The 69,616-nt window shown below is 35.0% G+C and overlaps 10 protein-coding genes and 1 non-coding gene across 12 annotated transcripts; 7 read left to right on the top strand and 4 right to left on the bottom strand.

The window, feature by feature from the left end:
- Positions 1–10,049: 10,049 nt before the first annotated feature.
- Positions 10,050–15,086, top strand: LOC133787148 (CMP-sialic acid transporter 4-like). Of its 2 annotated transcripts, none has more exons than XM_062225526.1 (15): positions 10,050–10,267; positions 10,422–10,485; positions 10,573–10,636; positions 10,733–10,844; positions 10,930–11,009; positions 11,404–11,479; positions 11,573–11,673; positions 12,009–12,080; positions 13,146–13,194; positions 13,286–13,327; positions 13,507–13,628; positions 13,730–13,789; positions 14,048–14,096; positions 14,356–14,450; positions 14,630–15,086. In XM_062225526.1, exons 1-15 carry the CDS (start codon positions 10,241–10,243, stop codon positions 14,679–14,681), a joined length of 1,065 nt encoding a protein of 354 aa, XP_062081510.1. In that variant the 5' UTR covers positions 10,050–10,240; the 3' UTR covers positions 14,682–15,086. The 2 variants fall into 2 exon arrangements, with proteins under 2 accessions (XP_062081510.1, XP_062081511.1); XM_062225527.1 differs by having other exon boundaries at positions 10,051–10,267; positions 10,588–10,636.
- A 636-nt stretch (positions 15,087–15,722) lies between these two features.
- On the top strand, positions 15,723–17,521 carry LOC133787132 (cysteine protease XCP1-like). Its single transcript, XM_062225525.1, has 4 exons — positions 15,723–16,445; positions 16,573–16,808; positions 16,921–17,061; positions 17,160–17,521. Exons 1-4 carry the CDS (start codon positions 15,977–15,979, stop codon positions 17,373–17,375), a joined length of 1,062 nt encoding a protein of 353 aa, XP_062081509.1. The 5' UTR covers positions 15,723–15,976; the 3' UTR covers positions 17,376–17,521.
- A 17,889-nt stretch (positions 17,522–35,410) lies between these two features.
- LOC133787116 (cysteine protease XCP1-like) lies at positions 35,411–36,991 on the top strand. The gene is made up of 4 exons (XM_062225524.1): positions 35,411–35,934; positions 36,045–36,280; positions 36,393–36,533; positions 36,634–36,991. The coding sequence occupies exons 1-4, from the start codon at positions 35,466–35,468 to the stop codon at positions 36,847–36,849; spliced, it is 1,062 nt and encodes a 353-aa protein (XP_062081508.1). The 5' UTR covers positions 35,411–35,465; the 3' UTR covers positions 36,850–36,991.
- A 1,974-nt stretch (positions 36,992–38,965) lies between these two features.
- LOC133787100 (cysteine protease XCP1-like) lies at positions 38,966–40,415 on the top strand. Its single transcript, XM_062225523.1, has 4 exons — positions 38,966–39,475; positions 39,603–39,838; positions 39,951–40,091; positions 40,192–40,415. Exons 1-4 carry the CDS (start codon positions 39,007–39,009, stop codon positions 40,405–40,407), a joined length of 1,062 nt encoding a protein of 353 aa, XP_062081507.1. The 5' UTR covers positions 38,966–39,006; the 3' UTR covers positions 40,408–40,415.
- Positions 40,416–47,860: 7,445 nt separating this feature from the next.
- On the top strand, positions 47,861–49,563 carry LOC133787084 (cysteine protease XCP1-like). Its single transcript, XM_062225522.1, has 4 exons — positions 47,861–48,390; positions 48,501–48,736; positions 48,846–48,986; positions 49,104–49,563. The coding sequence occupies exons 1-4, from the start codon at positions 47,922–47,924 to the stop codon at positions 49,305–49,307; spliced, it is 1,050 nt and encodes a 349-aa protein (XP_062081506.1). The 5' UTR covers positions 47,861–47,921; the 3' UTR covers positions 49,308–49,563.
- LOC133787068 (damage-control phosphatase At2g17340-like) lies at positions 49,516–52,920 on the bottom strand. Its single transcript, XM_062225521.1, has 12 exons — positions 52,455–52,920; positions 52,289–52,354; positions 52,027–52,093; positions 51,828–51,896; positions 51,409–51,549; positions 51,136–51,264; positions 50,933–51,019; positions 50,524–50,598; positions 50,363–50,440; positions 50,191–50,268; positions 49,836–49,898; positions 49,516–49,742 (listed from the first exon to the last, which is right to left on the bottom strand). The coding sequence occupies exons 1-12, from the start codon at positions 52,622–52,624 to the stop codon at positions 49,662–49,664; spliced, it is 1,104 nt and encodes a 367-aa protein (XP_062081505.1). The 5' UTR covers positions 52,625–52,920; the 3' UTR covers positions 49,516–49,661.
- A 476-nt stretch (positions 52,921–53,396) lies between these two features.
- Positions 53,397–56,322, bottom strand: LOC133815672 (exopolygalacturonase). The gene is made up of 6 exons (XM_062248506.1): positions 55,039–56,322; positions 54,760–54,900; positions 54,504–54,680; positions 54,123–54,412; positions 53,798–54,026; positions 53,397–53,703 (listed from the first exon to the last, which is right to left on the bottom strand). The coding sequence occupies exons 1-6, from the start codon at positions 55,255–55,257 to the stop codon at positions 53,476–53,478; spliced, it is 1,284 nt and encodes a 427-aa protein (XP_062104490.1). The 5' UTR covers positions 55,258–56,322; the 3' UTR covers positions 53,397–53,475.
- A 1,318-nt stretch (positions 56,323–57,640) lies between these two features.
- Positions 57,641–57,738, top strand: LOC133813341 (small nucleolar RNA Z279/snoR105/snoR108). The gene has a single exon (XR_009884364.1). It is a non-coding gene; the product is annotated as a small nucleolar RNA Z279/snoR105/snoR108 (small nucleolar RNA).
- Positions 57,739–58,006: 268 nt separating this feature from the next.
- LOC133787051 (uncharacterized) lies at positions 58,007–60,410 on the bottom strand. Its single transcript, XM_062225520.1, has 2 exons — positions 59,924–60,410; positions 58,007–58,434 (listed from the first exon to the last, which is right to left on the bottom strand). Exons 1-2 carry the CDS (start codon positions 60,101–60,103, stop codon positions 58,261–58,263), a joined length of 354 nt encoding a protein of 117 aa, XP_062081504.1. The 5' UTR covers positions 60,104–60,410; the 3' UTR covers positions 58,007–58,260.
- A 754-nt stretch (positions 60,411–61,164) lies between these two features.
- LOC133787019 (pentatricopeptide repeat-containing protein At2g03880, mitochondrial) lies at positions 61,165–63,379 on the top strand. Its single transcript, XM_062225518.1, has one exon. It carries the CDS (start codon positions 61,337–61,339, stop codon positions 63,257–63,259), a length of 1,923 nt encoding a protein of 640 aa, XP_062081502.1. The 5' UTR covers positions 61,165–61,336; the 3' UTR covers positions 63,260–63,379.
- Positions 63,348–65,802, bottom strand: LOC133787035 (uncharacterized). Its single transcript, XM_062225519.1, has 5 exons — positions 65,098–65,802; positions 64,747–65,009; positions 64,302–64,439; positions 63,904–64,143; positions 63,348–63,741 (listed from the first exon to the last, which is right to left on the bottom strand). Exons 1-5 carry the CDS (start codon positions 65,789–65,791, stop codon positions 63,628–63,630), a joined length of 1,449 nt encoding a protein of 482 aa, XP_062081503.1. The 5' UTR covers positions 65,792–65,802; the 3' UTR covers positions 63,348–63,627.
- Between the last annotated feature and the right edge of the window lie 3,814 nt (positions 65,803–69,616).

The following is a 69,616-nucleotide window of genomic DNA, read 5'->3' as shown; positions in this document are numbered from 1 at the left end:
GGAGGGTCGCGGCCCTTAAGGTCATTTTAGCCCAAAATGGTGTTTTTAGCTTGGGGATTCAAGCCATAGGCCTCGGGGTTGAACCTAGTACCCGGTTAAGTGGGGATTGATGTCCCGGAGGCTAGATATTGATTTGGGAATTTACGTTGACCAGTTTTATTGATGATATCTTATATTTGGTTATGACTAGGTGACCGCTAAAGGACTAAAAATTGGTTGTTCTCAAGGGTCGTTCTTAAAATCATTCTAGCTCGAATCTGAGGTAAGAAAACTGCACCCTGTGTATATGTGACCTGCATGGCTATTATCGATGCATGTTGGTTAATTATTGAGTATGACATGCATGGTTATTATTGATGCATGTCGGTTGATTATTATGTGTGACATGCATGGCTACCCTTGATGCATGTTGGTTGACTATTAAACGTGACATGCATGGCTGTTATTGGTGCATGTTGGATTGTTGGATATATTGCATATGATGCATGAGAAACATGTGTTTAGGACATGCTTTGTATACTGGGTATGATATTGTTCAGAGCTTGTGCCTCTGTGGTTGTGCATGGTCCTAATTGTACTAGTATCTATTTATTAAGCATGTTGAACACCTTGTTTATGAGTATTGGACATGTGATATATAATTGGTGGCATGACTCACTTATGTATGGCACTGACTAGTCAGGGACCAACCCTAAAGTCGAGAATCATGCATTGAATAGCTCTATGGCATTAATGCTGGACCGACCCTAAGGTCGATGAACACGCATTGAATGGCTCTATGGCATTAATGCGGGACCGACCCTAAGGTCGAAGAACTTATAAGCGCTTGCCTGGTCTAAGACCAGATGATCATGGCCCTGGTGACCCTATCGTCACATGGCTGGGGGACGCTGTCCTTAGTTACGACTCTAGAGTCGGGAGGATGGTTATGTTGGTGACCTACACCATGCACCTATCCTGATCAAGCTTGTGAATGGACCACCTATCGATTAAGCCCTGGTGACCCTATCGTCACATGGCTAGAGAGAGTGCCGTACCCACTTCTCTGACTTTCGGCTATTGTCACCTACCTGTTTTGGACCGTTGGTCCTGAATGGCTGTTACAATTATCTGTTGATATTATATCATGTTACCTGTTGATATTATATCGTGTTATCTGTTGATATTATATCATGTTACCTGATGATATTACATCATGTTATCTGTTGATATTATATCATGTTACGTTGTGTTTTCTTGCTGGGCTTCGGCTCACAGGTGCTACTTGGTGCAGGTAAAGGTAAGAAGCTAGACCATCCTTGAGTTGGAGAGCTTAGGTGATGACGTGTACATATGCAGCTGCTCGTCCGCCACGGCCGAGGTTTAAAGTGGAACTAGGGTCGAACCCTGTTTTGCCGCTTAGAACAGCCTGTTGTAAATATTTTCTGTAATAGACTCTGAAATTATATTTTCGGGATCCCAATGTATATATTAAACGTTCTAGTGAAACGTTACATCTTAACCAAAGTTTTTAATCCCTAAACTGCTAATCATACTTAGTTCACAATTTTGGCCAAATGACTCGATTAGCGGGTTTAGCACTGTTTACAAGGCATACCGTAACGGTCCCTGGAGTTTGGGGCGTTACAATCTTCATGATGCTTGGATGAAGAGAATAAGAGGGTAGTATGAGATTCACCCAGAATCTCCCATTTATTCTCAGTGTCCATCGGATTCCAAATCCGATCCTTATACCTCAATAACCTCATACCTGACACTGCATAGTCCTTAGCTAATCTAGCTAAGACCTTCCCCTCAATTTTTTCATCTGTGGTTCACTCAATTGTTTTTCCTCTTGATCCTCTCTACAAGAGTAACTCAAACATAATGTTGGCCACTTAGCCCACCAATAACTCTGCTCTAGTTCTGGTCGTATCCTTTAACCAGTGTGTTGCTTGGGCAATCACCTTTCCCTGTCACTGAGGTGTCATAACAACCTACAAATTGGTTCTGATCTGTAAGAAGACTCAGAACACTTCCATAAAGCACATGTAATATTATGCCCGTCCAAGGAAACTCTTGCCCTCAGAGGTGTTCCTTGACCTTGGCAAATCTCCAACTGAGAGTATACCACAATACCGTCGATCAAGACGATCATAAATCCAATTTAGATAATCTTTGTATACCCTGTTCATCTAATCCATCAAAACAACTCAGCATTAATCAAATTCATAAAACATAACTTAGCACTCCCAGTGCCTATAACTAATTTAAAAGGCAGCCTTTTGCTTGTCCTTCCTCCTGATCTTTAGTTGGTACTAACCAGATCGAAGATCCACCTTAGAGAATACCATCTTACTCAATAACCGAACCTTTAGTTCTTACAGCTCTGCTAAAGCCGTTCAATACGGTACCCTAGACCTGATTCCGTCCTTGACACCAACCTAATCACCATTCTATCTCTTTATGTAAAGGTAATCCTGACTATTCCTTTGGAGATACATCCAGAACTCACAAACTAATCCAGTTTGTCCTGGTCTCACTGACATGACCTAAGTGGTATCCACCACACTAGCTAAAAGTTCTATGCATCATCTTGCAATAGATTTCTAGCTCTAAATACAGATGTCATATGCATAGTGCCAACTACTACAAGGGTTTTTCACTCTCAAACCCAAAAGTTACTATCATTTCCTTGCAATCCAATATTACCCCACACTTGGTTAACCAATCCATCCAGGATCATATCGAAGTCAGTCATAACCAACCCTATCAAATCAACTGATGAGTACTTTCCACATTAACCTAACCCATCACAACATAACCATGTAATCTGCATAATAAGTCTATGCCTCTCTAGATGCAATAAGCCAAGAACAACATGGCACCAAAACCAGTCAGCGTAATACAAAAATCAGAACTAGAAAGCTAACCTGCCACCATTGAAGAACCAGCCTCAGTCTCAGTCTTTGACTGCATCAGAGCGAACACTCGAGCTGGAGTTGAGCTGTCCACCCCCTTCTGCTCATCCTTCCTTCGCCTTGGGAAATCTCTCTTGAAGTGCCCAACCATTCCACATAAGAAACATGATTTTGCTCGGCATTCTCCCAGATGATGCCTCTTACACTGAGTGCATGTCGGGTGGGGTTTCCAATCCTTGGCCTCGCCCGATCCAACAAACAGAGGTATCACTACTTGAGCTCTGTGCTTTCCGACACTCTCCTTTATAATCTCATTTCCTGTGCTCTCAACAGCAAGAGCCTTCCCTACCACCTGAGTGTAAGAAGAGATTTCATGCACTGGGGCAACTCTAATGCCCTGAGCTATTATGGGATTCAATCCCTGGATAAATTGCTCATTCCGAGCTACATCCGTGGGTACCATATCAAAAGCAATCTTGGCCAACCCATCGAATCCATTAACATACTCAGTTATTGTTGCATTTACCTGAACCAGGTTCAGAAACTCATTTATCTTAGCAGTCTTGACTGCATCACAGTAATATCTTTCATTAAACAGCTACCTAAATTCTTTCTTGTCCATCACAACTGTAATGCCCCAGATTCCCTATTATGGTTAATGGCTGGATTAGTAGGCCGGGAGGGCCATAACTGTTTAATTACGCCATTAAATGTGTTTATGCATGTTTGTGAGAATTATATTATGATATGATGTTAGATGCATGCATGTGAGTCCACGTTTGTTTACAGGGGTATTTTGGTAATTTGGCCCGTTGAGGGTATAATTGTATATTTGTATGTGTGTTAATGATATATTGTGAGACCACATTATAATGTGGATTGGTTCGAGTATTTCGACATGAGACGATCTTTAAACATGATTTATCGGTTTGGTCATAACAGGTTTGAGCTCGGGGCTCAGGGTGAGTCTCGGGGTGTTTTAATGATTAGAGTGTTACCGGGCTTTAAAGGGTAACGGGATATGAACTATTGGTGTTTGAGGATATTGAGATTAGCGGGAATTGGGAAGCGTTAATTATAATTAACAGGTTAAGCGGGAAGTACCAATTTTGCCCTTGGGGTGGCTTTAGAGGCTTAAGATGACACAAGGGGTATTTTGGTCTTTTTGGAAGGATATATATGACTTAAGTGGCTTAGAAAGCTGTGGAATAAACAGAGTAAAACAGGGGTTTGCTTCTTCTCTTCCCGTACCTTCTCCTAGCTTCATCTTCTCCATTGCCTTCTTTGAGAGTTTTGAGTTCTAGGTGGGATATCAAGCTAAGGAACTTCAAGGCTGAGTTGGTAGACTTGGTTCTGCTTGTGTGGGAAGTTCAAAACAGGTTTTGAGGTAAGTTTTGATCATTGAACTTAAGCTATGCTCTGTTTTCGTTTTAGTTTTTCAGTCATGAGTTTTGATGTGGAAAGTGTGAATCAAAGGGGGTTTTAATGTTAGTTTGATTAGGGTTTGATGTGAGTGAGCTAAGGGAGTTGTTTGGGGGTTTAATTGTGTGTTAGGAAGAGGTTCTATGAGGGTTTGAAGGACTGGTTTGAGAGAAAATTACACAGGGAGAAAAACTGGTTCGTGTGACCGACTTAGCCATTCTGGGCTGAGCGCCGCGGCGCAGCAGGGGAGCGCCGTGGCCCTTGGCGTTTGGCAGGCAGGGAGCCTCTCTGTTTGGAGGCGCGCCGCGGCGCAGCAGAGGGGGGCCGCGGCCCTTAAGGCCAATTTTGCTAAAATGAGGTTTTTGGCTCGAGGATTCAAACCATAGGCCTTGGGGTTGGATCTAGTGCCCGGTTGGGTAGTGTTTGAGGTCTCGGGGGCTGGGTTTTGGTTTGGGAACCCTCGGTTATCATTTTTATTGATAAATTCTATAATTTGGTTATGACCAGGTGACCGTCAAGGATTTTAAAGGTTGATCGTTCTCAGGGGTCGTTCATATAACATTTTCACTCGAATAAGTGGTAAGAAAACAGTGTATGAATGCAGTTGCACCCTGTACAGGTATATGACATGCATGGTTGGATATTTGAGGCATGTTGGTTGATGTATGTGGACATGGATTGCATGTTAAATGCTAGTGAATGCTGATTACCTGCTTGAGACACTGACTAGTCAGGGACCGACTCTAAAGTCGATGATCACGCATTGAATGGCCCTATGGCATTAATGTGGGACCGACCCTAAGGTCGAAGAACTTATAAGCGCTTGCCTGGTCTACGACCAGATGATTATAGCCAAGGTGTATGACCCCGGTGACTGTTTGTCACAAGGCTAAGGGACGTTGTCCATAGTTTCGACTCTAGAGTCGTGAGGAAGGTTATGTTGGTGACCAATCACCATGCACCTGTCCTAATCAAGCTTATGAAAGAAATCACCTATCAGTTAAGCCCTGGTGATCTTATCGTCACATGGCTAGAGGGAGCAATGCTCATTACTGTGACTTTTGGCTATTGTCACCTATTTGTGGGACTGATAGTCCTGAATGGTTATTATGATCGTTGTTGATATTATATCATGTTTTATTATGTTTTCTTGCTGGGCCTTGGCTCATGGGTGCTATGTGGTGCAGGTAAAGGAAAGGAAAAGCTTGGCCAGCCTTGAGTGGAGAGCTTGGGCGATGTAATGTACATACAGGGCCACTTGACTGCCACGGTCAAGGAGTTCTCCGAGGGACTAGGGGTTTACCCTATTTTTGCCGCTTAGGCCGGCGGGGATTGTAAATTTGAAACTATAGCGACTCTTTTGTATTATGAACTACCTGTAAACATTTTAAAAGGCTCATGAGCAGTTTATTTACTTAATGAAATGTACCCTTTCCTTTTTATTGGTTTTTCACCTTAACCTGTTAATAGTACCTAGATCACGTTTTTAACCAAAGGACTCGGGTAGCGAGTCAAATTTCCGGTTCACTGTTCACCGTAACTGTTCTGGGGTAACCAGGGCGTTACAACAACTGTATCTCGTCTTTGGGATATTACTTCCCAACATGTCCGAGCATTATCCCGCAATACAAATGTAGCACAGATCACCCTATCGTGTCCTACCAACCCCAGATCATGCCCATCCATTGCTTAGCTCTGAATGGATCTAGGCCTCCCTCAAAGACTAGAGGGGTAATACTCCTGGAATCTTCCACAAAGAAATTCCCATCTGTTTTCAACCCTAGGCGCTTAATACTGGTGCCACTCCTGACATAGTAAAGGAAGAGGTGTTCCCTGACAGTACCTGCTGTTGTTTCAAGCACCTAATCTCTTCCTCTTACATTTGCAATCTTAATTGCACATTTGTAAACACCTGCTAGAAATTCTGAGGGGCAGGTGAAGGATTTAAACCCTGGTTGTAATTCCCAACCTCGGTATAACCACCACCAAGTCTCATTATCTGCCTTGGGTACATACCCTCTGATTGAATCTACAGTCAATAACTTGACCATTAAACATGATGAGCATATCAGAAGCCTTCCCCACAGGTGATGAGTGTACATGTCCAACTTGTCTATAGGAACCCTTAACCTTGGCTCGCTTTGATACCATTTGTAATGCCCCACGTCACTATGGCTGCTTCCTGGAATGACGACTGGCCCTGCAAACCAACACGAGTCTTTCCAGCGTGCTTTGTCCTCACTCGCACGCATCCTAGGAAAACTTCCCAGGAGGTCACCCATCATGAGACTACTCCAAGTTAAGCACGCTTAACTTGGTAGTTCTTAAGTGATGGGCTACCAAAAAGAAGATGCATCTTGTTGGCATAGGTAGTACCCATCAATCCATTTAAGCACTCTTCAACTGTGTAGTCCCATACCTACACAGTCTTAGAATCACCCACTTGACCTTCCCAAGCGATGTGGGATTGCACAATTTTTTACCATGTCTTTCCCCCTATGGATCACGGGATTCTGACTATCACAATCACCCACCCTTAGGGGTCCGACGTCCCCGTCGGCCACACTTCCGGCTGGGTCAAGGCTCTGATACCATTTGTAACGCACTACTACCCAGGGACCGTTACGTTATGCATTTTAAACAGTGCCAAACTCGCTAACCGAGCCATTTGGCCGTAATCGTGTAACTAAGTATGATTAACGACCTAGGGTTAAAAATTTTGGTCAAAGATACAACGTTTCACTAAAACATTTATTGTATACATTGGATCCCAAAATATATATATTAAAGGTTAATTACAATAAAATATTTACAACTAGCCGACCTAAGCGACAAAATAGGGTTTAACCCTAGTTCTTATTTAAATCCTCGATCGTGGCGGTCAAGTAGTCGCATATGTACATATCGTCGCCTAAGCTCTCCAAGTCAAGGATGATCCAACTTTCTTTTTCTTTTACCTGCACCACATAGCACCCGTGAGACGAAGTTCAACAAGAAAACTTAATATGCTCATGAACAAGTAATAACATGTCACCAACTCACAATAAGCGTGCCTAACAATAATAGCCCTATTCATGCATACAAGCAAGTCCAAATAAATGATTGTGGGCTCTGCCCTCCTGTATGGATGACTATCAAGTCAATCCTAAGTGAATATCAATAATGATTCTGGTAATCATGCTGGGGCTTGCAGCCCAATCAGATAAGTGAATATCAATAATGATTCTCGTAATCATGTTGGGGCTTGCAACCCAATCAGATAAGTGACTAGGGAGTCGCGAACTTGGGTTCCACACCCTAGCCATGTGACATTACAATCACCTGAGCCTTTTGGCTCTGGCTTTGGCTCTAAGTAACTAGCCTTTAGACTAGACAATCGCTTTTGATTTCATTGAACTTGTGGTCGGTCAGCATTTCATGCTTATGTTGATAATGCTTATGTTGATTAGATCTAATCATTTTGGCCTGTGTTAAACACATTAATGTCGATCTTGACTCTTAAGACAATACCATACGACCAGTGCTCATATCAACGCTGAACTTAACTGATAAGTCACAGCTTCAGGATCAATATTGACACCATTGTCGTTTCTGACTATGGAGTCAGTTCCACTCACAAGTAAACAATGCACCCATGCATATCTCATGTGTCAAATATCCAAATATAAGACATTCAACATACTTACTCAACATTCACTAGCATAATTATGATCATGCACATTTACAGAGACTTAAGCTCTGATCAATCTCATATTCAACATTCATGCCATGCCCTAATCACATGTATCTTATGCATCACACGCATCACATACTGGGTGCAATTTTCTTACATTTGGTCCAAGCACAGGTTACCAATAAACGAGCCATAAGCACGATCCTGTTTCCAAGCCTCTAACGATAACCTAGTCACAACCATAATATAAAACCTCATCAAAATGAGTAGATAAATACTTCCGGACCAAGTCCTAGCCTCCGGGACGTCGAATCCTACCAAACAGGGTAGTAAGATTGATCCCAAGCCCTTAGGTTTAAGTTCCCATGACTAAAAACCCAATTTGGCCACTTTTCCCCTTTTGAGCCGCGACCCCAAACATTAGAGCTGCAACTCCACTCAAGTCAGGCCCAAAAATCCTTCTTTGATTGCATAAGAGCCGCAACCTTCCCCAATGGAGCCGCAACTCAAATAGCCCAGCAGCCCCATTCACCTGCTTCTTCAAGCTTGAGTAGCGGCGCCCAAGAATAAAGCTGCGACTCGACCTCGAACACAGCCAGAAAACCTTCATTTTCTCATTTTAAATCCTCCATTAACCTTTCCAAACATCTCCAAATCCCAAAAACAAAGTTCTTAAACATCCCCATGATCCAAAACCAACAAAACTCAAATCTCAATCAAATAAAAAACTCATCAAAACACAAAATCCAATCAAAGCTTAAAAACTTTAAAAACTTAGAACTTAAAACTTAGATTACCTCCGATTGAGTCGTTTCCCAACTAAATCCTCCCGCTAATAAGCTTCTAATCTTTCCTAGAATCGCTATGCCTCGATCCTTGCTTCCGAGTCCTAAAACTCAAGTTTCCTTCGAAAATGTGATCGCGTGTCGAAAATGGAACGAGAGGAAGAGAAAACGTTTAGAATGTTCTTTTTATAATTCTAACAGGTTACTTCACGCTTAAGTAACCTCAAGCAAGTCCTAATGCTCAAGGTCCTGAAAACGCCTCCCGGGGTAAAATAGTTAAAATTCCCAGAATTTCTACTGATCTCACTAACTCCCAATTTATCATAAAATATTTATTCCCATTACCTAATATCCCGATAATGTGCTAAATAGCCAAAATACCCATTGACTCACTCCAAGTCAAGTATGAATCCCGTTGTGACTTTCTCACTAGCTTGCTTCCTAGGATCGCCTTGTGCTGAGTAACCCAAGCATAATCAAATAATAATAAAGCACCACACACATACCACATATACCAAAAATGACCAAAATATGAAAATTGCCCAATTAAACAAAAATGAGCCCACATGCATATTTAATACACCTAAATATGCATATCTAGTAATATTATGATATAACTCAGATAATGATATATATATAAATATCATATAATCACATAATTTGCTATCCTGACCCCTAATCAAGGCCCTAAGCCTTATTAGGAAATCTGAGTCGTTATATACATGATCTCAATATCATTATTTTATTATTGATAATTAATCACTAGAATACATGATTTGTAGTTTTGAGAGATAATAAATACTTAATTTTTTATATGATAATTACCAATTTAGAATATGATATGGACTAATAAAAGGGCGACATGTGCCGTCCTAGTCAACAATTAACGGGACAGTTAGAGTTGACAGAAACACCAATTTTAGCTTTTTGGATAGTTTTGCTGTCAATTTTTGAGTTTGATATATATCAGCAATTAGGTATTTATGTACATTTATTTTTTAACAGTAACAATAAAATGTAAGATTAAAAAAAAAAAAATTAAGCGTCAGGAAACGACAACTACTTTGAAACGAAAGAAACTACATTACTCCAGAAAACACAATAGCGACGAATAAGCCATCAGAAAGACAGAAACGACATGAACCTGTAAACGACATAAATATATAAAGACGACCATACCTATTTTTAATTAATTTGTAAATAAAAATAAATTAAAGGACAATGTTCAAGTTATTCCGTCATTTGTTTTTTTGTTTGTTTGTTTTTAATATATTATTGGAAAAATGTTTTGAGCGGATCGGGTTTGGAAGTGATTCGGGTTATGCAAAGAGCACGGCGTTGTTCATTCATCAGTGGTGTCAGTCGTTTCTTACACTATAGAGATCTGAGAAAGAGAACCCCAAGCGCTCTGAACGATTAAGCAAAGAGATCTGTTCTCCTCTGTTCTCTGTTCCTCAAAAATGGAGTACAGGAAAATCAAAGACCAGGTATTCTCATCTCAATTCCCAACCTTCATTTTGCTCAATATCAAAGCTCCTCATCTCTCTGCATTTCGCTTTGCGTTTTCTCCATCTTCATTTTTCTTCAATTCGTCATGATTTAACCTCATATATATATATATATATCAAAATTCAAATGCAGGATAAAGATGAAGATTCAGTCGTTGACGATGTTGAGAGCTTGCGAGGAAAACCTCTTTCAACTGGTACTTTTTTTTATAATTATTTTTTCACTTCAGTTCGGTCGAAATCTCAATGTGAAACATCTGAATTGTTTACTGACCTTGGTTTAGCGGTGATTGATACAGCTGTCAGCTTGGGAGGCGGTCCAATCGATCGGACCAAATGGAAGCGAAAGTACGAGCTTATATGTATATACATGTTTGTGTGTATTTGACATTTGTTTATTGTAATACGAATATGTGGTAACTCTAAATTCGTGATCTTTGTTAGGTCAATGGTCACACTCGCTTTGACCGTTCTTACGAGTTCGCAAGCAATTTTGATTGTATGGTCAAAGAGAGCGGGAAGATACGAGTACAGTGTTACCACTGCAAATTTCTTGGTAAAATTTAAGCTGGAATTAGCTTTAATTTTGATGTCCATATCAAATTCATACTTATTAAACTTTTTTTCTTTCTCGAATGCAGGTAGAGAGTTTGAAATGCGCATTTTCGCTTGTGGCTTTGGGAAGAATCTGGAATAATGAAGGTGTTACAGAAGATAACAGGTGTTCTTTGCTATTAGTTTTTTTTTTTTCGTTATTTATTCTTTGATTTTTTTTTAAGTTGTCTTTCAGTTGATGGTGGATGGAATTGCATGACTCAACTTTGTTAATTTGAGAGTACATTAATAGAACTTACCATACGGATTTTCTTACTTCTATTAGGAATCTCTTATGCAAAAATTATGTCATATGTTCTAGTAATTCTAAACACTCCAAAAAAACCCTTATCCAATTATATACTCTCTCAGAAGTGGCATGACCAACTCCACTTAGATTGTTGTGGAATTATGCTTATTGCTTTTAGTTTCTACGATGTTTATGTTTTCATTGATAGGTAATTTGGTATTGATGAATCAAATGTAGCATGATTTTTATAAGTCTTTTGCTGTTGTAATAGATTAAGTACAACTGTGGAAGAAGTCATCGTTTACCCCATTCCTGCAGCACTTTATCTTGTAAAAAATTTACTTCAGGTTGGTCTCACTAAGTTTTATCTTCTCATTGTAGTTTTGGTGTCCTTTCTTTTTGAAATGTAATGCTATCTGCTCTTATTTCTTATGTGGCAGTATTACATCTTTGCTTATGTGGATGCTCCGGGTTATCAGATTCTGAAGAACCTGAATATAATAAGTACTGGTGTATTATACAGAATTATACTCAAGAAAAAGTACGTAATTCTATTCTGTTTGGCTTGCCAATGACCCTTTCGTCCATTGTTATATAAGAATGGGGACATGCCTGAATTTACAGGGGCAAAGAGGGACATTAGTGAACAAATACAGTTAAATAGGAATTTAGGAAACATATTCGCACATATTGTCAGAAAAGAAAAACATGTTTATCTGTACAAGCATGAGGAGAGCTGCTTTTGGATGTATCTGTGGATGGAGCTAGATGAATTAAACAATTTATCTTTGTATAACTACAGCGGAGATTCATCATATATAATTCTTTGCAATATTCTTAACAGGATTCCTGTTCTGATTACTCCATATATCGCAGGTTAAGTCAGATTCAGTGGGCGGCTTTTATTCTGCTATGTGCAGGATGCACCACAGCACAACTGAACTCAAAGTAAGAATCATTACCAGCATCATTCAATTACATCTTGTCAGATCCTTGAGTATCAAATTTAGCATGCTGGCCTTGATAGTCTGTTTAGAGTTCTTTGGTTGTTTGTGGACGCATCAGTCAGTAGTTGGGAATCACTATCATTTATACACATCACTCTTAGGGCACTTATATTGGATGAACTAAAATGTGTTATTCTTTATAATACAGAGAAAAAATAGTTAAGTAACCTTCCATTGGATGATGTAAAGTTATATTTTTACCTAAATGAATAGCATTTCTTTATATGCAGTGAAATACTATTCATCAAGCTATAAATATTTTATTATTTTTTTATAAACTTTTGTATATATATATATGAGTGTGATACTATTATGTTTAATTATTTTATTTCTTAAAATAAATAAAATATTTTTAAAAATATAATATATAAATAATGTAAAGAAGCAGGTGTATGGTATAATGTAAAAGTTTTGAGGTAAATTATAAAAATGTATGTTTTTGTGATATATTTTATAATATACTTTCTTTATAATATTTAGCTAAAACTCATAAAAACATCTTCTATCAGCTCCCTTTATACATATATTTATAATAGCTATGCACAAACTCCAATTAATCCATCTCTACATTTACATAACATTTACATATCCTTTATATAATATTTTAATATTAATATTTTTCTTTATAAGCTTTCTCTCTCCATTTAGTATATATTTATTATTTCTTTTTTATTTTCAATTATTTTATTTTACTTTAAGTAATAAAATATGTTTAAAGATATAATATTTAAATGATGTAGAGAAATATATAGAGAAGCTGATGTATGATATAATGTAAAATTTAGAGGTAAAATAGAAAAAGATGTGTTTTGATGAGGTATTTTAAAGGATGGAGTAGAGCACCCAATGAGAGTGCTCTTAGGTTAATAAGCTTTTATCACTAAAACCTTCCTGAGGATTAAATTCAATTGTCAGGCAACATTTTAAAGCAGCAGCATTGTGTTAGCACTTAGCACAGATGAGTGAACACTCTCCTACACATATTAATCTCTTGTTTGTTTGACAGTTCTGATCATGTTCTTCAAACTCCTTTACAAGGTTGGATGATGGCCATTGTGAGTTTTCAATAGCTTTTGAGGCTCTCTTCTCTTTTAGAAAACTTTACAGGTTATTTATTTGTGATCACAAGTTGTACCAACTTTGCAGGTCATGGCACTCTTAAGTGGTTTTGCTGGTGTTTACACTGAGGTAAATTTCGTGTATTTCTTATGTTCTCTGCTCTTTGTTTTAACCTAGGTTTGGGTTCACATTGGATTCAAATGATTTTTAGAAACACTAATAAATAGGGATACAAATCTCCACTAAGTCAAGTCGTATCTGAGTGTACTGGAATATAACTGTTTCTGAAACCTTGTTTTATGTTGCAGGCGATAATTAAAAAGCGTCCTTCAAGGAATATAAATGTGCAAAATTTTTGGTTGTATATTTTTGGGATGATATTCAATGCTGCTGCTATATTGGTTCAAGATTTTGATGCTGTGATGAACAAGTGAGTGGACGTTTCTTTCTGTTTTCTGATCCTGCTTTTTGTAACAAGTTCCAATTGTCTGGTAGCTCACCAATTAATAAGTTTTTGTCTCTGTATTTTAGGGGTTTCTTCCATGGATATTCATTTATTACAGTACTGATGATTCTCAATCATGCAATGAGGTTTGTTACATGTCAATTCTAGCTTGATTGATTTAGCAGTAGTTTTCTTATTCTATTTGCACCTCCAGGCATTTCAGTACTGGTCTATTACCTTTATGTTCACATGCTTTAATGTTTAAAACTTATTTTGATGCAGAATCTATACAAAATTTGACTTGTGTCATGAGTATATTTTGATTTTTTTCCCCTCTAATGAGCATATATGTTAACACTTGAGCTTTCATAATGCAATACTTTCCTTATTTTTGTTGTTTTCAGTGGCATTGCTGTATCCATGGTTATGAAATATGCCGACAACATTGTAAAGGTGAGACTTGGAATAAGTATATTTATAAGCAAAACAAAACAGTAGGCAATTAAATTCTTTTTCTAAGAAAAACAAAACAGTCGCCAATTAAATTCTTACTTTTGCATCCATCTATGTAATGCGCTAGAAAAGAACATACCCTAGCAAGTCCAGTATCATCATACTGTTGGAGCTATGTTATTTTTTTTTCTCTGGCCCAACTCATGGTGCTGCAATGAAGAATTTTCCCTTGTTGATTTAGCTACATCATATTCTGCAGGTGTACTCAACATCGGTGGCGATGCTGCTCACAGCAATAGTTTCCGTTTTTCTATTTGGCTTCCATTTATCTCTTGCCTTTTTCCTCGGCTCAACGTAAGTTACTTCTGTTCTATAAATCATTCTTTGTGCATAATGCACAGCATTGTTGTGGCCCAGCCTGGCCGTAACCAGTTAGAACTTCGATAAATTTTGTATAAATTTTCTTTGAAATTGATCTTCATTTGTTTTAGAGTGCTTACTATTTTTTTTTTTTTTTCATAATCCTTTTCCAGTGTAGTCTCGGTATCCATATATCTACACTCGATTGGGAAGCTACAGAGATAGTAAGGACCTCCTCTTGTCATCTCATTGCTCACAATATATCTTATATTCAGTCTATTTTAGAAGCTGTAAAGGCAGCGGCGACTTCAACTGTTAGTTCATATAACAAATTTTTCATTCATATAATGTAAATTAAGATGCAACTAGCTTTAAGCAAAATGGAGACCTTCAAGTATGACATTGCCAGGGGATAAACAAGTATACGAGCTGAACAACGACGATCTCTATTTACGAAGAGCGACAATGTCTTGTGATGTTAAAAACGACCTTGTTTCATAGACCTTTATATTCGTCCTTAAATACTTATATTTTTTTTCGTTGGAAAAGCTTTCTGTTGTACTGTCTTTTTGCACAAAAATATGTAACCTATTGTCGGCCATGACTAATAGAAAGAAAAATATACACGCATGCTTCTTAGGTTTTGTTGATATTACCCCTAATGTTTGTAGGTTAATATAGTAGATGAATAGAATTACAAATTAAGCAATCTAGAAGGGTGGTTTAATATTGACAAAGTCGGTTGAATGTGAATGCATTTTTGTTTACAGCAGCAGACGTAAAGAAACACTCACCACTTAAAGAAAAGGGGACGATAGTAACGGATTTTGTGAAATAAAAAAAAAAGAAACTATTGAATAAAAAATTTGAAATTGCAAAGACGAGTTCCAATGAAACTAGGTTAGTAAGTGATCTATATTTGCAGTTATACCAAAACCTCAATGTTTAAGATCCATCAATAACATTAGATTATCCCACTGCTATTGCTATACCTACGTGTACGTCTATGAAATTAAATACTCTTTCGAAAGTGGAAGAAAAGACGTACTATTTGATTTGGAGTAATGGACATCCATTCTTATTTTCATTTTATGGCCATTATTAAGATCATCATTTCAACAATGTTTACCCTTCCTAACCCATTAGCCATTGGAGTTCTATACGAGATGGTTTATGGAACTCACTGATACACAATTTTTGGACTAGAATTGCTAAACCCATTTTCATTTTGTTAAGTTACACTAGAACACGGCAAATCCATACTCAACTTACGTTCCTCACATTCATTCAACTCGTGTTAATTATACATGATCATGCTTGGAAGAAAAGCCTGCCAAACAGAACCAATCTTAAAGACTCCGTCTTCTCTTAAAAATAAAAATAAATATACATAGTACACCACTTCATTAAAAAGCAACCCTTTCAAATCAAAAACTATATATATAGTCATTCCATGCTTTCCTTCTCATTCATTCAATACCAAACACCTCTTCTCTCCATTCAATTTTCCTTGGCAGAAAATGACTTTCTCTTTGCTTTCTAAGCTTTCCCTTTTGGCATTGTTGTCTTTGTCTCTCTTTGCTTGTTCTTCATTAGCCAATGATGACTTTTCAATCGTTGGCTATTCTCCTGATCACCTGACTTGCATTGACAAACTTATTCATCTTTTTGACTCGTGGATCTCGAAACATGGCAAAATCTACAACAGCATAGAGGAGAAGATTGAAAGGTTTGAGATATTCAGAGATAACTTAAAACACATTGATGAAACAAATAAGCAAAACAGTGACTACTGGCTGGGGCTTAATGAGTTTGCTGATTTGAGCCATGAGGAGTTTAGGAGCAAGTATTTGGGACTCAAAACTGATTTCACTAAGAGAACAGGATCTTCTGAGAAGTTCAGTTATAGAGATGTGGTGGATTTGCCAAAGTCTGTGGATTGGAGAAAGAAAGGTGCTGTCACTGCAGTCAAGAACCAAGGTTCATGTGGTAAGTACTGAAAAGCTCACCAATCATTTTATGTATCAACTTGGTGATTTATGCTCATGTGACAGTGCTTCTATTTGGTGCTCTTATACATTGGTTTAATATTTTTTTCTTTGTGTGTGTTGAGCAGGTAGTTGCTGGGCATTTTCGACCGTTGCTGCTGTTGAAGGCATAAACCAGATTGTGACAGGAAACTTGACTTCCTTGTCCGAGCAAGAACTGGTCGATTGTGACAGAACATTCAACAATGGCTGCAATGGTGGTTTGATGGACTATGCCTTTGAATTCATAAAGTCTAGTGGTGGGCTTCACAAGGAAGATGATTACCCTTATCTTATGGAGGAAGGCACCTGTGAGGAGAAGAAGGTAAGGAACAATATATAGGTCAAGAAGTACTGATGATCAAAATTAAGATCCTTCTTTTTAGCCAAAAACATTAGTTGTTTATTATATAGCTATTTCATCTTTTTGGTGGCAGGATGAGACGGAGGTAGTGACCATAAGTGGTTACCAAGATGTGCCAGCAAATGATGAACTAAGTCTTCTCAAGGCATTGGCTAACCAACCTATTAGCATAGCCATTGATGCTTCTGACAGAGCTTTCCAGTTCTACAGTGGGGTAAGCTTGTTAAACACATAATTTTCTCTCTATGCTGTATATGATATAAACTTGTTATGTAATGTATAAATTCCTTGACTACTGTTGGGATTTTTCAGGGAGTGTTTAACGGGCACTGCGGAACTGATCTAGATCATGGAGTTGCAGCAGTGGGATATGGCACAGACAAAGGAGTAGATTACGTCATAGTAAGGAACTCATGGGGACCAAAGTGGGGAGAGAAAGGTTACATAAGGATGAAGAGAAACACTGGTAAACCAGAAGGAATCTGTGGTCTCTACAAAATGGCTTCATTTCCTACCAAAAAACAGTGATCTTTCTATTAATGTGGGCTGTGCTTATTCCCTTCATAAGCAAACCTTTGCTTTTTTTATTGTTGTTTTTCTTTCCCAAAGATATAAGTTTGACTTGTAACCTACTCTTGTCACTTCAATAAAATAACTTAGCCAATCATAATATATTTGAACTTGTGTCTAAATGAGACAAATATGACCATTGATAATTTTGCAAATAGACAAATGAGATTTGAGAGAGAATCAAAATAGAAGCTAGGTTTTTCATTATATCAAAAAGATGAAAATAAGAGTACAAAAGCAACAAAATATATAGACAAAATAATGAGAGGCTAAAAGACTAAACTACCCTTACATAATAATAAAATTTATATTATTAACATCTGTTAAGAAAATGGATGCAACAGAAGCAGGGTAAAATAGGAATTGTGCAGCAGCCTTCAACCTCCTGTACCCTTATTGTTGGAAATGATTAGAGGATCTTTTCTGTTAGAATATTAGCCGTTACAATTGTACCATATTTATTGTTTTATGTGCCAATGATAGGCTGGCAGGGCACACGTGTCCTGTCCTTGAATATTCTTGTAACCAGCCTCTGTTATATATAAATAAAAGCTTATACCCCAGCAAGATTCAGCTGAGCATTTCTCTCATTTCTGCATTTTTCTGCATTTCTTCTATAATTTTCTCTGGTATCAGAGCCAGGTTTGGCATTGTCAGACCCAAATGGCTGGAGTTGGCGAGAAGACACCTGCAGATGGAGGCTCAGCCACTGGAGAAACTAGGAAGCAAGACGACTCAGCTCAGACAGCTTCAAACATAGTTCCTGGAGAAAGTAGTGCTCAGACTCCGAATATTATTGTGCCCCAATTCGGGAGTACACTCAACCAACCCTTTGCCTTGAAGTTGGACAGAAACAACTTCACACTATGGAAAACGATGGTCTCAGCTATTGTACGAGGCCACTGACTTGATGGCTATCTGAAAGGTACCTTACTCAGGCCACAAGAATTTATCACCACTACTAACGACGATGGCTTGAGCAGTGGATTGTTAATGACCAGCTCCTTCTTGGCTGGCTGTATGGGTCCATGACGGAAGGAATCGCTTCTGAAGTAATGGGATGTGATTCGTCTGCGTCCCTGTGGAGTGCTTTGGAAGCTCTGTATGGAGCTCACTCCAAATCGAAAATGGATGAATATCGAACAAAGATTCAGACAGCTCGAAAGGGATCTCTCTCTGTGCCTGACTATCTTCGCCAAAAATGCCAATGGGCCGATGTTCTTGCTCTTGCAGGTGACCTGTATCCAGAAAAACATTTAGTTGCAAATGTCTTGTCTGGTCTTGATTTAGATTATCTTCCCTTAGTCATTCTTATTGAGGCTAGACCAAGTACCTCTTGGCAAGAATTGCAGGATATGTTACTAAGTTATGACAGTAAAATGGAGAGGCTCACTTCCTTCTCAAACACAAGCCAACTCAGCAACAACTCAGGAAACCACTCTGCAAATATGGCTAACAGAGGTGGCTATCCTAATCATGGTCGTGGTCAAAGTAGCAACAGGGGAAATTTCAGCAACAATCGTGGTGGAGGAGATCGGCCTCAAGGAAGAGGAGGTCGTGGTAATGGTCCCAAACCTACTTGCCAAGTATGTGGCAAGTATGGTCACTCGGCAGCCTATTGTTACAATAGGTACGATGAATCCTTCATGGGAAGCACACCCGAGAATCACACCAACCAGAATAACAAAAACAAAGCTCCAGCAGGACCTCTTGCCTTTGTTGCTTCACCAGACCCTCTTGACCACGAAATGTGGTATGCTGACAGTGGTGCTTCCAGCCACATCACTGCTGATGTGAACAAAATGCAGCAAAAGGATGAGTACAAGGGTAAGGAAACCTTAATGGTTGGTGATGGAAATCAATTAACTATTGAACATATTGGTACTGGTTTCTTGCCCACAAAAAATGATTCAAAATTGTCTCTGAAAGAAATCTTACATGTTCCAAGTATTACAAAAAATTTAATTAGCATTTCAAAGTTAACTTCTGACAATGATGTTTATGTTGAATTCTTCTCTGATCTGTGTCTTGTGAAGGACAAGGTGACAAGGCAGGTGGTACTCCAAGGGAAACTTAGTGATGGTCTCTACCGGCTTGAGCCACCTCACAATAATCACACTCTCTCAACATCCACCAGTTTGCCCTTCTTCTCTGGTCTTGCAGTAGCTTCGAAGTCCAAAGTGTCTCAGCGTGTTGCTGATAAGTTTTCAATTTCAATCAAAGATAGATGGCACAAACGTTTGGGTCATCCATCTAGTCGTGTCTTAGATGTTGTTTTAAACAAACTAAATGTAAGAAATGTTCAAGGAAATGGAAGTTTTTATGAAGCTTGTCAATTGGGAAAATCACATTCTCTCTCTTTTAAAAACAATCCTTATCGTGCCAAATTTCCCCTTGATTTAGTGCATTCAGACATTTGGGGACCTGCTCCTATTATGTCCAATACAAACTTTAGATTTTATATTCACTTTATTGATGATTTCAGCATGTATACATGGATCTACCCTTTAAGAGCTAAATCGGAAGCACTATCAGCTTTTATTCAATTTAAAGCCTTAGTTGAAAATCAATTCAATAGAAAAATCAAATCTCTTCGCACCGATTGGGGTGGAGAGTATCAAGCTTTCACTAGACTTGTGATAGATTGTGGAATCAACTTTGATCATCCTTGTCCTCACACTTCGGCTCAAAACGGGCGAGCCGAACGCAAACATCGACACATTGTCGAAATGGGGTTAACCCTCCTTGCTCAAGCTGGTGTACCCCAAAAATATTGGTGGGATGCCTTTCAAACTTCCACGTATTTAATAAATCGATTACCAACACCTCTGTTACAAAACAAGTCACCTTTTGAACTGGTTTTCTCCAAACAGCCTGATTATAAGTTTCTAAAAGTCTTCGGATCAGCTTGTTTTCCATGCCTGAGACCATATCAGTCACATAAATTTCAATTTCACTCTACTAAATGCGTAAACCTTGGTTATAGTGACAGCCATAAAAGCTATAAATGCTTAAGCAGCACAGGTAGGTTGTACATCTCTCGTGATGTAATCTTTAATGAGGATGAATTTCCCTTTAAATCTGGTTTTTTAAACACTCATGAACCTGAGTCTCCAGTGTCTATCTCAGTTCCTTGCTGGTCTGCCATCTTTCAACCACATTTTGTGTCTACTCAGCACTCTAAGTCTCAGGTTCCTACTGTTTATCCGGGGGAAACCAGCTGTCCTACCACACCACCTGTTTTGTCGTCTCCTCACACGGATCAGGTAAGTTCTTCACCACAACACATTGATCACTTTGAAATGTCTAACTTGCTTGATTCGACATTTGGTACATCAGACAGATCTGCAAAATCAGGTTCCATTCTAGATGCTTTAGATCCATCTCTTACCATTCCAGATGTAGCCGCTGCTGTTGAAACTCACTCTGCAGGTCATCATACAGAACCATCAACACATGTGGCTCCATCTATCTCTCATCCTATGATAACACGATCCAAGGCTGAAATTTTTAAGCCCAAAACTTACCTGTCTCACTCACAGTGGCAAAGAATCAGTGAAGTGCCAAAGATTGTTGAAGAAGCATTAAGTCATGTTGGTTGGAATAATGCCATGAGCAGTGAATATGAAGCTTTTGTCAAGAACAAGACATGGATCTTGGTACCAAGAACTATAGAGATGAATGTGGTTGGAAACAAATGGGTATTTAAGGAAAAATGGAATTCAGATGGTTCTTTCCAGCGTTACAAAGCACGACTTGTGGCCAAAGGTTTCAACCAAAGACCAGGAATCGACTTTGGAGAAACTTTTAGTCCTGTGGTTAAAGCTTCAACAGTAAGAATTGTTCTCACCATCGCAGTTGCAAAATCATGGGATGTGAGGCAACTTGATATCAACAACGCGTTCCTAAAGAGTCACTTGGTGGAGGACGTATTCATGAGCCAACCCCCTGGTTTTGAGGATAGAGAGAAACCTGACTATGTTTGTAAGTTGAACAAATCCTTATATGGACTTCGACATGCACCTCGAGCATGGTTTGATCGATTAAAGACAACACTACTCAGCTGGAAATTCAAGAACTCCAGAGTCGATTCCTCACTGTTCTATTTCCAAACACCATCAGTCATTATTTTGGTACTAATATACGTCGATGACATCATTGTTACAGGCAACCACCCGGAAGAGTTGGAGAAATTCACAATCAAGTTAAACCAGCACTTTGCTCTCAAAGACTTAGGACCATTGCACTACTTCTTGGGAATAGAAGTGCATTGAGATGAAAGCGGCATGTATTTGACGCAATCCAAATATATTGAAGAATTACTTGAGAAAACAGGTATGCTACATCTTAAACCCTGTCCAACACCTATGACAGTGGGAAAGATGATCTCCATTTCAGTTGGTGAAGCACTACCAAATCCAACTGATTATAGGAGCATAATAGGAGGCTTGCAGTACTTAACACACACCAGACCAGACATTAGCTATGCGGTCAACAAGCTGTCACAATTTCTAAAAGCCCCTACTACAGCTCACCTAAGTGCAACAAAACGAATTCTGAGGTATATCAAGGGCACTCCTCACCACGGATTGCACATCAAACACTGCGATAGACTAAATTTGACAGGTTTTTCGGATGCCGATTGGGCGTGTTGTCCAGAGGATAGAAGATCCATAGCAGGCCACTGCCTGTACCTTGGAGACACACTCGTATCATGGTCATCAAAGAAGCAGTCCGTTGTCTCTCGGTCCAGCACAGAGTCGGAATATAGGGCACTTGCCCAAGTTGCTGCTGAAATCAGTTGGATACAATCATTGCTGCAAGAAATTCAGTTTCCCTTAATATCAACACCAATCACTTGGTGTGACAACATGGGAGCAAGCGCTCTAGCCTCAAACCCAGTTTATCATGCCCGAACCAAGCACATCGAATTAGATGTTCACTTTGTGAGAGATAAAGTGCTGGAGAAGTCCCTGGAAATCAGATACATACCCTCAAGTGATCAAATACCCGATTGTTTAACTAAGAGTCTATCTTATACTCAGTTCCATTTCCTCATCAACAAACTCGGTGTGGTTTCAACCCCACTTCGTTTGAGAGGGGATGTTAAGAAAATGGATGCAACAGAAGCAGGGTAAAATAGGAATTGTGCAACAGCCTTCAACCTCCTGTACCCTTATTGTTGGAAATGATTAGAGGATCTTTTCTGTTAGAATATTAGCCGTTACAATTGTACCATATTTATTGTTTTCTGTGCCAATGATAGGCTGGCAGGGCACACGTGTCCTGTCCTTGAATATTCTTGTAAACAGCCTCTGTTATATATAAATAAAAGCTTATACCTCAGCAAGATTCAGCTGAGCATTTCTCTCATTTCTGCATTTTTCTGCATTTCTTCTATAATTTTCTCTGCCCTCAAACTCACGATGCATTTGCGGGAAGCGTCGAGAGTTTGCTAACTAAGAAATGAAAACGAGAAATATAATGAGCCTTCGTAAACAAGTCGGCAATTTGCATAGCGGAAGTGACAAATGGTAAGGTGATAGTCCCATTCTGATAGTGGTGACGAGTAAGATGACAATCTATCTCAATATGTTTCGTGCGCTCATGAAAAACGGAGTTGCGAGTAATCTGAATAGCACTAACATTGTCACAATGCATTGGAGCGGGATCTGAGAGAATAACACCCATATTGGCAAGTAACCAATGCAACCAAACAATTTCAGCGGTAGTGGAGGCCATGGCACGATATTCTGCTCCTGTAGACGATCAAGAGACAACAGTCTGTTTTTTACTCTTCCAAGAAATAAGAGAATCTCCAAAAAATATACAAAAACCAGTGGTAGATTTGCGATCAGTACAATCACCACCCCAATCTGCATCTGAGTAGGCACGTAACTTGATTAGTGCCCAAAAATGCATATTTGTTGATTTTAATTGTCAAAATATATTAAGTTTTAATTAATATTTTCATGGAATTAATATGATTTATTTTATAAATGAAAATATTTTATTACAATTTAATTTATTGTTATTTTGTAGGAATTAAAGATGCATTTTGTCATAAAGAAAAGAAAGAAGAAATAAAGAAATAAAGTTGAAGAAAGGAGGAAAAGTTGGCATTTTTGCAAAATTGAAGCCTAGAAATTCGGCCCAAAGTACCACAGGCCCAAAGCTTTCCCTTCTCTCCAGCAGCCACTTGTTGCGCTCCCAGCCTGCCACGCGTCCCAGGAGCAACCCAGTGCGCGCCACGTGTCCAGCTCCTTTCCTTCAACGTGACCAGCTCCTTCCTCCCTTCAATATTACTTCAGCCTTGACCCATGTACTCCTTCAGTTCACTCCAACGTGACCACCAGCCCAATAAAGGCCCAAGCACCAAGCTGCCTCTTCCTAGCCAAAGACCCCAAAGGCCCAGCAAGCCCAATCCGAAATCTTCCCAGCAGCCTGCCTACGTGGCACTCCCTCATTGGCTAAAAATGGGTCAAAACCCTCTTGTGTCACCAGCCATGTTTTGTGAGTATTTGGCTTTGTAAATTGCTATTTTGAGCTTTAAAGTTCATGTTTTTGTGGTATTTTAGAAAAGGGAAAAATGACCATACACCAAAATAGCTAGGTTAATATTAATAATAAAATTTGATTTTTCAAAATCATATTTTATTATTAGTATTTCAGATTTATTTTGTAAACCCCATTGTGTTGTGTAATTTCTTTTTAGTCCTTTTTTTCCCTCTATAAATAGGGACTCATTCTTCACACTTAGTCTGTAATTTTTAGGTAGCAAAACTCTACCAAATTTTAGTCTCATTTCTCATATTTTCTCTCTAGAATTTCATGAGAATGTCTAGCATAATAGGCTAACCTTCTTAGGAAGGTTAGGATGATCTTATATGCACTTTGACTTTGTTTGGTATTTTTGATTCACCATGTGCTTAAAGTTTATATATTTTAGTGATTTATTTTCTTTCATCTCTACTTCTTCATCTTATTATCTATATTTATGTTTACTAATAGTATATAGATTTTGTCATGCACTTTCTATGTATTATCAAATTAGTGAAAATAATATAGATAATATCTTTATCATTTTCTCCATCTCACTCATATATATGTACTTTTGCTAAAATCTATATAGAATTAGTCATGCTCTTTCTATGTATTTTATAAATAGTAAAAGTAATATTTGTGTTAGGTTTTATGTCCAATCTTTTATTGCATTATTGCCAATGGTATAATGCCATTTTTAGATTTCTCATAAGATTTATCTCATCATTTCATGGTAAAGAATATTAATTACTTGAATGCATTTGTGTGAAACATATTTGTGCTTTAATGTTAAACCTTCCAAATGAATAGTTGGGATGTGAACTATCCATTTGTGTAATTTTTGTGAATCAAATATCCAAATAAATAAGTATGCATATTGGTGACTCTTGATCCTTCCTATTTGTTACCTATTGTTACATCACACTTTATTCTATTTTCATTTCTAATCTTTAAATTTCAAAAATAACAAAAATATCACTTGTTCTATTTTCCTCACATTATTTATCTCTATATTTTATTTATTGATTAACTTTATTTATTTGCCTCCTTGTGGAATCGACTGCCCGATCTATACTACAACCACCACGTTTGGGCGTTAAACATAACTCTAAAGTAGACGTAGAAGGAAAAAGCAGGCTCTGAAATTGAGTTCCCCGAAGATATCGAAGAATACGAAGCACAACTGCCCAATGAATGGTAGTGGGAGATGCAACAAACTGACTGACAATGTGAACTGCATAAGCGATGTCTGGCCTGGTGATAGTAAGGTACACTAAGCTACCAACCAGAGTGCGATATAGAGAGGGATTGTACAAGGCAACACCATCAGATGAAGAATACATGGCATTAAGCTCAAGAGGGGTGTCAACAGTGCGAGCATCAGAGAGACGAGCCTGATCGAGAATGCCAGCAATGTACTTAGATGGAGAAAGAAGATAGCCACGAGGAGAGTAAGCTACTTCTATCCCTAAAAAGTACCGTAGGGAACCCAAATCTTTCATCTCAAATTTACGAGCCAAGTGTGTTTTCAACTCCGTTATCTCATTCACATCAACCCCGGTGATAATCATATCATCAACATATAAAGAGAGTAAAGTGCGGCCAGAAGAAGTACACCTAACAAAGAGAGCTGAATCATGTGCGCTGGGATGGAAGCCGAAAGAAGTAATCACGATGGAGAATTTTTCAAACCAGGCTCGAGGAGCTTGTTTAAGCCCATTAAGAGCCTTCTTCAATCTGCAAACTTCTCCTGAATTATGAGGAACACCTGGTGGAGGAACCATGTAAACTTCTTCTTGAAGAGTCCTGTTCAAGAAGGCGTTTTTAACGTCCATTTGAGAAATGGACCACTGTCGAGCAGAAGCCACAACAATGATAGTACGAATAGTGGTATGTTTGGAAACTGGAGCGAAAGTTTCCTCATAATCCATCCCATACTTCTGAGCAAAGCCTTTAGCAACCAAACGAGCTTTGTACCGCTATACTGACCCATCAGACTTATTCTTGATCTTGTAAACCCAACGGGAACCAATAGCACGCTTCCCCACAGGAAGAGGAACAATATCCCAAGTACCTATCTTGTACAACGTAGAGAGTTCTTCAGCCATTGCCTGCTGCCAAAGAGGGTCAAGAATAGCCTCTTTATAGGAAGAGGGCTCAGAGAGTTGGTGAATAGAAGTCAAAAAAGAAGAGAAAGAATCAAAATAAGTGGAGTAGACAAAATCAGGTAACTGTGTGGACTTACGAATTCTTTGAGGGTATCGAGGAGGAGAAGGAGGAGGAGGAGCAGGATCCACAATCTCAGAAGCATCTTGGGTAGTAGTAGGGACAGAAGGGACTTCGACAAGCTGAGAACCGACATCTGCAGAGTTAAGAGTATCAACAGTACAAGAATCAAATGGATCAATACGAGTGAGATCAGATTTGTGTAGATTGGGGGTGTCTGAAGGAATAGAGTAGAAAGGTATATGCTCAAGAAACACAACATGACGAGAAACATAGAGTTTTTGACTAACAGGATCATAACATCGATATCCTTTTTTACCTTCACCATAACCAAGAAATACACAAAGAGTGGAACGAGAAGTAAGCTTACTACGTTCAACACGAGGACGGAGAACAAAACAAGTGGAACCAAAAACTCTCAATGAAGAATAATCAAGGAGCGTGACCATAAAGTTTTTCAAAGAGAGACAGACCTGAAGTGACAGATGATGGAATTCTATTGATTGAATGAGCTGCAGTCAGAATGGCTTCCCCCTAGAACTCACTAGGAACATAAGCAGACAATAAGAGAGAACGAGCAGTTTCAACAATGTGTCTGTGTTTTCTTTCAGCAACCCCATTTTGCTCTGGGGTATCGGTACAACAGGTTTGATGTAAGGTACTATCTAAAGCAAGCAATTCAGAGAAACGATTGGAGGTATATTCACCACCCAGATCACATCGAAAACATTTGATAACAACATTATGTTGACTTTTAACAAAAGCACAAAACATATGATAAATCCTGAGGAAATCAGAACGACGTTTCATAAGATAGACCCAACAAAAACGAGTATAATCATCGATAAAAGAGACATAGTAACGTGATCCACCTTTTGTTAGAACGGGTGATGGCCCCCAAACATCAGAGTGAATCAAATCAAAAGGTGCAAGAGAAACAGAAACAAAAACACTTTTATAAAAAGGTAAAGCAGAAAATTTTGCCAATTTGTAACCACAACAATTTGAAATATCATGGGTTTTTAACTTTCCTAATGCTCCCGTGGAAGCTAAGTACTTTAAACGTGAACCAGAGACATGTCCAAGACGAGAAGGCCATAAATAAAAACTAGACGAAGATGAACTTAAACGAAATGAAGACAAATCGACACTAAAAGCTGCAACATCAGGAACTTTCAGCTCATCTAAAATGTAAAGCTCCCCTGCCTACGGCCTGTCCCAATCAGCTTCTTGGAATGAGGATCCTGCACATAACAACAAGAATTGGAGAAAATAACTGAGAAACCAGAGTCACATAATTTACCAACAGAGACAATATTCAAAGTAAGATTTGGAATATGATATACATCAGAGAATGACATTTTTGGAGTGCAAATTGAGCCAATCCCTGCTAATGGCATGGGAGTGGCATCAACGGTCATGACAGATACAGAGGGTGCTGATTTAATGGACAAGAAAGAATTGGAATTAGGTGACATATGATGTGAAGCTCCAGAATCAAGGACCCATATAGAGGAAAATATACATGGTGTGCTACTAGAAGGCAAACCTATGTGTGAGGGGGCTGACATGGCGTGTGGCTGCGAGGCAATGAACTTCTGAAACTGCTCTGTGAGTGTAGCAATCGAGGTACTAGGAGTGCTTCCAGAATCAGCAGGTGGAACAATAGCTTCCATGTTCGAAGACATAGAGTGAAGTGGTCGGTGAGATTGGTTGCCAGATTTCCAGTGAGGAGGTTGATTCGGTGATTGCATCCTATTCAACAGTTTGGGACATTGAGCCTTCCAATGTCCCTTTTGCTTGCAAAAACTGCATTCGTCGTAGCCAACCTTGGCTTGAGTCTTGTGTTGATTGTTGGAGGCTGGCCGATGAGGAACTGCAAAGACAGAGGGGTTCGGAGAAGGAAGAATCCCCTTTCCCCCTCCCCCCCCCCCTTTATCAACTCGAGACTTCAAGTGCATCTCTTCTGCTAACAACTCATTAACCACCGAATCAACCGACGGAAGAGGACTGCGATGCAGGAATGTTCCACGAAGACCTTCAAACTCATCTCGAAGAGCCATCAAAAACTGAACGAGACGCTGTGCGTCTCTCCGAGCAATGTAAGGGGCAAATGCCCGTAACTCCGCGGATTCAGTCAAAGCAAGCTGATCCCACAGATTAGACATAGCAGAATAAAATTCCTGAACGTTCATGCTATTCTGTTGAAGGGCCCGAATGTCAATCTCCAACTGATACTGCTTTGCGAAATTAGACTGTGTATATAGCCTTTCCAAGTGCTCCCAAACTTCCTTCGCCGTCTCATATTTCGCCAACTGGATACCGATTGATTGTTGAACCGAGTTGTTGACCCAAGTGATGATTTTCGAATTGTTGGCATCCCAATGATCCAACTGTTCTGCAAAGTTCTCATCCTTATCGTTCTTCAATTTCGTGGAAGTTCTAGAAACATAACCCCACATACGTTTCCCTTTCATAAATTTTTTCATGACATAATGCCAATACGAATAATTATGCCCATTCAATTGCACATTGATGGACTGAAGCGAATCATCTTTTGCGCCAGCCATGAAGAACGATCGAAATCCAAATAGATAGAACAAAGTGTGAAATCCAAATAGACAGAACAAAGTGCAAAATCCCTAAGATTGGTGCAAAATCCCCAAAATCGGTGCGAAAGCCTCAAAATCAAAGCCAAAGACAGAGCCAAATTCCTAAAAAAAAAAAAACCGAGACCGTAATCCTAGCGCAACCAAATCGAGGGTACTCAAGAAACTTGCTCTGATACCATGATAATTTTGCAAATAGACAAAGGAGATTTGAGAGAGAATCAAAAGGGAGGCTAGGTTTTCATTATATAAAAAAGATGAAAATAAGAGTACAAGAACAACAGAATATATAGCCAAAATAATGAGAGACTAAAAAACTAAACTACCCTTACATAATAATAAAACTTATATTATTAACAACCATAACATGAATATATACACACATGTATATGCATGTATATATATATATATATATTGTCACGACACATAAAAGGAAAATGCAGATTATATAAAACTCATGCGGTGGCCTAGCTTAATAGGTAGATTACTAACCCAAGGTATACAAGATTTTGACCGCAAAGTAACAAGGATATATTGTCACTCAACAAAACTTTTGCAAGCTTCATAATAAGAAGCAAGTACCTCAAGTAACCTATGGGGAACCCATTCGAAAAGGTTTACCTTTAAGGGCATTTATCTCATTCTGCCAAAATACCTTTAAGGGCATTCTTGGGACTCTTTTCTTCATCTCCTCTAATCATCATTAAGGCAAACAACATTCTCAAATAGGGATATAGTTGTTCATTATCTTCTTCTTGTTCCATTTTTTCAAAAGAACAAGAACAACTCCCTTGACTAGATGTTTACTAATGTGTTTGGTGCATAGATATATATTTGCTTGTTTTGCACGAAGAAATTTAGGAGTTAATCCTTACTTTGAGTTTGGACCACCTTGTAATCCTGTTAAATTAAAAATATGTTCTTAAGAAATTAATATTCTCTCATATAGACTTTGATTGGCATTGACACAAGTTTTTATAACATTAATTTCCTACAACTGAAATTAGTATATTTTAAAAGTTTCTACAATTTTGATGATTTTCGTAGGTTTGATCCAATTTTTATATCTGAACCTAAAATTTATGTTTAACAGCATAGAATGTTTGCTCCATTAGAGGTTTATGGATAATCTTTGCTCCATTTTTCCTTGGTTTATGAACTTTATAAATTAAATTTTGCCATAATATGACATTAAGAAGTCAATTAAATCTTTGTAGAAACTAAATATATAGATATATATACATGCTTTTTCGAAAAAAGAGAGAATAAAATAAGTTTATGAAACCAAAGAATATATATATATATATACTAGTTAGAAAGAACGTACAATGCACATTTGTTCAATTTTTAAGTTTTAAACACTATTAATAATTTTAATAAAAATTGGTTCACTATTTAAAAAATATATATATATATATAATAGATTGAATTATAATTCTATAGTATATATAAATATTTATATAAAAAATCTCAACGTTGATATATATATTTACATGGCTACATAATATATATAATACAATATTATTTAAAAAGAAATTAATAATAGACATAAAATAAGAATAGAAAAAGTCATAGTTTAGACAGTAGTATAAATGCATCAATTATTTTTAGTTTCTAATATATCTTGCAATATCCTTTGGTGAATTTGATGAAGAAAAAAAACTTCAATCACTTGATAAAAATCAAACTATCACACAAATTTATAAGATAAAAAATTGATATGTATGCATTTATTATTTTTAAATAAATATAATTTAAATATTTAAATTATCATAAAATATTTTAGTCATATTGGAGAAATAAAGGGATATAAGAGTATACTCTAAATCATAGAACTATAATGAAATATATGATCAACCAACATTTCGCAAAAGGATATGTATGTCTTTGTTCTAGTTTTTAAATTTGGCAGTGATAACAAAATATTATATATTATATGTTTAATATAATATTAAGTTTAAGTTTAAATTCAATTAAATTTTATTTAAATTATAAAATGTATGGTTTTATTATTTTTGAATAATTATCATTGTAAAATATCTCAAAAATGTCATATTTTAATTTGTTTAATTTAAAGTTATATTTACAATCTACTGTTAAATATAAGAATATTATGTTCAAGTTAAGGAAAAAAAATAAAAAGCTGTTAAAACCAACAATTTCTGTTATCTACACATTTTTGATATAGGAGAGATATGGAAAAGTAATTTAATTAAAAAAAGAATTTGGCTTGAGATGGAAATAGGTGGTCCACCAAGACTTTCGCAAGTTCCTACTTGAAATCTTCATCATGTATCTCAGCATACCTTTATAGTAGTGTCCCTACATCCATGGATGAAATTCATTTATACATATTTATATTGTTGAACACAAATTTAACCAAATTGTCAATTAAATGAAAGATAATTAAAGAAGTGAATAGTAAAATAAAGAACACCAATAATTTATAATGATTCGGTCACACGAATTGGTAATGATCTACGCCCACTAGACACTTTTATGAATTAGAATCTCTAAGAACAAGATTCAACTAAGTATTTTAAGCTTGAGAGATAATACAATAGCTAAAAGTATAAAATTAGTAAAAGTTTTGACTTATTTTTCATGTTTGGTAACTGTTATATAATGATATTTTTTTAATGAAAAGTTATTTTTAAAGTGTTTGGATATTAACTAAAAAATATCTTTTATGAGTAATGTTGTCCGTGTTTTCACCAGTTGACACGTGATATAAATTACGACATTATTTAGTGCTCCACGAGAGCTTGAGTCCAGTACACGTCGTCATTGTTACCATGGGAGGAGTATGTTACCAATGGTCATTACTTCCCAAGGACTTAGTCGGGATGTGATTCTCCTAAAGCCCCTCAAGTCGTGACCAACTCACCCAGGTGTTATAGAACATCCTTTAGAGGAGAAGAATAATTGCTAGGTGTCAGTTAGAGAGGTACTCTAGACCACAGACAGCTGTCTGACACCTAGTGGCCACAGAGATCGTGTTGTTGATTACGTACAAGCAGCAAAACTGATGTCTCACGACGGCCGCCTGACATGAGAGAACGTGCAGTTACTACCCTGACACTGTCAGGGACACTTTTCCAATAAAGTAATGGCTGAACATCCTTGTATTGGGCCCGCCTGAGAAACGTTGGGGCCCATTGCCTATTAAATACAGAAAACCCTCACTTATGTAATAACTAACCTCATTAAGAGAGGAATAACAGTAATCAACTCCAATTAATGAGCTTAATCCTGGTAGATGCCTATAAATAGAGCTAGGGCATTACTTGTAAAATGATCGAATTTTCAGAGTGAGAGAAAATGCTGCCCGAATACCAAGATAACTTGAGATTTGTAAGTTCTTCATCTTTAATACAAGTGACTCATGGACTAGAACGAATTAATAATTTGAACCACATAAATCGGTGTTCTTTTTCTTTATTCTTAAGCTTTTCTATTAATTTGGTAGTTGACGAAAAAATTAGTCAACAAGTAAATTAAAAATAATAAAATTATTCTAATTTAAAAAATGGCTTCTCAAAAAAGTTATTTTTGTTGAAGAAAACTAGGATTCCTAGCTTATCCAAAAATACATTTTAAATTAAAAAAAATACTTTTTATTTTTCACCCAAACACTCTCAAAATTACCTTTATAATCCTAAAAGCTAAGCCAAAAAGAAATACCGAAATTTATGTATGTAAAGTGTGCATGAAAAATGAATGAGTCATCGAGTCTTGTATTTATAGACTTTTTGACTTACATAATGGACTTTGGGTCTTTGATAGCCTTTTTATGACAATATTTATACTTAAATGATTAAAAAATACATTCAAAATAGATATTTACAGAATACATTGCTCAACATATGTGAACTAAACTTCACACTCGACCAAATATATATCTCTTCTATATAAAAAGTGTGTAGATGACGGAAATTATTGGTTTTAATGGTTTTTTTTGTTAACTTTAATGAAGTATTATTATATTTAACAAAATATTTTTATATTTAACGGTAAATTGTAAATATGACTTAAACGTAGATAAAATTAAATAAATAAATAATTAAACAAATTAAAATAATATATTTTACAATGATTATTATTTAAAAATAATAAAACCATACGTTTTATAACATAAATTAAATTTAAACCTTACGTATTAGAATAATATCATATTAAACATATAATATAATATAATCTACTGTCAATTAGCAACAAACTTAAATTTAAAATCTATATATAATATTAATATTATATTAAATATATAATATATAATCTCTTGTTGTCACTGCCAAATTCAAAAACTACAACAAACATAAACTTAAACAAAAATTAATTAATTAATTAAAATATGATATTTTAAATATATTTATTGATAATTTAAATAATTAAATGATATTTATTTAAAAACAATAAGGACATACATATCATTTTTTTATCTTATAAATTTATGTGATAGTTTATTTTTTATCAACTGATTGAGCTATTTTTCTTCTTTAAATTCACCAAGCATTGTCAGATACATTATAAACTAAAAATAGTTGATACATGTATATTACTGTCTACACTATGACTTTTTCTATTCTTATTTTATCTCTATTATTAATTTTTTTTAAATATTATTGTAATTTATATATATGTCATGTAATCATGTAAATATATATTTATGACAATGTTATTTAGATGTCATATATATAGAGATTATTGATATAAATATTTTTATATATATATACTATAGAACTAAAAAAACAAATGTACATTAAAAAAAACGGTGAACCAGTTTTTATTAAAATTATAGATAATATTTACGACTTTAAAACTAAATAAATGTACATTGCAAATTGTTTGTACTTAATAACACATTCATTTGTCATGATCGTTACATTCAGCTAAATACTATGTCGTATAAGAATCCTCTTTGTCACGTGCACGTGTCATTTATGCCACATCATCAAGCTGGTTTATAGGGATAACACATATATATTTGGTAAGTATTATGAATCATTTTTTGTACAATAAACTCACCAAATATAGTCAAGAAAATGATATAAAAAACTACCTCAGAAGACGAGAAATTGTATGAAGATTAATGACTATTCAGTTAAAAACAATAATTTTCATGACAATATGCAGATGCACTCATTCTATCTTAAATGTCATTATAATGAAGGGTTATACTTTTTTTAGACTTTGTGTTTTGTCTGCTTGTGGACTCTATGTAATGACAAATTATTTTTCGGGTCCTGCATTATGTAAAATGGTTTAAACAGACCCCTTAAACCGATTTGGTCAAAGTTTTATAAACTAAAATTACAAATAATTCATCAAACTAACAACTTAGTACAAAAACACAATCATTCTGCCTAACAATAATATTATTATGTTCAATTTTTTTTTATCAAAATTGGATGTGGGGATCTATTTGAACAATTTTACAAAATACATGGTCTAAAAAGTAATTTTTCTAAATATAGGATCCAAACATGTAATTGAATAAAACACAAGATCCAAAAAAGTATAAACCTTATAATTAACTATATTGTCACATTGAACCAATTCATATTTTCTAAAAACTATAGTGCAACTATGGAAAATCTATATATATATATATATATATATATATGTGGAAGACTTCTCAATGGTTACTACCCATAGATGGGTACTAACAATTATGATGATTTGATAACATAGTGACTTGGTATAGCAAGTCACCAACATGTAAATAATTTCTTTCTACATTAATTTCGAATTTAGTTATTTTTCTTTTGTCATAATTAATGTTGTGTCCAACTAATGAGAAACACTAGCTATATTAAAAAATTGACATGTATTTAAAAAATGAAAAGTTTACAATATTATATTTTCATAATAAATACACTTTTTTCATCAGGACCTTCCAAAAATTTGAAAAATTAAAATTTATTTTTATATAAATATGAACCATTAATCTTGATCTAATGGTTAATATTAAAGTAACTATCTATGAGTAGTAACTATTAATAGGACACCCATATATATCGCACTCACTTTCTTGACAATATCGGTGCATCTCTTTTTTTTTTTTCAGCAAATATAGTATAATTTTAATTTTTTTATATGAAAATGTATATTGTAATTATTTAGAATATCCCATAAATTTTTAATAAATTATAAATAATTTACGGTACCAAAAACACTTTCAAACAACCCATTACAAATACTTTTTTTTTTCTATACCCTTGTAAAATTTCACTATTTGAATTTTATTTGTAGTAGGTAAACTATTCAGATTTTTTTCTAAATAACTACAATATTTATATAAAAAAAATTAGGATTATAACTATTCATGTATTGAAAAAAAAAATTCAGTGCAGTCGTCACCTATATAAATATATATATATATATATATATTTATATAATTGTATGATATCATTATAACTTACGTTCCTAATTTTTAGTCCATGTTAACCATGATCAAGATCATGCTTGGAAGAAAAGCATGCCATGCCAAAACAGAACCAGGCTTAAAGATTTACTCTTCTACAAAAGAACTAACAAAGCATATTACACCACTTCACTTAGAAGCAACCCCTCAAAATACACCTATATATAGCCACCCCATCTCCTTCCCTCTCGTTCATTCAATATCAAAACCTCTTCCCTTCATTCAATTTTTCTTTTGTAGTATCAAATGGATTGCTCTTGGCTATCTAAGCTCTCCCTTTTGGCATTGTTATCTTTGTCTCTCTTTGCCTGTTCTTCATTAGCCAATGATGACTTTTCAATCGTTGGCTATTCTCCTGATCACCTCACTAGCATTGGCAAACTTATTCATCTTTTCGACTCATGGATCTCGAAACATGGCAAAATCTACCACAGCATAGAGGAGAAGATTGAAAGGTTTGAGATATTCAGAGATAACTTGAAACACATTGATGAAACAAATAAGCAAAACAGTGACTACTGGCTGGGGCTTAATGAGTTTGCTGATTTGAGCCATGAGGAGTTCAAGAGCAAGTATTTGGGACTCAAACCTGATTTCACTAAGAGAACAGGATCTTCTGAGAACTTCAGCTATAGAGATGTGGTGGATTTGCCCAAATCTGTGGATTGGAGAAAGAAAGGAGCTGTCACTGCTGTCAAGAATCAAGGTTCATGTGGTAAGTAATGCAAAACTCACCTATCATTTTATGTATCAACATGGTGATATTGTGACTATTTGGTGCTCTTCTACATTGGTTTAATATTTTTGCTTGTGTATGTTGAGCAGGTAGTTGTTGGGCATTTTCGACCGTTGCTGCTGTTGAAGGCATAAACCAGATTGTGACAGGAAACTTGACTTCCTTGTCCGAGCAAGAACTTGTCGATTGTGACAGAACATTCAACAATGGCTGCAATGGTGGTTTGATGGACTATGCCTTTGAATTCATAAAGTCTAGTGGTGGGCTTCATAAGGAAGATGATTACCCTTATCTTATGGAGGAAGGCACCTGTGAGGAGAAGAAGGTAAGGAACAATATATAGGTCAAGAAGTACTAATGGTCAAAATTAAGATCCTTCTTTTTAGCCAAAAACAATAGTTGTTTATTATATAGCCATTTCATCTTTTTTGTGGCAGGATGAGATGGAGGTAGTGACCATAAGTGGTTACCAAGATGTGCCAGCAAATGATGAACTTAGTCTTCTCAAGGCATTGGCTCACCAACCTATTAGCATAGCCATTGATGCTTCTGACAGAGCTTTCCAGTTCTACAGTGGGGTAAGCTTGTTAAACACATAATTTTCTCTCTATGCTGTATATGATATAAACTTGTTATGCATAATGTATAAATTTCTTGACTACTGTTGGGATTTTTCAGGGAGTGTTTAACGGGCAATGCGGAACTGATCTAGATCATGGAGTTGCAGCAGTGGGATATGGCACAGCCAAAGGAGTAGATTACGTCATAGTAAAGAACTCATGGGGACCAAAGTGGGGAGAGAAAGGTTACATAAGGATGAAGAGAAACACTGGTAAACCAGAAGGACTCTGTGGTCTCTACAAAATGGCTTCATTTCCTACCAAAATGCACTGATCTTTCTATTAATGTGGGCTGTGCTTATTCCCTTCATAAGAAAACCTTTGCTTTTTTCATTGTTGTTTTTCTTTCCCACGATTATAAGTTTCACTTGTAACCTACTCTTATTACTTTAATAAAATAACTTAGTTAATCATAATATATTTGAACTTAATATGTGTCTAAATGAGACAAATATGGCCATAATTCCAAAGTTCCATTTCATAACATGGAAGAACATGAATATGTATTGTCATGACACAAAAAAATAAAATGTTGGTTAGTACATTAGAAAACTCGCACAATGGCCTAGCTTATTCGGTAGATCATGTTTAATAAGAGGATATGCTAACCCAAGGTATACAAGATTTTGACAACTAAGTAAGAAGGATATACTGTCACTCAACAAAAGTTTTGCAAGCTTCATAATAAGAAGCAAGTACCTCAAGTAACCTTTAGGGAACCCACTAAAAAAGTTCTACCTTTTAGGGCATTTATCTCATTCCACCAAGAACGAAAATATGAAAATAAAAAAAATCATATATTAGTTAGATAAAAGATGAACCTACCAACCAACCAACAGTTTCCTACCAAAATTCCTAAACCAAAGTCTTGGGACTCTTTCCTTCATCTCCACCAATCATCATTAAGGCAAACAACATTCTCAAATAGGGATATAGTTGTTCATTATCTTCATCTTGTTCCATTTTTTCACAAGCACAAGGACAACTCCCTTGATTAGATGTTTACTAATGTGTTTGGTGCATAGATATTTGCTTGTTTGGCATCAAGAAATTTAGGAGTGAATCCTTACTTAGAGTTTGGGCCACCTTTAATCCTGCTAAATTGAAAATATGTTCTTAAGAAATAATAATCACTCAAATGGACTTTGGCATTTACATAAGTTTTTATAACATTAATTCTTTTTACTACTAATGAAGTGAGGCGAAAATTGTTGAAATTAGTATATTTTGTAAGTTTCTTCAAATTTTGATGATTTTCACAGGTTTTGATCCAATTTTTATAGCTGAACCTAAAATTTATGTTTAACACATATATGATCTCAAAAATCATAAAATTTAAAGAGGAAGAGAATAGAGAATTTTTTTGTAAATCAAAATATATAGACTTGTAGCATAGAATGTTTCCATTAGAGGTTATTGGTATATTTATCGAATTAGAGGTTTGAGTATAATATTTGCTCCATTTTTCCTTAGTTTAGAACTTTATAAATAAAAATTTACCATAATTTGACATTAAGAACTCAATTAAATCTATATAGAAACTAAATATATAATAAGAAGGTTTTTTCCGGAATAGAAAAAGTTTATGAAACCAAAAAAAGAGGTACTTCTATTTTAGTAATTATGCTCTGCATGGATGGAGGTCTTGAATATATGAGGAAAAGTAATTTAGTTAAGAAAGAATTTGGCTTCGAGCCTGTTTAATGAAAGTCACTCTTTCCAATAATAAAAAAAAAAATTGGCTTACGATGGAAATAGGTGGTCCACCAAGGCTTTCACAAGATCCTACTTGAAATCTTCATCATGTATCTCAGCAGCATACCTTTATAGCAATGTCCCTACATCCATAAAGTGACAAAGACATAAACTCATCACTAATAAAAAAAATGATATTCATATATTTGGTAAGCCTTATGAATCATTTTTTGTACAGCAAACTCACCATATATAGTCAAGAAAATGCTACCAAAAATAACCCAAAAGACCAGAAATTATTTGAAGAAACAGAACTATTTAGTTAAAAAGAATAATTTTCATGACAGTATGCAAATGCAGTGATTCTATCTTAAATGTCATTATAATCAATTATATTGTCACGTTGAACCAATTCATATTTTCTGAAAAATATAGTGCAGCTATGGAAAATCCACATATATATTTGTATGATATCATTATATCTTACGTTCCTAATGCTTAGTCCATGTTAACCATGACCATGATCGTGCTTGGAAGAAAAGCATGCCATGCCAAACAGAACCAAGCTTAAAGATTTACTCTTCTACAAAAGAATTAACAAAGCATTTAAACCACTTCACTTAAAAGCAACTCCTCAAAATACACCTATATATAGCCACCCCATCTCCTTCCCTCTCATTCATTCAATATCAAAACCTCTTCTTCCCTTCATTCAACTTTTCTTTTGTAGTATCAAATGGATTGCTCTTGGCCATCTAAGCTCTCCCTTTTGGCATTGTTATCTTTGTCTCTCTTTGCCTGTTCTTCATTAGCCAATGATGACTTTTCAATCGTTGGCTATTCTCCTGATCACCTCACTAGCATTGGCAAACTTATTCATCTTTTCGACTCGTGGATCTCGAAACATGGCAAAATCTACCACAGCATAGAGGAGAAGATTGAAAGGTTTGAGATATTCAGAGATAACTTAAAACACATTGATGAAACAAATAAGCAAAATAGTGACTACTGGCTGGGGCTGAATGAGTTTGCTGATTTGAGCCATGAGGAATTCAAGAGCAAGTATTTGGGACTCAAACCTGATTTCACTAAGAGAACAGGATCTTCTGAGAACTTCAGTTATAGAGATGTGGTGGATTTGCCCAAGTCCGTGGATTGGAGAAAGAAAGGAGCTGTCACTGCAGTCAAGAACCAAGGTTCATGTGGTAAGTACTGAAAAGCTCACCAATCATTTTCTGTATCAACTTGGTGATTTATGCTCATGTGTCAGTGTGTCTATTCGGTGCTCTTCTACTTTGGTTTAATATTTTTTTCTTTGTGTATGTTGAGCAGGTAGTTGCTGGGCATTTTCAACCGTTGCTGCTGTTGAAGGCATAAACCAGATTGTGACAGGAAACTTGACTTCCTTGTCCGAGCAAGAACTGGTCGATTGTGACAGAACATTCAACAATGGCTGCAATGGTGGTTTGATGGACTATGCCTTTGAATTCATAAAGTCTAGTGGTGGGCTTCACAAGGAAGATGATTACCCTTATCTCATGGAGGAAGGCACCTGTGAGGAGAAGAAGGTAAGGAACAATATATAGGTCAAGAAGTACTAATGATCAAAATTAAGATCCATCTTTTTAGCCAAAAACAATAGTTGTTTATTATATAGCTATTTCATCTTTTTTGTGGCAGGATGAGATGGAGGTAGTGACCATAAGTGGTTACCAAGATGTGCCAGCAAATGATGAACTAAGTCTTCTCAAGGCATTGGCTCACCAACCTATTAGCATAGCCATTGATGCTTCTGACAGAGCTTTCCAGTTCTACAGTGGGGTAAGCTTGTTAAACACATAATTTTCTCTCTATGCTGTATGTGATATAAACTTGTTATGCATAATGTATAAATTCCTTGACCACTGTTGGGATTTTTCAGGGAGTGTTTAACGGGCAATGCGGAACTGATCTAGATCATGGAGTTGCAGCAGTGGGATATGGCACAGCCAAAGGAGTAGATTACATCATAGTAAGGAACTCATGGGGACCAAAGTGGGGAGAGAAAGGTTACATAAGGATGAAGAGAAACACTGGTAAACCAGAAGGAATCTGTGGTCTCTACAAAATGGCTTCTTTTCCTACCAAAATGCACTGATCTTTCTATTAATGTGTGCTGAGCTTATTCCCTTCATAAACAAACCTTTGCTTTTTTTCATTGTTGTTTTTTAGTTTCCCAAAGTTATAAGTTTCACTTGTAACATACTCTTGTTACTTTAATAAAATAACTTAGGCAATCATAATATATTTGAACTTGTGTCTAAATGAAACAAAGATGACCATAATTTAAAAGTTCCATTTCATAACATGAATATATATAGTCATTACACACAAAAAAATGTTGATTAGAAAATTTGAAAAGTCATGCAATGGTCTAGCTATAGGTAGATTGAGTAAGAGCATTGTCACTCAAGGTATACAAGATTTTGACAAATAAGAATGATATATTGTCACAACAAAAATTTGCAAGCTTCATAATAAGAAGCAAGTACCTCAAGTAACTTGGAACCCATTAAAAAAGTTTAACCTTTTCAAGGCATTAATCTCATTCCACCAAGAACGAAATATGAAAGAAAAAATCATATAATATAGTTAGATAAAAGGTGAACCTACCAACCAACCAACAAAGAGTTTCCTGCCAAAATTCCTAAACCAAAACTCACTCTTTCCTTCATCTCCAATCATTATTACATTCTCAAATGGGGATATAGTTTTTCATTATCTTCATCTTGTTCCATTTTTTCACAAAAACAAGAACAACTTCCTTGATTAGCTGTTTGCTGATGTGTTTGGTGCATATGATATTTGCTTGTTTGGCATGAAGAAATTTAGGAGTGAACCCTTCGAAGCCTTTTAATCCTGCTAAATTGAAAATATGTACTTCTAAAATTAATATTCACTCAAATAGATTTTGATTGGTATTTACATAAGTTTTTTATAGTATTAATTCATAAAATATTATTTTAGAACTAAAATCTATAACATATATAAAAGGGTAAGCGAGCCATTTTTTTTTTGTCAAGTTATTTTGTCTTTTAGTAACTATTGATTGGTAAAGTTATAAAATTATTTTTGTTACAAATTATTTAACTTGGCCAACTTATTATTTTTTGCTTATTTATTTATATAATTTGATATTTTTTATAATATATATATATATATATATATAAACTAAAGGGTGAAAGAACCATAATTCCTTTATTTTTTGTTACAAAAATAACTATAATTTATTTTTGTCAAATTATTTTATATTTTATTTACTATCATAGATGAAATTGTTTTGAAATATATATATATATATATATATATGATTACCAATATTTAACACATATATATATTAAATAATGAAATTGTAAGTAAAACTATATACTATAATTAGATTACAATATAATGTATTTGTGAAATCTTTATTCTTGATAAAAAATCAGTATTTGTTACAAATAATTAAATTACACTTACCACTAATTCTATTTACTATATTTAAATTTATTACATAATCTATTTGTTAAATTTTTATTATTGAAAAAATAAATTAAAATACTAAGCAATGCTAAGTAAAAATAATCAAACATTTTGAAGATAACAAAAAAATGGTTTCTATATTCTCTTTGTTTAAAATAAAATTTTGTAAACAAAAATCTGTTTATTATTTTTTCTATTCAAGTTTTTATTTTAAAGGAAAAAAAACTTAATATTATATCTACAAATTATATTAACCATGCATTCACTTCTTATATTTTGAAAACATTAAAAATTATTTATTATTCTTATTTAAAATATGATTTATACTTTTTTGGACCCTGTATTTTGTCCAATTAACTGTTTGGACTTTATGTTTTGACAAATTCTTTTTTGGATCCTGTGTGTTGTAAAATGGCTCAAATAGACCACTGAATCCAATTTTGATGAAGAAAAAAATTAAATATAACAACTATATATTTTCTTGATTGATTTGGTTGAATCTGAATAGGTTGCTGTAAATATTAAGGTTGCTGCAAACAAGCGATTGGAAATGAGTAGGATAATAGAGCTATTTTCAATTTCATGAAATGAGATAAAACTGAATTTCTGGGTTGCTGATTATGTTGCTAAGTAGTTCATTTAAGTTTAATGAAGGTTGCTGATAAGCCTGCTTAAGAGATTCTCTATTTTTTTTTATTTTCTTGATTAATTTGATTGAATCTGAATGGGTTGCTGTAAATATTTTGGTTGCTGCAAACAAGCGATTAGAAGTGAGTAGGATAATAGAGCTATTGTCAATTTCATGAAATGAGGTAAAACTGAATTTCTAGGTTGCTGATTATGTTGCTAAGTAGTTCATTTAAGTTTAATAAAAGTTGCTGACAAGCCTCCTAAAGAGATTCTCTATTTTTTTTTCTTGATTGATTTGGTTGAATCTGAATGGGTTGCTGTAAATATTTAGGTTGCTGCAAACAAGCGATTGGAAGTGAGTAGGATAATAGAGCTATTGTCAATTTCATGAAATGAGGTAAAACTGAATTTCTAAGTTGCTGATTATGTTGCTAAGTAGTTCATTTAAGTTTAATAAAAGTTGTTGACAAGCCTGCGTAAGAGATTCTCTATTTTTTTTTTTCTTGATTGATTTGGTTGAATCTGAATGGGTTGCTGTAAATTCTTAGGTTGGTGTAAAAATATTCATAAAATGATAATTTTGAAGAAGGTATGAGAACAAGCAATTGTCAATATCTTTGGATTTAAAGATGAGTGATTGAAAGGAGGTAAATATTTATTTGTACTTTGCTTAGAACAATTGGTAGCTTAATTGGGTGTTTAAAAGGTTGCTATAAATATCGTACATGTTTATTATTGTTTGCTTATGTTACTAATAATGATTTGAAGAGGTTACGTAAGAGTTTGTTTATTTGCTTAAGGGGTTATAAAGGTTGCTAAATAGTTCTCTAATTTGTTGTTTAATGTGTTAATAAAGTTGATGAAGTGGTTGCTTAATGAGTGCTTAAGGGTTTATCATCAAGGTAGATTGTAAGTTGTTTAATAAGTTGCTTATATGTTATTTACAAGACATATCTTGCTTGCAGGAAATGGATAGCATTGCAGTTTTACTCCAACACAATGGGCAATGGGATTAAAACAAAAACTATATCAACTTTGATGTTTGTGGAATAGTAATTAGAAATGACTGCAACTACAACAACTTGATTGGTATGATATGCAATGAATTGAAGCTGCAACTTGAATATACACTTTTGACAATACAGTATCAAGTTAAATATTGATACCCTCCTTTAAAAATAGTTGATGACTCACAATTGAAGTTCTACATAGAGTTGAAGAAAAAGGAAACGAATATCACAAAATACCCTTTGTGTCTCACAATTGAAATCAACTTAATGCAGCAATCTTTTTTCTCAACTAGAAGTACAACAACACATAATTAACTATACAATGAAGTTGCACAAACATAAGAAGCAGCATCAATATAGTTGAGATTATAATAATTATTCTATATGATGAATATCTTGTAAATGAAATTCTAACTAGCTTGGATGGTTTAACTATAAATTAATTTATTTTAGTGAGAATACTAAAAACTCATGTACATATATTACAGAATTCACCATTAGAAGCATGCTGTAAATATCTTTCTTGAATGAAATTATAAGTATATAAATATATATATAAATTAATATAAGGAAAAAGATAAAAAAAAAAATTGATCAGCTTCAGCTTCTTCAGAGTAGGCAAAACTATCAAAAAAGTGTCCAAAGTCAGCTATTATTAGAATAAGTACTCATGAGAATGAAAGTTAACTAACAACAAAATGTTCTTTTTCTATAAATATATAAATATGATAAAAGAAAAGAATAAAATATTTTTCTGGAGAAAACATAAAAGTAAAAACATTAGGTGAGTAAGACAACAAAGAAGAAACCGTAAAGGTAAAATTAATAAAATAATTTTAATGTAATATTAAAAAATAAGCGCATATAAAAATAAAAAGATATAAAAGATACCATAAAAATGAAAAATAAAGAAAAATAACCGTATTTTGGGTAATTTCTCTATTATTTATTATTTAATATATTTGTCAAAATTTTATTATTGTAAAAAAAAATTATAAATTATTAAATTATATGCTTACCGAAAAATCTATTTACCATTATTAAATTTAAAAAATAATCTATTTCTCTTTATTTAGAATACAAAATTTTGCTAAACAAATGTATACTTATTATTTATTTTTATTTTTTTGAAAAAACCTAGAAGTTATTTCTTCAAATCTTTAAACGATCACTTCTTATATTTTGAATTTTAATACCTTTGAAATTAATACTTGTGATCAAATGATTCATATATGACACTATATATTTTTTAATTAAATAATTTAAATTTTGACTTTTAAGTGAGTCTTTTCTAATAAAATTTTATGATACAAAACATAATAATAAGATACATGTTAGAATTTAAAGAAATACAAAAGAATTTGCAATTTGAAAATTATATATAATATACATGTTTAATTTGTTTGATTAATTCTTATAATTTAAAGAAAATAAATACAAAATTATAAGTATCAACTTTTTTTTTAAATAGGAATAACAATCTAATTCATTTTTGTTAGTTTTTTATTTTTTATCTTGAACATTATATGTTATTTTATGTATTTCTAATTAAACACATGCTAACGTGCGCCCAACCTAGTATTAATAAAAATCTTTACTTCTCCTTCCCCTTCCCCTTCTTATACTAATGATGTCAAAAATTATCAAAATTAAAATATTTTGAAAATTTCTACGATTTTGATGATTTCCAATTTTTATAACTGAGCCTAAACTTTATGTTTAGGATTTATAATGTCTCATCATCGTAAAACTTAATGCAGTAGAAAATATAGATTTTTTAAAAAGTAAAATATATATATATACTAGATACAAGCAATATCGAATATATACGTTTTGTTAGTTTTATTTATAAAATTTATTAATTATTTTTATTAAATTTATATTAATGTCATAAATTTTGAAATAAATATCTTATTTTAATTAAATAATTTATTTATTTTTGTTTAAGTTTATATTTGTAGTGGTTTTTGAATTTGATAGTGGCAACAAGAAATTATATATTATATGTTTAATGTAATATTAAATATTATACGTGGATTTTAAATTTAAGTTTATTCCTAGTTTTTAAAAAAAAAAAAAAAGCAATTGGTTGCTAATTCACAATAGATTATTTATATGTTTAATATAATGTTATTGTAATAATTGAGTTTATGTTTAATTAAATTTTATTTAAGTTATAAAACATATGATTTTATTATTTTTAAATAATAATTATTAAAATATCTAAAAGATATTATATTTTAATTTGATTAATTGTTTATTATTTTAAAATAATTATTATTGTAAAATATCTGAAAAATATCATATTTTAATTTGATTAATTATTTATTATTTTTAAATAATTATCATTATAAAATATCTCAAAAATATCTTTTTTTAATTTTTTTTAATTTTTTATTTTATTTTATTTAAGTTGAAGTGTTTACAAACTACCGTTAAATATAAGAATATTCTTATTTTAACTGTTTTTTATTTTTTTAATGTTAACTTTAACGGAATATTATTATATTTAACAGAATATTCTTATATTTAAGGGTAGTTTATAAACACTTAAACTTAAATAAATAATTAAAAAAATTAAAATATGATATTTTTGAGACATTTTACAATGATAATTATTTTAAAATAATAAATAATTAAACAAATTAAAATATGATATTTTTGAGATATTTTACAATGATAATTATTTTAAAATAATAAAATCATACGTTTTATAACTTAAATAAAATCTAATTAAACTTAAACTCACTTATTAAAATAATATCATATTAAACATATAATATAATCTATTGTGAATTAGTACCAAATTATTTAAAAAAAAAAAAAAAAACTAGCAAGAAACTTAAATTTAAAATCTAAGTATAATATTCCCACACAAAAAAATCTAAGTATAATATTTAATATTACATTAAACATATAATATATAATCTATTATTGTCACTCCCAAATTCAAAAACTAGAACAAACATAAACTTAAACAAAAATAAATAAATTGTGGTGCCTGAAAACACCAAACAAGAAACTGAAACTTAACAAGAACAAAGAAAATGGCAGCAAAAAACAGAGAAAACTAAATGAACACAATACAACAATTACGTGGTTCAGCACAATGATTGTGCCTACATCCACGGGAGAGAATAGTCAGTTGGCTCTGAACTTTATTAATGAAACTTAAGTACAGATTACACAAGATAAGAAAACTTAGCTTTGGAACAACAATGATGTCATGCACCATAAACAAACAGTAGACAGAAAAGTAGAAGAAAGATATAGAACTTAGGTTCTCTTCTCTGAACTTTCTTCTCTCTCAAACTCCTATGAACTCTCTTCTCTTCAAAACTCTTGCTGTGTAAATCTTTTCTGTACTCAGCCAATAATTTCAGCCTTCCTTTATAATTTAAGTAATGCTGACCTGGACCAATAAATGAGAACGGTATTAACTACTAAATAAAACAACTTTAAGTGAGCTGAAGCCAACATAAATTATTTAATTAAAATGTAATATTTATTTCAAAATTTATATAACATTAATATAAATTTAATAAAAATAATTAATAAATTCTATAAATAAAATTAACTACATATTACTTGTAGTATAGCAGCATAGAAACGAGAAATTATTAAATGTGGTATACTTATCATATTAGTTGTTCGTCGTGGGTATATTGGGTCCATTTTTCCTTGGCTTATGAACTTTATAGCCATAATTTGACAGTAAGAACTCAATTAAATCTATTTAGAAACTAAATATATAGAAGAAAAAAAATATGTTTATTTATTTTAGTAATTATGCTCTGGATGGATGGAGGTCTTGAGTATATGAGGAAAAGTAATTTAGTTAAAAAAAAAAAAGATTTTGGGTGGTCAACCCTGACTTTTACAATATCCTACTTGAAATCTTCGTCATGTACCTCAGCATACCTTTAAAGCAATGTCCCCACATCCATAAAGTTACAAAGACATCATCTCACCACTAGTAAATGAAATTAGTATATATTTGGTAAGTTTTATTAATCATGCTTTGTAAAATAATCTCACCAAGTATAGTCAAGATAAAAACGCTACCAAAAATAACCCCAAAAGACCAGCAATAATTTTCAGGACAATGTGCAGTGATTCTATTCTATCTTAATTGTCGTTATAATTATATTGTCACGTTGAAACAATTCATATTTTCCGAAAACTATAGTGCAACTATGAAAAATCCACACACACACATATTTGTATGATATCATTATAGCTTATGTTCCTAATGTTTAGTCCATGGACTCCATGTTTAACCATGATCAAAATTAAAAATCATGCTTGGAAGAAAAGCATGCCATGCCAAAGAGAACCAAGCTTAAAGATTTACTCATCTACAAAAGAATTAACAAAGCATTTAAACCACTTCACTTAAAAGCAACCCCTCAAAATACACCTATATTTATAGCCACCTCATCTCCTTCCCTCTCATTCATTCAATATCAAAACCTCTTCCCTTCATTCAATTTTTCTTGAGTAGTACCAAATGGCTTTCTCTTTGCCATCTAAGCTTTCCCTTTTGGCATTGTTATCTTTGTCTCTCTTTGCCTGCTCTTCATTAGCCCATGATGACTTTTCAATAGTGGGGTATTCTTCTGAGCACCTCACTAGCATTGACAAACTCACCCATCTTTTCGACACGTGGATCTCGAAACATGGAAAAATCTATGAAAGTATAGAAGAGAAGATTCAGAGGTTTGAGATATTCAGAGATAACTTAAAACACATTGATGAAACAAATAAGCAAATCAGTGACTACTGGCTGGGGTTGAATGAGTTTGCTGATTTGAGCCATGAGGAGTTTAAGAGCAAGTATTTGGGACTCAAACCTGAGTTCACTAAGAGAACAGGATCTTCTGAGAACTTTAGTTATAGAGATGTGGTGGATTTGCCCAAGTCCGTGGATTGGAGAAAGAAAGGAGCTGTGACTGCAGTCAAGAATCAAGGCTCGTGTGGTGAGTACTGCAAAACTCACCTATCATTATATGCATTGACATGGTGACATTTTGTCTATTTGGTGCTCTTCTACATTGGTTTAATATTTTTCTTTGAGTATGCTGAGCAGGTAGTTGTTGGGCATTTTCGACCGTTGCTGCTGTTGAAGGCATAAACCAGATTGTGACAGGAAACTTAACTTCATTGTCCGAGCAAGAACTGATCGATTGTGACAGATCATTCAACAATGGCTGCAATGGTGGTTTGATGGACCATGCATTTAAATACATAATGTCTAGTGGTGGACTTCACAAGGAAGAGGACTACCCGTATCTTATGGAGGAAGGCATCTGTGAGGAGAAGAAGGTAAGGAACATTATATAGGTCAAGTAGTGCTCTAAATTACTATGACTCTTTTCTTTTGAGCCAAAAACAATGGTAGTTTCTTATATCTATGTCATCATTTTTGTGGTAGGATGAGATGGAAATAGTGACCATAAGTGGTTATCAAGATGTGCCATCAAATGATGAACAAAGTCTTATCAAGGCATTGGCTCACCAACCTGTTAGTGTAGCTATTGATGCTTCTGACAGAGATTTCCAGTTCTATAGTGGGGTAAGCTTGTTAAAAACGTGTGTAGTAAAGAGTCTTTCTTTCCTTCTTTTCAGCTGTGGTTGGTGTATATGATGTTATGCCTTGTGCATATTTTTCTTGACAATTGAGATTTTGCAGGGAGTGTTTAATGGGCGTTGTGGAACTATGCTAAATCATGGGGTTACTGCTGTGGGATATGGATCAGATAACATCATAGTAAAGAACTCATGGGGACCAAAGTGGGGTGAAAAGGGTTACATAAGGATGAAGAGAAACACTGGTAAACACGAAGGACTCTGTGGTATCAACAAAATGGCTTCATTTCCCACCAAGAAACAATGATTTTTCTACTAATATTGACTTATCTTCAAAAGCAAACATTTGCCTTTTGCTTTTGTTTTTTTTCCAAAAGTTATATTTGTCTACTTGTAAACTTGTCAATAAAATGACTCGGAATAATTGAACATGAAATTTACTACTAGTATAATTGTGAGAAAAATGATCACCATCTATTGGCAAGTAAAAAAACTCTCAACGATGGAGTAATTACTGCATGTAATAGTTTGTCATTTTTATTGATTGGGGTGGACTTTTAAGAGCTCTAAGTTCCACTGACCATTACAACATAGAAATACATGTATTGAATGGCATAATCTTTAATAAATGGGTGAGGATTACAAATAAGTGTCAAGATTATCAACTTTGAGCTTCGTTGTACTTAAAGACGCAATCATAAAGTCGTCCTCCAAGAAACTGTGCAACCTCTGGATGTTTCACCTGCAATGATAGGTCGAAAATGTATCATAAGCTGGTAATGAATCTCAAACTAAACTGTAGCTACAAGCAAGATTACACAGCGAGAACGCCTACCATTCCAATCTTGAGGGAGTCGCACTTGAATTGAGCATAAAGATTTGTCTCTATTCCACGACCCTGAAAAATTCGATAGGGGTCGTACTCAAACAACAGAATTCATTGGGTTTCTTTCTCAAACGATTCTATTACATAAACCTATAATTATATGGTCAAATTTTTTCTTTTATGTGCTCTTTTGGTATGTACTCAACTTGGTTTCAGGCAAAATACCAGTTCTATAATCAGCATAAGCAAGATAATTTATCAAAACCAGGAACTTGAAATGTCAGTATTTTTCTATATAATTGTCATTTGGAATAACTAAAAGGAAAAATGTACGACTTCTAATACCAAACCTCTATGAACTTACCATCCCTTCCAAAATTACTAGGTCAGCATCACTTGCTATGAATGCAAGCTCTTGTGACACACAAGTGAGATCAATAACCTGAAAGAAATTAAAAAGAAAAAGGTTGAATCTACAGCAGGACGTCCTCATTTTGATAAGTCAAATAACCACAATTGACCCTCAAGTCCCTTACTGGTAAATCATTGCCAGAATTGGCAATCAAAAGATTTGAAGTATCAACACCCAGGAGCTGTCCGTGGTCATCCTTCAACTGGTAAAGCACCACGTATTTGTCAAGAAGAGCTACAATTTAATTCTTAAATTAGAAGTAAAATGATAAATTGTTTTTATCACCTTCGCAACAATCTCAATCAGCTCAGGGTAGGTTACATCATTGATTGAAGGCAAGTCATTGGCCGCCAACACAACCTGTACAACAAATGTTATGTCAAGACAACCCACCAGTGAACTCAATACAAGAAGAAGATGATCAAGCAATAAAATTTGAAGACATGAAGCTGAGCACACAGTATACATTAATAAATGAAACTAATACAAATAGAAATTGCAACCCAAAAGGCCAAAAGAATCTGTTTTTTTTTTCTTTCTTTTCATCAATTCGGTAGCCAAACAAAATCTCTGAACCCATAAACTGAAAAATTATAAACTTTCTATCAAAAAGATCACCGGAAAAGGGGGAAAAGGAAAAAGAAGATTCATATCATATGCATAACATAGAAGCAACTCCTTTCTGAGAGCAAACCTGTGTTCCACGTCTAAGTAACTCCCTTGCAAATGGCAAGATACCCAGTATTATATCTGCACCAGAATTGTCAACAAAAATGATAGCCTGTAACAGCACCGGAAGAAAAAAGTAGTTTAGTATGTCAGAAACATAGCATTGGCCTAGCTGATTAAGTAGAGTAAATCGGTTAATAAGAGGGGAAAAAATAAACTGCAACTTGCCTTTTTCCATGAGGTTTTGCTCCATTTTGTTTTGAAAGCATCTAAGTCATCAACCACCCAAGGTCGAGGGACAAGATTTTGACAACTAGCTAAGAAGGACATACCATCCTTTGAGAATACTTCTGCAAGCTTCAAAATAAAAACAATTATCTCAAGTAACTCTTATGAAACTCATCAAAAATCTACATTTGGGTGTATGTATCCCATTCCACCATTATTGACAATAAAACAAAATCATAAATTTGATACATTATCAGGAAAAGGTAATCCTACCTGTGCAGAACCAAGATCAAATATGTTTCCTGCGAAAATTCCTCTAACCAGGTTCTCAAGACGCTTTCCTTCATCCTCGATAGCATCATTAGTACGAACGACATTCTCAAATAGAGATATAGCTTTTGCGTTCTCTTCGTCCTGTTCCATTTTACAACAAAATCTCTTTTGATCACACGTTTGAATGATATACAGAAGACTGAGGAAGAGACAAGGACTAGACACTCTGTCGAAACTCCCATATTTCTCTTATATACCAAATGATAAGAAACAACTTCATAACCATGCGTACACGAGCATAACATCATGCGCATTAATACATGCCTATTCTGCCTCACCATCCATTTTTACATTAGATTTACACAATTCTTTAACAATCAAGAAAATCATGGCATCCGTATAACAAAGAGTATACTTGCCTTGACTTTCTTGAATATGTCTCTGAACCCCAATTCCCTCAGGATTTGCTCACGAAGTCTGCAAAGAAGCTAGTATTCCGCCCCAACCAAAATATATATAAATAAATTCAAAAAAAAAAGTCAGCGTTGCCATTTTAAATAACGATTGTAAGTAACAAAAAAGAAACAAATTAGTTTAAGTTGAAAGAATTTGTCTTACGACGCAATCAGGAGGCCCGCCATGACTTTCAGGATCCTTCTTGAAATCCTCAAGTAGTTCAGCATACCTTCCAAAGCAATGCAAAATCAGATATTCTCATTTCTCACCACAAGTTACACAGACACATCATTTATATATGTATGTGTGTACGAAATTCATCTTGCGAAATATAAAACGGATGCCCTTAAGCGAATTTGGTCAATTCCAACACTTGTGATTAAAGGGTCACAGCATAAAGCCATAAAAAGACCAAAGATCACACCTTTGAGCAAATTTTTCAGCTTTAATCGGAGCATCAGGAACAGTAGAATCACTCTCTGCTCGTTTCCTGCAAAAATAATAACGCTAATGAATCCCTGATCACTAAAACATAATCAAAACTCAATAACATTAGATAGTCAAGATGAGTGAAATAGTATAAGAAGTACTTGAAGGAAGGGATGGAATTGAGGAAAAGGTCGATCCATGCGATCTCCGTGGGAGTAGGTTTGCGAGGATTATCGGAAGGAAACCTGTACGGGATAGTGCAGGCTCTGTAGTTAGACTCGATCGGAGTAATCAGCAAAGGGAATGCCACCAATTCTGCAGCGCTTTCCATTTCCGGCTTCGACTCTTAACTCTTAACCGAACCAGAATCTTATTGAATATATATATAGAGCTATATCTAGAGAAAGAAAGAGAGAATGGTAGAAGAAGAAGAAGAAGAAAGCGAAAGCGTGTTAAAGGGATATTTTTATGGAAAGAATTGGAGTGAATTGAGACACGAGTGAGTCACAAGTATATATATATATAGTTATATACAAAAAGGCCCCTCCACGCCTCGAATAGGGCTCAGTTTTTTGACAACGTGACGCACCAGTGACCCTTTTCGTTTCAGGATCTGTTTTTTTCTTGATTGAATTGATTTTTCTTAATGACTTCAAAAAAAATGAATAGAATATGGAATATTCCTTCGAAAATAGAAATATGGAACTGGAGTCAGCCATCTGAGCATCAGACCAGAAACCAAATATGTTGGAAATTGGAAAGCAACTTCATTTAAACGACATATCGTTTTATGTTATAGGCACTTGATGTCGGTTAATGAAAGTATATTTTTAAGTTTACTGTCGTTTAAACCTTTTTCTTTCACAACAACTCGTTTTCTGGAACTTAATATGTCGTTTAGTGGAGATCCAAGTGCTGGAAAAGGAAATTGGAAAGCACCTCCATTTAAACGACACGTCGTTTTATGCTATGAGAAGAACTTGATGTCGTTTAATAAATGAATATTTTTTAAGCTTACTTCGTTTAAACCTTTTGCTTTCACAAGATACCTGCTGCCTTATTCAAAGTTGATGTCGTTTGTAGCGATTTTCAATAACAACTACAAATCCAATCCATTAAGAAACTGCAGAATAAAGTATAAATGATTATGAGAACAACTAGGATCATCAAAACAAAAACAGTTTAGTAACAAGGGGGTGGGATTTGGGTGCCTATAAATTTGGCTCTGACATTGCTGCACAAGGAAGTTGAACTCTTATCCCCTGATGACAAATCCAGATGAACATTTTCAAGGTAGATATTCTGGCATGGAAATCCTCTGCTACATTCTAGACTCACTGCTACCTCAGATGATGATGTTCCTCTTATGTTCTTAAAGTATATGTCACTCAATTTCACCCTTGAGGGTGCCTGCATTGCATTTTGTATAGCCATTTTTATCAATCTTCTAAAGAGTTAAAAAAAAAAAGAAAAAAAAACCAAGCCATTGTCTGAATTTGGTTACCTTGCAGGAACAAGATGAAGATGGACAATAGGACTGGTCTATTATAATGGGATTGCTCACATTGTTCATTACAATGTTCTTAAATGTCATATTGGTGGCTGCACTACTTCCTGGTGAGTTAGGCCATGTCTTGATCCTAATCCCATTACTTGTCCCTGTCATTTTGCAGTCTTTTACTACTAACCCACTTACATCTTTCTCATTTGGATACTTTCCCAAGCTTCCAACACTGTAAAATAACATGTAAACATGTTGGGTTTTAGTAATTTTAAGCAGCAGAAAAGGGAGTCAGTTTAAGCCAAAACAGGAAGCTAAGTAAAAGGACCTGATGCCATGGCCAGGTCCACAAGTGATGTTTGTTATGGTCACATGAGAATTCCCTTGTCCAATTGATATGCAGTCATCTCCAGTACCTATACTAGATCGAGAAATATAGACATGAGAGCTTCTTTCGACATGGATTCCGTCGGTGTTTGGACTATCTTCAGGGGCTATGATCTTGATTTTGCTACCTATGAAGTTGTTACATCCCACAAGAGCTATATGAAAGAACATGCTGTTTATTGAAGTTATGTCTCGGACTACTGTCCTGTTTGTTGCCATAAATTTGATACTCTGTAAGAGATTAAAAAAAATAAACACTTCCTCATTAGTAGAGACTCTAGAGCCTAAAATATAATTTAAGAGTCCATTTGATGGAACATACAGTGGGAAGGATTCTGCAGTTGGAGTCTTCAAGGCAATTGTTGTAAGGCCAAGCTTTAACACCTTGGCCATCAAAAGTACCACCTCCAGTCAAAATTATCCCCTCAAGCCATCTAAACTCAACCCAACCACCACCAGAATCATACTTGAACAATTCAGTTGAAGCCTTCAAATAACCCTGCAAATATAGCCAGTAACCAATCAAAACTACATAACAAAACAGAACTAGTTATGAGATGAAAGAGTATAGTTCTTGCCTCGATTCGAATAGTGAGAGACAATACATTTTGGCAGGGGCCTGAAAACTTAAGAGGGCCAATCAAGTATGTCCCTCTTGGTACTAAAAGTTCCACTCTACCTTTGGATTCGCAAGCCTTCTCCCATGCTGATATAAAAGCCTGGACTCATGGACAGTGGTAACATAAGGAAAAGTTAAGAACAAGCTTTTTAAGATTTTGTTTTGAACCCCCAAACATAAGATATTGCTAAATTTTTCTAAGATTTTCACAAAAAGACAATGAGTATTGAGATCAAACATGGGTATCATCGGTTTGGCCATCTGCTCGAGCACCAAAGCTATTCACATTGAATGCATGAAAGAGTCTTCTTTTCCCTTCAACACTTGCAGCTTTTTTCCTTGATAGCTCTCTTGCACTAACACAAACGCTTTGGAAACAAAACATGGATAACATGAAAAGCAACTTAGTACCAAAGTGAAGACTCATAATGTTACACTTTGTAAGAGCAGTTGCCATTTTTTTTCAATAATAATTTTGTTATGTAGATTTGATTTGAAGTCTGTATGAGCTTGGTTTTAGTATTGGGAGTAGCAAAAAACACTAGGATGTTGAACATTATTTTAAAACTATTTCAAGCGGGAAATTTTGACATAGTAAATAACTGTCGTTAACTCCCTCCCTCCCACTGAGGACCCACGTTACTCCTGAAGTGGACACCATGCTGAAAAAAAAAATTCAATTTATTTTTATACTTTAATTAGAAAAAAACTCAACCTCTATAAGGTCAATGAAGCAGCTTAATCACTGGTCGTGGTTTTTTCTTATTGTATAAATCATTACTTTTTGACATGTTCTTTCTTTACACGTATTTTTTTTCATTTTCTTGCACGTATTTCCTATTTGATGAATCGTTAGATAATACATACTTGCTTCACATAGTTTAGTTAGTTATGTTTATTTTTATTCACAATACCGTTGTATTCATATAAGTGACGAAATATCTCTCTTGGAAAACAGCTCTATTTTTCAATTAACGGCCAGAGTTGTAGAAGCTTCATTTTTTCTATTTTTGTATGGTAGTGCTACAAATATGGGATAGTGGGTATCGATTTTCAAGGGCTGCCTTTTAAACACGTTTTAATTCACTGTCTTTTACTGTGCCCTCTTGAGAAAAATTATGACAATTTATAAGAAAAATTCCATAAATAACTTTGTATGTTGTTTTCTTTCTTTTTTTTGGTTTTTATTTTTATTTTTTTTATTTTGGATATAAACAACACCATCATGTACACTATGTTTGATAAGGTGGAGGGAGAATAAAGAGGATGTACGAGAGTAGTAATCCCTCTAAATTGCTGGTAAGAAAAATGGAGAAATGAAATCATAGAATACTGTTTATTCATGAAATTACTAAATCATTCCCATAATTATTTTTTGTGATATTTGCGACATAAATACTCAATTTTTAGAATTGTTATGTTTAAATACTTAATATTTTATTTTTACGGCAAAAATACTTAATATTCAATATATGTTAAAGATAAATACATATTCATTTTTCTTTACGGCAAAAATACCTAAAGTTTATAAAGCATTACTTTTTTCAATACCTCATATGTTAAAGTTGTTAAGTGTTGACTCAACAGATATGTATCACTCTGTAATTTATGTATTTTTGTTATCAAAATGTGTATTTTTTAAATTTGTATTAATTTAAAATGTCTTTCCAATTTATTTTTCTAATTTAAAATATTTTTTAAAAAAAATAAATATGAAATTGACTGTGATTACAAAGTGACAAATGTTTGCTTAGTCAATATGTTTAACGTTTCAACACAGAAGGTACTGACAAAAGTAATGTTTTAGCAATTTTAGATATTTTTGCCGCAAAGAAAAAAGATTAAGTATTTATCTTTACTATATATTGAACATTTAATATTTTTGTCATAGAAATAAAAAATTAGGTATTTAACTATAACAAGTATAAAATATTAAATATTTATGCTGTAAATATATAAACAAAAGAAAATGAAGAGTATGAATCCTTCCCTTAATAGAAGGAATCTAAATGGTAAATTTGTAAACTTCTCATTTTAACAAGGATTTATACTTTTTTGAATCTTGTGTTTTTTTCCATTACCTGTTTGGACCTTGTGTTTTGACAAATTACTTTTTGGACTCTATATTTTGTAAAATGGTTAAAATAGAACCCTAAACTCGATTTTGGTCAATGTTTTTTCAACTAAAATCATAAATAATTTGTCAAACTAACAATTCAGAACAAAAATAAAATCATTCTGCTTAAAAACTGTGTTGTTATATTCAATTTTTTCTTCGTCAAAATTGAGTTAGGGTTCTATTTTAACCATTTTACAAAACATTTATCAAAAAAACACATGGTCAAAAAAAACTATAAACTCTTTTAATAATCTTTCCTCTCCTTCCAAATCTCTTCTTTCTCTCGTCTCCATCCAACCACTTTTTCCTCTTACCAAACAGTAGTTTTGAAACAACAAAAATCAGACCATTTTATTATTATGGCAATATTCATAGCAACAAAAGAAGAAATGTTCTTTTTATTTATTTTTCCATTAACCAAAAAACCCTCTGATTCGTAGCAGTGGGGATTTATTGTTTGAGCCTAGCTATGGCTGGCTGCCGAAGGTGAAGGTGATAGTGATTGGTGTTCGTGGGAGAGAAATAGCAGTGAGATTAGAGGGCGTAGTTAGTCGTAGTAGGTGTAAGCTCTAGGCTCAAGCATATGGGAACTCAAAACTAATAACTCTCGATCGAACCACTTTTAGTCCCACATCGACAATTGAGAAAGATTAATGTAAAAGCTAAGAAGATAAATGAGGATATGATAATTATTTGTAAGTATGATCCTTCAGGCAGAAACGGGATGTGATGAGTGGTCTAAACTTGCTATTATGCGAGATGAGTGTCTGCCCCCAAGCCTGTTACGACATTGGGCACTCATTTGAACCATCTGATCCCTACTTTTAATACAGTCCAAATTTTTTTATTGGAAACCCATTTCCAAATGTTCCTCAAAATAAACTCTAACCCTTGGTTACAAATTGTTGTTAATATGGGATGATGGATATCGGTTTTAAAACCAGTTTTCATTCAACCATGGGCAAAATACATATTAGGTACATAAAATAAAAATAGTTTAAAAAATAGAGTTGAGAAGACCATAAAATAGCTATGTATTGGTGTTTTTATTTGGATAGACATCATGTAGTTTTGAAACAACCAATAGTAACAAAATAAATGTTCCTTTTTCTTTCTCCATTAACCAAAAAAAAACCTCGTTACACTGAATCAAACAATAATGTTCAGAGGGCATAATCAATTTAATTTTGTTGTAATGGGATACCTACATGTGTGTACACAAAGCATTAGGAGTGAATAAGAACTCCAAAGTCATATATTAAGTTAAAGGGCAAAAAAAAAGAAAAAATCACATAGAATCTAGCCACCCCAAAATTTCAGCCTTTTATTCATTTCAGTGTCTCATTTCTTTGCCTTTGAAAACCTGAGGCACCGATATTTTTCTCCACTTACAGTGATTTCAAGAGCTCCATCTTGATTATCTTGATTCGACGCGGTTCCCATCAAGACACTTTTCTCCTTTTCAAGGTTTTCTTTCTCCATCTTTAGTCTTGCTTCTTGCCGCGCAATCTCTGCCTGAGACAACAAGGAAAAAGAATTTTTTTAACTTTGAATGATCAAACAGATTATATTCTCATGTCACACCTGCACTGATATACAATTACAAATAAGGCGTTGATAGATGCAGAAAAGAAGTTTGAGTAACAAAAACTTTTAATAGTTGTATTTGAAAAACAACATTCACTCGAGAACAATTACAAAAGATGGAAATGATTGTTAAAAGTTAAACCCATATAAATTGAGAAAGACTCGTATGATTTGGATTAGAACTTCAGAATTACCTGCTTCTTCTGATTACCATAATTAACAACTTTATAGAAAGTATTATCCAATTATAAGCAAACTAGCAATTAGTATAGGAAGAGAAATGGGCATTATTGGGCATCTCAATACTGCATTTTCAAAGCAAAACAAAACACTAGTATTAAATATAACACAATTTTCAATGGAGAAACTTAAGATATCATCAACACAGCAGTCAAGAGAAATAAAGCATTACGTTGAACTCTTAGATTAGTGTTAAGTAGACAAAAAATGTCATTGAAATCAAAGCTAGCTCAAGTAGTTTGGTGAGAGAGTAGTCTGAAGTTGAAGTTCAGTAAAAACATGTTATAAATTCATCAGCACCCAGGTAGGGGTAGAGTAGAAAAATGAGACGTTTTATTGGAACTCTTGATGCAAGACAGACATAATCATTAGTCATTAAGCTTCAATCATTTGTTTCTCAAAGGAGCAAACCATAAGCCTAAAAACTCAAACTACCCTTCTTGAATCAAAAGAAAGAGATACGTGTGCAAAACTTCTACCTGAGCAAAGAAAGACAAATTACTCACTCTCTTCGTAAGATGTTTGCTTTATCTTTAAAGAAGTAAGATAAACAACTGAGTCGAACTCTGATTCAAGGTTTCTCAAAAATACTAAACAACTTTACCCAAAAGGGTTAGCTCAAATTGACAGGCATGTAATTTGCTTCCTAGGTACCTCTACCGTGTTCTTGGAAGCAAAAGAAAAGGCTAGTTTTTTAATGTTAAGACGATCATTCTAATGATGGGAAAGTAAATTACCCTAACATATCATAAACACAAAAGCATTGAATCGAACTTTTTTTTAGTATGAAGCTAATAGCAATGATCACTTCACATTGCTCGGTAGAAGAATTGGACCTTCTATGGGACACACAAAAGAATTACAGACTTATGATCATATTGAGCTACAATTAAAGTTAATCTATTCTCATACTTTACAAGAGCAAGCCATGGACTTCACCCATGGTGACCGCTCTAAAGAAACTAAATCAAAATGCCTAACAACATGTCTACACATTTACACTAAACTTCTACAAGGAGCTCAACTCACAAGCAAAAGCAATCACTGAGTGCGTTACTCATTTCTCCATAATATGTTTGATTGATTTCCATAAATGTAAGATAAGCAATTGAAAACTAAAAACACACAAAATTAAATCGTTGAAGATAATGAAAAATAGTAGTATTAGTAGTAGTACCTCACGACGAGAGAGTTCGGCTTTCCAAGCAGCCTCGCGCTCGGCGACCTCACGTTCCCGCTCTTCGATATAGCTCTGCATCTCTCTCTCTTTCATAATTCGGTCCTGAATATCTGCGTCCAGAGCTTCCTTCAGCTCCTGAACGAATTTATCCACCACCGCTTTTATTCTCAGAGACATTCCCAATCCAACACTCCGATCACAAAATACTCTGAAATTGTTTCACTAAATCTAACAATTCATACTCAGAAAATCATCCAGATTTTGCGCTTTCGAGCTCCGTAGACCGATTCTTCTTCACTGCGCTAGAACTCATGGGTTTCCCATGAATAGAGAATCTCCGTTGAGGAAGGAAGAAGATGGTGACAGACCAGAACCTTTCCTTTCAACTTAAAACTACGTCGTTTCGAATCGAGTCTACTGCGCTATGAGAAATAATGAGTGGAATTATGGAAAGGAAGAAGAGAGGAGAATGCGTGCGAAGGGAGGAGAAGACAAGACAACACTCAATTTGGGTTTAATGGACTTGGGCTTTTCTGTCCCCACCCACGGCCCACTCCCCATAGATCTCGGCCCACCTGACGTAATCTCTCACCTTTTCCCTCTTAATCATTTGAAAATTCAAATTAAAAATAAAAAATCTATCACCATATTTTGATAGTATTAATTTAGACTTATTTCTTTTTTATAATATCATATTATAAGAATAAAGTATAGAGAATATTGTTGTATTTATTTGATTTGTTTAAATTTTCATTTACTATGTAATTTTATAAATATTAAATTACATTATTATATTAATTATTTTACTAAAGTTAATTTCAATAAGATAATAAATATGTTCTTTGTATTTGTATATTATAAAATTATTTTAAATAAAAGTAAAAAAAAATTGAGAAATGTGATCAAATCACCTTAAAGATTGCATAATGAAAATCCCTTCTATCCAAGAGAGGTTTAAGGCTAAGGCCGAAGGGCATATTTAGGAAAATTGTGCTTGCCTTCTTGTCAAGACAACTAACATAGGACAAAGTTGGTTTGGATAATTATATAATAAAATTTTAATATCAAAAAATAAAATATTTAAAAACCTAATCTATTCTATAATAAAATAAAATATTTTTGAAATTTTGTAAAATTATTTATTTGAAAAAATATGTATAATTTGGTATTATTAAATAGTACTTAAAAAATAATAGCATAGACCAAATAATAATATAATAATAATTCTCTCAAAATGTATCAAGAAAAAAAAAACGCTTCTTACTGAACTCGCCCGTTAATCAGAAAGCAACTATAGACCCAACCCAATCATCACAGTGGCGTAGGACTCCTCAGAGCTCTGATGTACCGGCCGGGAATCGAACCTGGACTGTATGGGTGCCGGTGCGTCTGAAAAATCAGAACGACACAATGAGAGCCATCTGCAAGCGACGTTGCGCAGCGCCGCCTTCCGTTCTACAACGTCGTTTCTCGGGGACGATTTTGGCGTTTTGTAATGACCCGGTATCATTGTCATCCTCCTCCCTGGTCGAGGATTTCACCAGATATTGCTATCAGAGACAACTGCCCGCGGCCATGAGAGCTATGGACGCCATGCAACGCCGTGGAGTTTGGGCTAATTCGATTACGTACTCGGAGCTCATTAAGTGCTGCTTGGCTCGTGGGGCTGTCGAACAGGGTAAGCTCGTCCATAAACACCTTTTCTCAAATGGGTATCAGCCGAAGACCTTTGTACTCAACGTTCTCATTAGTATGTATGTTAAATTTGGTATCTTGGAGGAAGCACTGGAAGTGTTCAACTTAATGCCTGAAAGAAATGTTGTTTCTTGGACGACGATGATTGCAGCTTACTCTAATGCTAAACTCAATGTCAGGGCATTGGATTTATTAGTATTGATGCTTAGAGAAGGTTTGAGGCCAAATATGTTCACCTACTCCTCTGTTCTGAGAGCATGTTTCGATTCATGGATTCTTAAACAGCTTCATTCTAGTATAATTAAAGTTGGGTTGGAGTCTGATGTTTTTGTTCGTAGCGCTCTCATTAATATTTACTCAAAATGGGGTGAACTTCAAAATGCTTTAGGTGTTTTTAATGAGATGGTGACTGGAGACTTGATTGTTTGGAACGCCATCATTGGGGGTTTCTCACAAAACAGCATCGGGGACGAAGCTTTGAATCTGTTTAGGAACATGAAAATGGCAGGTTTTGTGGCTGACCAATCCACATTGACAAGTGTTTTGAGAGCGTGTACAGGATTAGCGCTTTTGGAATTGGGTAGACAAGTTCATGTTCACGTATTGAAGTTTGACCATGATCTAATTTTGAACAATGCACTTCTTGATATGTATTGCAAGTGTGGCAGCTTTGAAGACGCAAACAGTCTGTTCCATAGGATGAAGGAGAAGGACGTAATTTCCTGGAGTACTATGATTGCAGGGTTAGCTCAAAACGGTTTCAGCCAAAAGGCGTTGAAGTTATTCGAGACAATGAAAGTTTCAGGGACTAAACCAAACTACATTACAATTCTTGGAGTTTTGTTTGCCTGTAGCCATGCCGGTCTTGTAGAAGATGGATGGTACTATTTTCGATCAATGAAGCAGCTATTCGGGATAGAGCCCACAAAGGAGCATTACGGTTGCATCATTGATCTTCTTGGAAGGGCTGGAAAGCTTGACGAAGCAGTTAATTTAATTCATGAAATGAAGTGTGAAGCTGATGCCGTTACATGGAGAACTTTGCTCGGTGCGTGCAGGGTTCACCGGAATGTAGACCTAGCCATGCACGCAGCCAAGCAAATACTAAAACTGGATCCTGAAGATGCTGGAACCTATATTCTGCTATCTAATATTTATGCAAATTCTCAGAGATGGACTGATGTTACCGAAGTTAGAAGGAGCATGAGAGCCATAGGAGTCAGGAAAGAGCCAGGATGTAGCTGGATTGAAGTTAACAAACAGATTCACGCTTTCACTATAGGAGATAACTCGCATCCACAGATGGATGGCATTAATAGGCACCTAAGCCAGTTGATTCAGAGATTAATGGAACTGGGATATGTTCCGGACACCAATTTTGTTTTGCAAGACCTTGAGGGGGAACAAAGTGAAGATTCACTTCGATATCATAGCGAAAAATTGGCAATTGTCTTTGGTTTGATGACCTTGCCAAAAGAAAAAATTATTCGAGTTAGGAAAAACATCAGGATCTGCGGAGACTGTCATGTCTTTGCAAAACTCTTATCAAATATGGAGAAAAGAACTATTGTGATACGGGACCCCATTCGCTACCATCATTTTCAAAATGGCATGTGTTCTTGTGGGGATTACTGGTAGAAGAAGAGTCTACAACATTTTGCTAGCTTATGGTCAGTGTGTATAGTGAACAACACAGTTAGATTGTTGATTACTGGCAAAGATACGATCATCCCAAAATATACAATTTCATTATGCACATGAATGATGGGCATTATGCCATAAATGTCCCCATTATTTTGAAGTTTTGCAATATGACAGGAATTTACGTACCCAAAAAAAAGTTCTTACAATAACAAAAACATCTCGTTAGTACATCAGCGTAAGCATAATTGGGAATCTAACACTTCCTACCGCAGGCCATGTTATTACAGAACATTCCTCATCTTAAGCATAAGATGAGGAATGAGCCTTAAGCATAAGATGAGGAATGAGCCATGTCTACTCTCTCACAACTCATCCTTGACGCTCTCATTTCTTTCAGGCTCATCATAAGATGCGTAAGCTTCGATAATGGATTCGTAGATGCTGATTCCTTTCAGGTACTCAGCTTTGTTCAAAAACTGTAAGCCAAGGTGAGACAGAGTACAGTGGTAAGACTAGCTGTAAATCAACTACTTAACAGAAATTTCATAAACATCCCTAATGTTTATCATGAGCTCAAACTAATAAAATGACATACACCAATACTAAACAATTGAAAACATATTGGATTGGATTCTCACCTCGTTGTGGTCGTGAATAAGTATAGGAGTATTGGCGATGGGAGAGAAGCCGATAGCAGGCAGGCCACGCACCCGGAAGTAGCGAGCATCTGTTGTCCCGATGTTGATCTGTGGCTTATCAAGCTTTCCATTGGCTTTCCTGATAGCTTCTTCTAACAGAGTCCACCAGGGGTTCGAAGTGTCAGTTGTAGTGAGAACTGGCTTTCCAAATTTATCAAGAACAGGAACCTTTTGTTTGAACTGCCGCCAATGATACAAAAAGACAAACAAAAGGGTGAAACTTTGAAGTGCAGAAAGTCTGAAAGCATGGCATTTGGTTAAGCAATTTTCTACCCGACCAAGATAATACCTTATTCCAATAAGGTTCAGAGCAAAGAAACAAGCGAGGGAATTACTACCTCAAATGTCATATTGCGTGAAGCAGGTGCCCATTCTTGAGCAATTCTTCTTTCCAAAGACTCTGGATCAGCATTTGGCGGGACCCTTACATCGAAACCTGCTTCTGCTTCAGATGGTTGCAAATTCATGACGAAACCCTGCAAAAAAAAAGCTTTTAAATACTTCAGGATCATCATTTTCATCAATGAATGTAATGACATTGACAACTTATTCAAGAGCGTGAAAATTGGTTGTTTGTCAAACCAGGTTTATATCAACTGTTGTACCAAAACGCATGCCACAATAGAAAATTTCTTGCATCCACAAAGTTTTATACACTGGTAATCGATCATAATAGTTATATATGAAACGAGGGAACACTATTTAATCCAATATTCAAACGTTACTGTGATACAAACTCATATTTAGTTGTTAATCAAGAGCTAAAGAATGAGTCAAACTCACAGTTGGAGATGGGGTCCCAGCTTTGAGGAAGACCATGTTAACCGAAATGACATCGCTATCAGGCATCAAACCAGCCTTCAACATATCAAACTGCGAAGCCCGAAACCGCCTAATGCTTTCAACACTTTTCATCAGATTCTCCATGGCAGTGTTATCATAAAGCTTTGCACCATGTCCTGGTGCCCCAGTGGCCTTTATCACCAGCCACCACGGACTCCTTTCCGCGTAAAACACCTTGTAGTTCTCATCTGGCGAAGTAAGCCCTATTTCCAAAAACCAAAAACGAAGTCAAAAAACCATTGTCCAAGTCGTCAGTTCCAGTGATCTCAATCAAAAGACACACACACTTACCTTCATCAAGCATTATGCCCACATTCATTTCCATAAAAGTTTTAGACTCGGCGAATTTCTGGGCACCATCATAACCACCGGTCTCTTCTTCTGGGACAAAAGACAAATAGATGGAACGCACTGGCTCGAACCTAGAAGCCCTCAATCGACGAATAGCCTCAAGGTACTGCATCCCGACGCACTTGGTGTCCTGAGACCCTCTGGCATGTATATTACCCTCCAAATCAATCTCGGCACCAAAGGGTGGGTGGACCCACTTGTCGTGCTCGACGGGGACCACGTCGGTATGGGAATTGAGGAGAACGGAGGGAAGATTCGGGTCGGAGCCGGGCCATTTGAGGAGGATCAGGGGCTTCCCTTTAACGAATTCCAGAGTCTGCGACTCGAGAGAGAGCGATTTGGCTTGGGAGATGATGAAATCAGCTGCTTCGTAGTAGTTGGGGTTAGGATGAGCTGTGTTGATTCGAAGATATTGTTGGAACCTGGCTATGGCTGCCGAAGGTGATAATGATGTTTGGTCTTCGTTTGGTGTTGCTGGGGAGAGAAATAGCAATGAGATTAGAAGGGCGCAGACGTAGTAGGTGTAGGCTGGTTGTTCCGCCATGGCCAAAACCAAAGGTGTTTGATAATTTTGTAATAATTCTGATTTTGTTTGGTGACGCCATTGGCATTGGGTACTAAAATCCGGGTGCATGCATGTCACCACTTACTTTAAGTCAGCAGCAGTTGCTTTCCAATAATAAAAGTTTAAAAATTAATGTGCAAGTACAAATCGAAAAAAAAAAAGGCAAAATATTTTGTTGATCTTATTAAAGATTGTATAGAATTTTCGAAATCATAATTTTTAATTTTGGGCAGAAGAGAGTGGAAAGTGGAATAGAGAGTTTTGTTATTAAAGAATTCTTATTCAATTTGTGAGTCAATCACAGTACAAATAGCAATGTTTAACATGTTAATGATTCCTAAAATTATCCGTCACTAGCAACACCACCATTTGCAGTTATAAATTTATACATATGTAAATATGTACAATTTTTGCTTTAGATTTGGATTGAACTGGATCTCATAGTTACAAAGCTATGGGGTCACCACTACACCAAGCACGTGATAGTAAATAGTAACTAAATCATACCATTATTATACATAGATTTCATAATTTGAAAGTGCTTTAATTTGTTCAAAAGATCTTACTTTTAACAAGTTCAATCTAGTAAATAGTAATAAAACTAAAGTCTTAGAAAATATAAATTAAAATTACTAAACAAGTACAAGTCTTCACTATAAAGTAATGATGAAACATATTTTTTTTTGTTGTTGTATTTTTATTTTGCAATGTGATTTGATTATAATTTATAATGAAAATATAGGGTGAAATTATTCTAATCAATTTCATCAAGAATGACTTATTTTAATAATAAGCATTTATGGACATTCTTAAAAGAGATATTAAATTTTTATATAAAAAAAAAAGTGCTTGAAGTACTCTAAACAAACTCTCATATGCATCTCTTTCATCCTCGACAATAATGTTGTACAATATCATGCATACATACATAATATCTTTGAGAACATCTATTTGCCAAAAACGTGATGGTCCTCGTACAATAGCAAAACGAGATTGAAGTACTCTGGATGCTCTCTCAACATCTTTGCGTACCGCTTCTTGGCATTGGGCAAATAATTTTATTTTCTCTCCTTGAGGCAGTGGGATAGTTTTAACAAATGTACCCCACTCTGGATAGATACATCTGCTAGATAGTACCCCTTGTTGTAATGTGTGTCATTTATCGTAAACTCAACTCTTGGATCTTGCCCTTGTAAGATATCAGTGAATATTGGGGATTGATTCAACATGTTGAGATCATTATTGGATCCTGGAACACCAAAAAATGCATGCTATATCCAAAAATCTTGTGACGCAATTGCTTCGAGCATGATTGTTGGTTTGTCGTGATCACCTCGTGTGAATTGGCCTTTCCATGCAACTGGGCAATTTTTTCATTCCCAGTGCATACAATCAATGCTTCCCAACATGCCTGGAAAACCACGCACCTCCCCCAATTGAAGTAAGCAACGGATGTCCCCAGCATTGGGCCGTCTTAAATATTCAGTCCCAAAAATATCATTCACTCCCCGAACGAAATTGACTAGACATTCAATAGTGGTGGTTTCACCAATTCGAACATACTCATCAACATAATCGACAGGTGCTCCATATGCCAACATTCACATAGCAGCAATGCACTTCTGTAATGGCGAAAGCCCCCTTCTACCGACTGCATCAAACCTCATATGGAAATACTTCGAATGATTTTTTAGAGCTTGCACTATGCATAGGAATACGTGTCTACGCATTCTAAATCTTCTTCGAAATTGATATTATGTATACACCGGTTCAACATAAAAGTAGTCATCGAACAAACATTGGTGTCCTCCTACATAACCCTTATCAATGTGGGCTCTTTTTTTTCCTTGTCTTGTTGAGCTACCCCCATCCATGAGCGCTTTGAAATATTGATCATCATGATCGTCAGTACACTCTACAAATATGATATCCTCTAGACTCATATTTTCATATGGATTCGGAGAATTTAGCGAATCCATTGTTGAACTTAGAGTATATGATATTTGGGAATGAAAGATGAATGAAAGAGTAAAATGAAGGATTGAATGGAGAGTTGAGTAAAAGGAAGATTGAAATTTGGTATTTATAGACATGGTGACATATATATGTAGTCGTTAAAATATAGTCGTTAAAATGTAGCCATTAAAATATAGTCGTTAAAATATAGCCGTTAAAATATAGCTGTAATGACCCAAATTTCCTAATAAGGTTTAGGACTTTGATTAGGAGGCTGGGAGGGTCATAATTGATTTATTACGCCATTAAATGATTATATGCATGATTATGTGAATTATATTATAATATGATGATAAATGCATGCATATGGGTCCATTTTTCATTATAAGGGCATTTTGGTAATTTGGCCCGTTGAGGGCACATTTGTATACTTTCAAGCATGTTGGTGAATTGTGAATAAGGCCACATTATAATGTGGATTTTTTCAAGCCATTCGACATGAGAAGATCTTTGAACGCAAGTTATCGGTTTGGTCATAACGGGGTTAATTTCGGGGCTCGGGGTAAGTCTCGGGGTTATTTGAGGATTAGTACATTGCCGGGAACTAAAGGGTAATGGGATATGATTTATTAGCATTTGAGAATATTGGGAATAACAGGAATTGAAGGGTGTTAATTATGATTCATGAGATAGACGGGAAATGACGGTTGTTATCCCCAAAAATTTGAAAACGATGACGTGGCAATAGAAGTGACAAATGGCAAAGAATGGTTGGGTGATCTGGCTTAGGAGTGATTCGATAGACCGGTGAATATTTTTGACTGACCAATCAAGTGTCATGACCGACCAGTCATGTGCTTGACCGGCCAGTCAGGTGCTTGTCCGGCCAGTCAGGTGCTTTTCCGACTGGTTAGGTTCTTGTCCGACCAGTCAAGTGTTTGGCCGATCGGACATGTGTTTGGCCGACCAGTCACTTGTCTTGGCCGACCAGTGAGGATGTGGTCGACCAGTGAAGTGTTTTGGCCCTTCAGTTTTCCTTCTGGTGTGATGTGGACCGACTAAATAGAACAGTGCTACGCAAAAGATCTCAGTAACAGTTTCACCAAGAATCAATCGTGCCTACGCGGGAATCTCTCAGATTATCCTGAAGAAGTAGTGTATTGTTGTATTTTGAATATTATTATTAATTAAGTATAGTGAGAATAACAAAATATCCCAATTATGAGGGACTTCATTTGTACTGTAATGCCCCAAATCCTCCGATGTGGTATAATGGCAGGATTAGTAGGCCGAGAGGGCATTTACTGTTTAATTATGCCATTAAATGATAATATGCATGTTTATATGAATTATATTATAATATGATGTTATATGCATGCATGTGGGTCCACATTTGAATATTATGATATTTTGGTAATTTGGCCACTTAAGGGTATAATTGTGTATTTGGGTGCATATTGTGATTTGTGAATGAGATTCCATTATTATGGAGATATATTCGAGCTATTCGGCATGAGACGGTCCTATATAATGGATTAGCGATTTTTTCATAACGGGGTCAATTATTGGGTAATAGGAATGTTATTTGATGATTAATTGAGAGTTATTGAGATCGGGGTGGAATTCTGGAAGTTTTGACTATAATGTCCCCGGGGGTGTTTTTGGAACCCCGAGCACTAGGTTTTATTTGAGGTTACTTAAGCTTGAAGTAGCTCGTCAAATAGAACGTACGTTAGAAAACCTCTCGTTCTTCCCCGTTAGCTCATTTTCACCGTTCGAAGCATTTTCGAAGATATCTTGAGTTCTAGGAATCAGAATCAGGCGAGGATTGAGGCATAGTGATCCTAGGAAAGATTAGAAGCTTCTTGACCGAAGGATTTGATGAGAAACAACCTAATTGAAGGTAATCTAAGTTTAAGGTTTTGAGTTTTTAGAGTT

This window comes from Humulus lupulus, chromosome 1, assembly GCF_963169125.1.
Source record: "Humulus lupulus chromosome 1, drHumLupu1.1, whole genome shotgun sequence".
In the NCBI taxonomy this organism is placed as follows: domain Eukaryota; kingdom Viridiplantae; phylum Streptophyta; class Magnoliopsida; order Rosales; family Cannabaceae; genus Humulus; species Humulus lupulus.
This window is presented reverse-complemented; position numbering and strand designations above follow the sequence as displayed.

Coding starts and splice junctions, on each gene's coding strand:
- LOC133787148 (XM_062225526.1), top strand. CDS start 10,241: ATGGAGTACAGGAAAATCAAAGACCAG. Junction 10,845..10,929: donor TTACCACTGCAAATTTCTTG/GTAAAATTTAAG, acceptor TCTCGAATGCAG/GTAGAGAGTTTGAAATGCGC. Junction 14,451..14,629: donor GCCTTTTTCCTCGGCTCAAC/GTAAGTTACTTC, acceptor ATCCTTTTCCAG/TGTAGTCTCGGTATCCATAT.
- LOC133787132 (XM_062225525.1), top strand. CDS start 15,977: ATGACTTTCTCTTTGCTTTCTAAGCTTTCCCTTTTGGCATTGTTGTCT. Junction 16,809..16,920: donor GCACCTGTGAGGAGAAGAAG/GTAAGGAACAAT, acceptor TTTTGGTGGCAG/GATGAGACGGAGGTAGTGAC. Junction 17,062..17,159: donor CTTTCCAGTTCTACAGTGGG/GTAAGCTTGTTA, acceptor GGGATTTTTCAG/GGAGTGTTTAACGGGCACTG.
- LOC133787116 (XM_062225524.1), top strand. CDS start 35,466: ATGGATTGCTCTTGGCTATCTAAGCTCTCCCTTTTGGCATTGTTATCT. Junction 35,935..36,044: donor CAAGAATCAAGGTTCATGTG/GTAAGTAATGCA, acceptor TATGTTGAGCAG/GTAGTTGTTGGGCATTTTCG. Junction 36,281..36,392: donor GCACCTGTGAGGAGAAGAAG/GTAAGGAACAAT, acceptor TTTTTGTGGCAG/GATGAGATGGAGGTAGTGAC.
- LOC133787100 (XM_062225523.1), top strand. CDS start 39,007: ATGGATTGCTCTTGGCCATCTAAGCTCTCCCTTTTGGCATTGTTATCT. Junction 39,476..39,602: donor CAAGAACCAAGGTTCATGTG/GTAAGTACTGAA, acceptor TATGTTGAGCAG/GTAGTTGCTGGGCATTTTCA. Junction 39,839..39,950: donor GCACCTGTGAGGAGAAGAAG/GTAAGGAACAAT, acceptor TTTTTGTGGCAG/GATGAGATGGAGGTAGTGAC.
- LOC133787084 (XM_062225522.1), top strand. CDS start 47,922: ATGGCTTTCTCTTTGCCATCTAAGCTTTCCCTTTTGGCATTGTTATCT. Junction 48,391..48,500: donor CAAGAATCAAGGCTCGTGTG/GTGAGTACTGCA, acceptor TATGCTGAGCAG/GTAGTTGTTGGGCATTTTCG. Junction 48,737..48,845: donor GCATCTGTGAGGAGAAGAAG/GTAAGGAACATT, acceptor TTTTTGTGGTAG/GATGAGATGGAAATAGTGAC.
- LOC133787068 (XM_062225521.1), bottom strand. CDS start 52,624: ATGGAAAGCGCTGCAGAATTGGTGGCATTCCCTTTGCTGATTACTCCG. Junction 50,441..50,523: donor TGATTGAGATTGTTGCGAAG/GTGATAAAAACA, acceptor GTGCTTTACCAG/TTGAAGGATGACCACGGACA. Junction 49,743..49,835: donor ACTCCCTCAAGATTGGAATG/GTAGGCGTTCTC, acceptor CTATCATTGCAG/GTGAAACATCCAGAGGTTGC.
- LOC133815672 (XM_062248506.1), bottom strand. CDS start 55,257: ATGGCAACTGCTCTTACAAAGTGTAACATTATGAGTCTTCACTTTGGT. Junction 54,901..55,038: donor GCCAAACCGATGATACCCAT/GTTTGATCTCAA, acceptor CCATGAGTCCAG/GCTTTTATATCAGCATGGGA. Junction 54,413..54,503: donor ACTGCAGAATCCTTCCCACT/GTATGTTCCATC, acceptor AATCTCTTACAG/AGTATCAAATTTATGGCAAC.
- LOC133787051 (XM_062225520.1), bottom strand. CDS start 60,103: ATGTCTCTGAGAATAAAAGCGGTGGTGGATAAATTCGTTCAGGAGCTG. Junction 58,435..59,923: donor CCGAACTCTCTCGTCGTGAG/GTACTACTACTA, acceptor TTGTTGTCTCAG/GCAGAGATTGCGCGGCAAGA.
- LOC133787019 (XM_062225518.1), top strand. CDS start 61,337: ATGAGAGCCATCTGCAAGCGACGTTGCGCAGCGCCGCCTTCCGTTCTA.
- LOC133787035 (XM_062225519.1), bottom strand. CDS start 65,791: ATGCACCCGGATTTTAGTACCCAATGCCAATGGCGTCACCAAACAAAA. Junction 64,440..64,746: donor CTGGGACCCCATCTCCAACT/GTGAGTTTGACT, acceptor TTTTTTTTGCAG/GGTTTCGTCATGAATTTGCA. Junction 63,742..63,903: donor TTATTCACGACCACAACGAG/GTGAGAATCCAA, acceptor CTTGGCTTACAG/TTTTTGAACAAAGCTGAGTA.